Raw genomic sequence first — 69,411 nt, forward strand, 5'->3', positions numbered from 1 at the left:
TGATCGTTGTTAATTTTACTGTATATATGTCATACAATGTCATGGGAGATAAATTAAGTCAAAGTATAAACCTGATATTAAAGGTCATTTTTGTGTAAAAGATAAAAATGTAGCATACGTACTCATTACTATTTAAAAAATAGCTTGTTATAATTCACTGCATTTTATTACAAAAATGAAAACTAGTTTTCTCTACTAACTATAAAATATAGACAGACATAGCGAAGTAAGTAATGTAGGTCCTATCCCAATAAGTCAAAACCTAACCTATTTTTAAAGGTCAAGGGTCAAATGTGTGTAATAATTCGCAAAAACAGCACTTTTGCAATGATTTTTCTTTTATGTTTTGGGGTATTTTGTCAAAACTAGTAACTAATCATTATTCATCCTATAACAGATGATATCATTCTTCCTTAATACTGAAAAAATAGTCAAGCACAAAGCTGACATTAAAGGTCAAGGGCGAGGGTCTTCGAGAAATTCGCCATTATGAAAAAACTGGCTGGAACAAGTTGGGGAACCAATGAAAAGATTCTACGGCAAGTCTACAAGGCACCGTTCGGCCCATAGCAAAAGACATATCCACCTCATGGGTAACTGCTTCAACTGGACAAGGCTCTCGGAGCAAGGAAAACAACTCCAATAAAAGAAATGAAAAAGACAGCCAATCTTTAGTCATTAGAGCCAAGATGAGTGTACAAAGCCCTCGCGCAGGAAGAGGTGGAAAAGAGACAACCATCACATCCACTCTACTCAAAACGTGAGAGCAGAACAAAGAACAAGCTGAAACGACTAAGGTTCAACCATATCGTCAAAGAACTACAAAAAGGGAAAACAGCAGCACTGGACGCAGAGGCAGAGCCGCTCGTGACTGATCAATGGTTTCCGTGACAATGTGAGACTGGAGGTGCCGGCAGTAGAAGAAAAGGGAAAACAACATAGGCTCACCAACTACATTTGTATCCTTTATGCTAGAAATGATCAATGTCCGCTATCCAACACACTCTTGGATCAAAGCATATACCGATGTATCAGTGGAAAAAGAATGGGAGTGGTGCCTACATCAAATTTTAGACAGCTCCACTTTCACACTCTAATCCAGTTAACAAAAGATGCTCAAACTTCAGAGCCGAGATGCAAGCCCTCACATCGGCCACACTCCAACTGTATGAACGAGGATAAAAGGGACAAAATATTGTTTTCCTAACATACTCAAAGTCAACTCTTCAGGCTCTTTCAGCAGGTCCATCAATATCTTAACGAGATAGCTACTGAAAAACATCAATCTCCTGTCTGAGAACAACAATATAGCATTTCAGTGGATTCCTGCACATGTGGGTATAGCCGGAAATGTAGCTGCAGATAAACTTGCAAAGGAAGAAACCAAGCAAGTACATCCCCAACTTCATACAGAGAAGCTCAGACACTGCCGAAGAACAGCAAACACTATTCCACATCCTGCAAAGTTGTTCCTGTCTAGAAGAATCGCTCCAGAAAGGTTGGCCCACAGACATCCCATTTGAGACCAAGCTGTGGGGAGATGTAAGCGACCTGCCGAATACGGTGCAGTTCATTGTGGCATCTAATCTAAAGATATAAAACGGCCGTAAGAAGATGGAACGCAGTAAGTAAGTAAAGGATTTTACATCAAGTAACGATAAGATATTTTTGAACAAAGAAATAAAATAACAGGATATATTTTAAATTTTTAAAAGAAAATGAATTTTAACCTTTAATATCAGGGCTGATCTAGACTCATGTCTGATGATATCTTCATTGTTGACACTGACCCATTTATATGTATGAAACTTCAAGGAATAAGTATAAGATACTTATAATGACAAATTACATTTAAACAATGAAAAATATTGCGATAATGTTATTTTTGCAATCTTCTACACAAATTTGACCTTATGCCTTTGATATAAGCTTCACCAAGTACTGTTTTTGAAATTAGATCTGCATTGCTGACATTGCCTTACAAATACACATAAGGAAGAGTTAATTTCAATGAAAAAAAGGACAAGATAATCATCTTCTTTTTCTTCTTCGTACGCATTCTTACACTGTTAGACCAGCAGCCTCGATGAAACTTGTGGTTTGCCGCAGATCCTCAATGTCTCCATACAGTTTCTGGTGGACTGAGTTACCTATCAGCCAAGTCGCAAATCGCTCCTGTTGATGCCATGGACAGGTTGGTGATGGTACCAGTCTGTATTTACTAAACATGTGAGCATTATGTTTGTTGTGCCTTGAGCGAAGCCTGACCAGCATCACTTGTTGAGACAGATCGAGGAGATGAAAAGTATCTTCCTCTATTCTTAGTCTCGTTAATGTTTTGATGATGGTGACATTCTCCTTGTAGTTCACGGGTGTTGTTGGTTATTCTGAGCTTCTAGCCTAGCCAGTTGGTCTGCCTCTTCATTGCCTACAAGTGCTACTTTGCAGGTTATACTCAGGCTCTGTATTCTCCTGGCTAGCTGCGGAGCTTTATTGTTGATCAGGGCTTCAATGACACACAGTGCATCTGTGAAAAATGCTTTCTTCAGCCGAGTCTTCAATTATTGTGACGGCCTTTATGAGTGCTTCAGTCTCCGCCTTGTAATTACTGCAGTGTTTTTCTGTGGCTGCATGTAGTATTTCTCTCTTGCCAGATGGGTACTGAATGAAAATTCCTCTCCTCCATCTTTGATGTCGCATGTGGCTGATCCATCTTTGTTGGCATGAGTTAATGTTTCCGGAGGATAGTCTCCATTGAACATAGCCTGTGTGAGGCTCTTCCGAATACCTTCATCCTCTTGCTTCCCGCGGTCAAGATGAGGAACAACAAATCTCAAAGTCACTGAGGACAGATAATTTGCTAGAGGGTTTATAATATCTTCTGTACCTAGGGGAGTAGTTGGTATGTTCAATTCAGTTTTGAACTCTCGATTAAGTTTCTTTGCCTCGTAAACGATGCCTCTACGTTTGAACGATTTTTGGTTTAGCCATCCAACTTGACCTGTATGGGATGGTCTTGAAAAGAAAAAAAAAAGACCTGAACTTCTCTGCTTGAAGCAGGATCTTTGCATGACTCTCGTCTTGTAACGGCTGTGTACCTGTTAGCTTCTCAATGAAGGAGATTGATCTAGACTTTGTAGAACCTGTCATGATACGCAAAGCTTGGTTCTGAACCTTGTCTAGAGCCTGTTGATTAGTTTTGGCAGTAGTGGACCAGGCAGTTGAGCTATAATTTAAATTGGGTCTCACTGTTCCATGATTTATTGTCTCGAGTATGTGCTCATTTGCTCACCACGTTGTTCCAACAAGTTTATGCATCATGGAAAGCTTCCTACGGGCTAACCCTTCAGCCTAACTAATGTGGGGTCTCAAGATTAGCCGTTTGTTAAAGGTCACTCCAAGGTATTTTGCATCGCGATGTATTTCCACTCTTGATTTTACCCGTCTTCTGCTTTGACGACAGGGATAGTAGTCTGGTGGACGATTTCTTTGTATTGATCGAGACACAGCAATCTTCAGCCCAAGCTAATTTCTTCAGAAGAAAAAATAAATATGCTGTATTTTGAATTTTTACATCAGGTTTCGCATTAACCAAGTTTTTATTATTATTTCAACAGTAATTGTCTGTTATAGATACTTTTAAATAAATAATGATCAGTTTTTCTAGTACATGCAGTGACAAAAAACCCTAAAGCAATAAAGAATAGTCAATGGAAAAATGTTGTTTTCTTTTCGAATTTTTTTACACAAGTTTGACCTTTGACCTTTGATAAAAGGTTTGCCTTTGACTTATTGGGATAAGACCTACTTTGCTAACCTTGCTTGACATGCATACATAACAGTAAATTGGTAACAATGGATAATAACAACAAGCTATTCTGAACAAAGTAATGAGTAAGTATGCTACATTTTGTGATTTTTTTATACAAAAATGACCCCTGACCTTCAATACTAGGTTTGACATTGACATTGACATATTTTCTCTGTCATAAAATCTTCTGACGTATATACAGTAAAATAAACAACATCAGTTACTAAAATATGACAAAACAAATACTCTTAAACAATAAAATTATTACAAATAGGTGATATTATTGCAATATTTTACCCACTTTTTTACCTTTGACCCTTGATATTACGGTTGGCCTTGAATGTTTTGAAAATGTATGTGCATACAAGACATCGCCTAACATTTATACATTAAAATGACTGATAACATTGACAAGATATTATCATTGAAGAGAAAAGTTAAAGAGTTATTTTTTTTGGATTATTTTACTTGAAAATAACCTTTGACCCTTAATATCACATTTGAACTTGACTCATTCCAGATAATATTTTATGACTGACATTGTGGGACATATATACAGTAAACTAAATCACGACCAATTACTAATAATGATAAAAGGTATCTGTTTTATTTCAAACAGGAAGCTATTCAGGCGATTTTTCATATAAATTTGACGTTTGACTTTTGATATTGACTTTACCCTTGGCAGTTTTGGGGTTACATCTACATTGCCGACTTTGCCCGACATACAAACATTAAAACGAATTAACTTCAACGACTAATAATGTGAAGACATGTTAAATAGATTAGAAAATGTAAAGGCAATATGTTCTACATTTTTGCATGAAAATGAGCTTTGACCTTCAGTTATCAGGGTTGGCCTTGACTTTTAGCAGTAAGATTTGCATTTCTGACTTTGGCTGATATATATACACATTACATAAATAAAGATGGGTTGCTTATGATAACAAACTATCTTTTAAGAATAGAAAAAAAGTCAAATATGTCATTTTTTGTGATTTTTACCTAAATTTGACTTTGACCTTTAATATCAAGTTTGCCCTTCATTCCTTTTTGATGAATTTCTTATTGCTATCATAGTTTGACATATATATAAATACTGACAATCACATAGTTACTGTAATTAAACAGTTAAAAAACTGGTAGACGTAAACTTTACCCTACCCCCTAATATATTTACAAGAGAGATTTACCTCCTCTATCACAAACATACGTGAACAAAATATAGAAAGACACGGCTTTGACACTTACGAAATGGGTTCTCATGGAGGATATGAAATATTTTTCCAAAAATGTTACACTTCTTTTGGCCTCAGTTGTTGCAATAAAAGTCCACAAGCTCTCGGACCGTTCGGTTGTACTGGTTTGCGAGTATGTATATCCCTTGTCACTATTCAGGACATTGTATTGATTGGCAACAGGTGCTTATGAATTACATTATTGAAGGGAGATGATAAAAAGTTTGTAGCCTAAATATTCTATCGACTTAAAAATGTTATCAAAATCTTGAAATTTGGATAGTACTTACTGTCAATTATATCATATAGTTTTGTCAGCTTATACATTAGTTTTCTCACAATCAGGAGCATTCAAAACAATGTAACAGTATTGCAGTATAAATAATAAACGGTTATATCTATTATATATGCAACTTTCCTGAAAATACTGTAAGTTTTATTTCGGAAACAAAAAAAAAGATATATACGGTATTTATATTATTAAATACAGTATTTATCGCCGATTTTGAACATACGATAAATGCCACAATCTGTGATGTTGCGACGTTACACCCGACAAAAAATAATTTGAAACAATAATTTCTCCCTCTAGTCTACTCTTATATACATGTCACTTTAACAAAAATGAAAAACACTTACTAGAATTGTAAGGTAGACAAGTTTTGCTATATGTACACCCAGCCATAGACAATGGATAGAACTGACACTGAGTGTACAATTTTTCCACTTGAATGGTGAGAACAAGCACAGGCGTAAGAAAACCACAACCCATGCTGAAAATGATATTGACAACTAATATAGTAATTTGAATACAGTATAAAAGGCATAGGGGACATTTTAACGGGACAAACAATAATGTCTTAAAATAGCTCTTAATCCGGTACAGAAACAATTATAATCAAAGTTTTAGAAGCATTTTTGGTTGGCTTTAAGCACCATTCATGTTTGCTTCTTATTAAATCAAACAAAAATGTTTTGAAGTTTAAATACGTCTAATTTTTTAAATAAATGTTGAAGTGGTCCTTTTCCATAACTAGCCATATTCTAGTAGAAACTACTTTTGTCACGTTTCGAGAGAAGAAAAGGACGGGGTATAGTGAGTATACGTATGTTAAGAAGAGACAAACATGGTATAATCATAATTGAAATCGTTAATCAACTGTAATCATCAATAATGTCATTACTAAAAATTTGATTACAAGGAATTAGGAATTCAGTTCAAATATACCATGTGACCTATTATAATTTCAATCAATGTCTGATTAAAATGTATGTATGATCTTCGTAAAATCCACTTCACATTTTTATTCTTTTTAAGAACCAGTTTATTAATTATACCAGACTGAATCTGCTTTTTTCAAAGTTCAAGTGTTGCATGCCTTGGTGAATTGGGTATGATTTCATGATAGCCGTAAAGGCATAGCTGAATTGTTGAGGTGATTTGTTGCTAATAGATGTAACACAGAACCTTTACCGTTAGGTCTATATTTTTACATGAAGTTTGAACAGCACCATGTCATAGAAATAGTAATATGTTAAACATTTAAAAACAAGATTATTCAGTCAAACTGCAAAATGTTGTAAAATGCAAAGTCCGGTAAGCAGATACAGCCTTCGAAACAACTAGTGGCTTCCTTTGCATCATGTCCGTATTTGTTTTAGGGATTAAAATAACAGAGTCTTTGGGTGTGTTGGTAAGAATTTGTATCACGGAAAGCCATAAAGGGGCGGGACATCTCTGGTATAATGCGAGCTGCTGGTTTCTGGACATTTTACAGTTTGTCTAATATATTATAAGAGGGATCGAGAGGTAAACGAAGTAGGTGGAATCACTGATTAGATACAATGTAACCTATTCGGAATAGTTACGCATAGCCATACATGCACTAGCTTTTGACCTGTTGTTTCCGTTTTGACAAAATCTTGTTAGATATGCAAGATCTTCAGCCGTCTTTTAGTCAGCGTTAAAGTGATTGACATTAACGTGACTTTTATCTGAATTTTGGCAGCTTTTGTTTTTCGAAATTGAATCATTGGTTCAAACAGACCAACGTAATTTTCTAAAACTACATATTCGACTTATAGGTAAATCAAAATTAAATTTCTCCTGAGGGTTGAGATTAAGGATTATGCGACAGTAAACGTGTCGGTACCCGAACTGTATGCGTGTCCCTTCTGTAATAAATGGATAAATTATACAAGTCCGAATCCAGAAACTATTGCCGCTCAGATTTAGAAAGATTCATGATTTAAAATTCATATTTGATCCTAGTATATATTGCGATACTTATTTTCACCAGACCTTTAAAAGGTATTACCTGGTAGTTTTTCAGTATTATTTGCAGCTGTAGAAGTTTCAGTGTTATCTGCAGCTGTAGAAGTTCCAGTGTTTTCTGCAGCTGTAGAAGTTCCAGTGTTTTCTGCAACTGTAGAAGATGATTGTTGCTGAAACAAATCAAGTATCCCTAAAACGATATTAATATTTTCTACCTATGATTCATCCTTAAAATGTAATTCAAGTGAAATTTGTATAAGATCATTATTTGAATAATTAGAAATAATGAGCAATAAGATACTTAAATAAAGATTATCCCTGATTTACTCCTCCGAACAGATATTACACATTTCATTTTAACATCTATAAGAAACATCAATTTATTTTAAATTTCCGTTTCGTAAATAAAACACATATTTGTTGTATTTACCTCATTCCCTCTTTCCTCGGCCATGTTCGTACAATCTTCTATGAGAGTTACAGATTAAATTGCAACATTATTCATAACATGTCAGTCACAATACCACACTATTTACTTAATACTTGCCATTTGATAAGATGTGGTTTGGGTTTGACGTTTAGGAGTTCATAGACTCGTCTGAAAATTTAGGAAGTTACCATGATTTGATTTGCCTTGTTAAGATACTAACATTAACCACTACTCAGGGTGGTATAGTGGTAGCGTAGTGGCTTGTCATATAGTCGGCTGGCGTTCAATACTCCAATAATCTGTTTTTGTAGTGAAAAACTTTTAGTTTCATTCTTTTAATGTTATTTTGTAATAATAGTTTTCCATAGTTTACTGGTACTGATGATAAACTCGAATAGATGATAAAGTCGACCACCTTCAAATTATTCGATTGCAATTGGTATTTTATATGCTTGAACATGTCATCTAATAGCAATCGCTTATAACACCAACTGGTGTAAACAAAAACAAAATTGGTAAATAATCAGTATAAATAGATGACTTATATTGTCTGTTTGAAAATATTTATCTAAATATTACTGAGGAAGAGGGCGTTTTGTTACGCATGCTCAACACATTAAGGCCTGACATTGGGTCACTTTTCATTATTTGATCTGGAATGACTGCAACATTTTTGGGAAAGTTTCAATATAATACTATGGAGAAATTTTTTAAATGACAAAGTGGTTGAATTCATCATCAGTCAATGTTCATACAGTCCCCATTTTACATACCCCTTTCAGGGCCTCACATCTTGTGAGTTTGCTTATAAAATATAAATTTAAATCATGTCAGTTATTCAGTAAGAGCTAAGCTTTATTTTGATCCCAATCATTGATAACAATTTGCAGAAATAAAAAAGTTACTGATAAAAAACCTCATTTTCTGTCCGAGTTTATCATCAGTACCAGTATTGATCGGTGTAAAATTAGTAGCAGTTAACTGCTGCTAGTGCTAGCAGATACAGCAGTTAACTGCCAGCACTAACAGTAGTTAATTACGTATTTCAGTCAACGACGGAGTTACAGCGACTAACTGCGTGTACTACGATCAGTTAAATGCGTACTACTGCCAGTTTACAACACTTAATAAAGCTGTATTACCAGTTAGATCATGTGACTCACATCAGGGATTGGGTTTAAAGTGTCCTGCATATAGTACTACTAGCCGTTATATTGTGTTACTATAATTAGTTTTACCAGTTTGCACCAATTACACATATTGTCACTCACTACAATTTCAACTGTTTTCTATATGATGCTGACAGCTGAACATTGAATGACGAATTTTTATATTTAGGTTTTATTAGTTTTCTATAAACATTACTTTCAAAAGTTTAAAGATTTCCTCAGACCGTTGTTTATATGACTGAAAAATTGTTGAAAAAGACGTTAAACCCGAACACACACACACACACACACACACGCACGCACACACACACACACACACACACACACACACATTTCCTCAGTGCATTACAGACAGTTTCCTACATATGAAACTGTCATAAGATAAATGACATTATCGTGTATTGATCAGTGTCCGATAGATGTTACTGTCAGCATTTAAAGTATGTTTCTACGATCACCTTTATCAGTTTACTATATATGTTCTGCAGGTAGCTAAATGATGTTTCTTAGCGTACATACAACCTCCAGCAGTAAAAAGATGTTACTAATCGCAGTTTCGTAACTTTTCTTACTACTTTTATAAGATTGTTTATCAGTCTCTTAGTAATACTTCAAGCAGTTTAATAGTTTAAGGTATTGGGCCACTAATAGTAATATTTAAAGAATGGCATTTGCTTGGTATATTCTTAAAGCTGACCGCGTTTCGCACTTTGTTGCAATTTTTAAACAATTTTTACCGTGCCCTTTTTTGTAAATTTTGTATATTGGTCATGATATTTCCTCAAGCTCAAGTAGAGACAAATTTCAAAGCGATGGCCACTATCCAAAACGTTCGTAGAACATTCGTTTTACCATTAATTTTGATAAAAGAAATACCAAACTATTGGTAAACGATTATAAAACACAAAATAAAACTGTCAATATAATTTTTTCTAGGGTGCCTTAAGTAAACGGATTTAATGAGACAGAATTCTAACTCCAACATTGAAAATTAAGGTCGAATCCTGCGGGTCTGTTTTGAATTTTGCTCAATTCATTCAAAAATAACCTTGGGGCAGAAGTAAAACCTACCTACATTTCTTCCACAATATGTAATCTAAAGAGTTAATGCAAAATAAAGAACTTTTACCGCATGTAACTCAGTATTTTTGAAGATGTCTAATTCTACCCCAGGGCCTTCTGTTTCAGAGATAAATTCACTTTGAACAGCAAGAAATTGCTTACAAAATAATTTTTTCCACTCTTGTACAATAAATCAATGATAAGTCTTGAAAGAAGTAAAAACTTACTAGAAAAAATGAAAATAAGGGGAAAAAAAATTTGGTCACAGTGGGGCTTAAACCTACGCACCCCTGAAAATTGCAGTCAAAGTAGGTTTATGGTAGGAATTGAATACTCTTCAAAAAGGAGGTACTCTATTACATGCCTAATACATTAAGAGAGCCGTTCACCAGATTTTATATTAGTTATTGCTAGCAATTAAATGGTTTATGAGAGTAGTTTACCAGGCTGTTAATTGTTACTTCCAGCAGTTAAATATTCTATGAGAGCAGTTTACTTGTTTCCGTTATGTTACTATCAGTTTTCTGTATGTAACTTTCAGCAGTAAAATGTTCTAAGAAAGCGATATACCAGGCTACTTATACTGCCGGCGGTTAATGTTTTATGAGAGCGATAAAGAGGCTTCTTATACTGCCAGTATAAAAGCTGTTTACTAGGCTCATGTTACCGACAGCAACGTCAGTGGATTCCTGGAGTTATTGGAAAGGATTATATACAATTACACCTTTATTATTTGCAAATATATACAGCACATTTATTGTATTCTATAAAACACTTTAAAAGAGATACTGGTATAGCAATACGAAAAAGGACTTCCATGTCATTTCATTTTATCTATATCTCATGAGAAGATACGGATTCTGACAGATATCGAACCCACATCCACAAAATGTAAAGACTGCAAGCACTATCATTCCACACACTGTAATACCGTATTGAATTCCTCTGGTTAATATTTTTTAAAAGTCGACAAAACATTACTTACCTCAAACCAAACTATAAGCTGTACAAATTGTAAACCTGTGCGTGACTGTATGATAGGATAAATTCTCTTTTTTATTACTTGCTTGGAGTGCGGGTATGCGTGTATGAAATTTGTCAAATCATGTATAAACTAAATAAGTCGACGTTCGAGATGATAAGTCGAATAATTTGAATATTTGAATGAGAAATGTCAGTCACTCACTTTCTTAGGATACAACAGCCTGTTGCATACGACTGAAAGAACTGTATCATCAAAAATCAGTAAATTTGTTAACAACACATCGTGTTACAAAGTTCAATTGCTTTCCTTTTTACTACCATGAATAAGCGAGGAGATCGGTAAGAGATTCTGTTTTCTGTATTTACTAATGACGAATTGTATGTTTTGTATGCACTTTGTTATGTATATGTCATTTTTCCCTGAGGCACATTATTCTTTACTAACCTAGTTTTAAGACATCATTTAAATAACTTGTTTTCTACTGTAGTCCAGAATATTCTATTGTGTTCTTTAACAATACTGATTTTTAAAAAGGATTATCCTTGATTTTTCCGGAATGTTCTTTTAATTCTTAGTGTTACATGAAAATTCTTGAACCTTCCATGATATAGTAAATAGGGTACTGCCTTACAATAGGCCAGAAATTAGATCATTATAAAACTTAGATTATAGAACTTGAGAGAAAACTTTCCTGTATTTCTTAATAATAAAAGAAATATTATATGAAGGATTTATTTTAAATTGTGGATATAAAGAAGAGAGGAATTATGCTTTTTGGATGTAATAGAGTTACTTTTGAACTGTTGTGAAATATTGTGGAATTTATTCTGATTGGATTTAAATTTGACCTGGAGGATTTGAACTATATTTTACATATTTTTGAATTTTACGGCTCTTTGACACTTTTGAAGGTATTTGTATTGTTACTTAAATTCATGAATAATTTTTTTGCTGGTTTTTCTTTCTGTTACTTTTATTTACTGTAACAAGAAGTTGTTACACACTGACGTAACAACTTTAACAGTATGTGACAACTTGTTACGGATGAGGAATTACGTGATAAAATGTACTTACTAGTAGACATTTGCGAATTAAAGATTTTCAGCTTACTTCGACGCGTACTGCGGACCACGGGCTGCGAACTTACTATAGGGGTTTTTCTTCAACTGTTTATAAGTTTTTTTTATGCATAACTGAACAGCGGCATATTTAGCATCTGTTTCTAATGCCGTAATGGGTGGACGGATAGCTCAGTGGTTTGCACACTGGCCTTCTAATCCTGAGGTCGGGGGTTCGATCCCCGCCAGCTACTCGGGAATTTTCAGAAACGCTTTTTAGTGTTTCCCACCCAACTAGAGGTGTACTGGTCAGGAACCCAGGCAATCCTCGCGTGTATCAGTGCTATACACTGGGCACGTTAAAGAACCAGGCTGTCAATTCGCAACAAGCTAGGCTAAGTTAGCCGGAAAAGCCTGTATCTGATTTCTGATCTCTCTGTCTTGGGGACTTTGTCTCACTCTGTCCCTCTGGTCAGATCGCTCTGTGTCTGTACTAGTAGAGGATGAATTATGCGCCCTGTGTGGCTGCATTTGAACTATGTATAGCGCCTTTGAACGTGAAATTGATCATGAAAAGGGCGCTATATAAATCTGGTATAATAATAATAATAATAATAATGATAATACTGTTTCCATTTAAAATATCCGAGAAAAGACAGTTATAAGATTTATTAATATCCGTTGTATTGTATATATGAATTACCGACATACATGTATTTTGTCTTACAAGCATTCTTAACAGCGTGGGCGCATTTTTTAAAAAAATATCCTTTTACCTTTTATACCCGTTTTTATTAATGTATCTATTCAAATCTTTCGACTACCGAATTTATAAACAAGACATCGCAAACTTATTCTTTTTTATCTGAAGTGTAGCAACTTATTTATATGCTTGTAGTCAATTTCGTGAGGCTCTAGCCAGTATTCGCTTGCAGTGAAAACGGCTGTTAATTCAACGATCAACATACCTTTTAATCAAGGATTTGAACTAATGATGACCACCTGGTAAGGAGACAGACACTCTTCCCCTGTGCCGCAAGAGGTTCGCCTATTTTAGATCAGGGAATCAAAACAACACATGTTACAAATTAGTTGAATATTTGGTATCAAAGAGTGTATATAGTGATTTTGGAAAGATAGTTTCGTACTATTGCACTCGGGTCGCTGAAATGCTATTGTACGACGCACAATTTTGAATATGCACGATACGATGCGTGACAGTTTAATGCACCACGGTAAAAATGTCTTACTTGGTATTATACATGTATATTCTGAACTATTTCAAACCCTACAAATTCATTTTTATACAGTACTGAATTTATTCAGTTTTCCCGGTCACGTTATCAGGATATTAAAGATGGCTACATCATCAATTTTTAAACCAATATGAGTTTTCACGAGTCACGACTTTAAATCTTTGTCCAAGTTCGCCAAAGCCGAGTATCTACACATACCATATGTATGCATGTGTTCGAAAAGGTACCCGACTAAAAAGGCTTTGTCAATAATGATAAAGGCTAGTCTCGACTACTAAGCTGGTTGTATCAAATGACCACAGAGAATTGCTCAAATGGTGTCAAAAATATAATTTCGTTGACAATTCTATGCATGCACTGGCCATAAAACATTTTTTGGAATATTTTCGGAATTTGACCTTGGACGCGTCCCATACCTAATGTTCACAAAACAATTTTCGGTCTCCGCTGGGTTTTAGATTGACATTTTGACAGCCAGTTTTAATGGTACTTAAAGATTAAATTCCAATTGAGACTGATAATCCATACTGAGTAGTCACTTTAAGATAGTAAATTTAAAACTTAACTTTTAAAATGCAATTCTGATATCAGATTATGAAAATACGAAGTGGCTATTTCCTTTTTTATATCCAAACATGCTGACACATAACTAATTCAGGATGATTTAACTAAAATATAGTAATGTGTCGGATCTCGTTTCGGCGGGGTTGAAAGATACATGTATGAGAACTTCCTGTATGTTTAGACAAAGTGTTGAACTAAATCGTTCATGATATTTCAGTAAAACTTCTATCTTATCGAACATTAGGTACAATTATCAAAATTAATGAAAAACAATGACCTTTTTCGTACAGAAGTCTATGAGAACACGGTATTTATACTATCCAACAAAAATTAAACGGACTTTCATTTCATTCAGAATGTTTTATTATTTTTTTCACAATAATATTTTGTACTGCGTTTTTTTCTTATTTTGTTGCTAGGAAAAACTAGTCTAGGAATTGTATGGACGGACACATATTAAAACCATTAATATGACGCCGTTATCCTCAAATCCATGTTTCAAATTGTACTTTTAATGCATGAACATATTAAGGTAAAGTATTATCGTAGTACAGTGGGTTCGAAACTTCACATGTCATGTCGTTCGATTCGCGCGGAGGTTCAGTAACGGCAGAAATGTCTCAAAATATAAAAACAAAATGTTAAAGCATACAGCTATTAATTGAAGAACCTGCTTAACGCAAGTAAAATGCGACAGAGTATTTAGATGACATCTGAAAATTGCGATTACGTGTTTTAAATGTAGCCTGTTCACTATCCATATATTTTCAAACGTATGTATTGTATTATAGCACATAATTATATCACAATACACTAATTTGTACAATGAAGGCAAAAGTTACTACACATATAGGTAAAAGAAACATATATACCTTAAGTATGTTTTCTTTTTTGAGAACCTTGAAATATTTTGAGAAAACCACTACTGTAAGTACGCAGTCCGCTGTTCGCAGTCCGCGTCGAAGTAAACTGAAAATATCTATTAGACATTTACGAATTAAGTCTACGTGGACTGTGAACACCTAAGACGCTCGATTTTTCAAGGGGACCGTCTCAACATGATAATTTCAATTTATGTGTGGTAGGAAAACATTCCAATAATGATGGTAAGGTCTGGCTTATTATGTTACCGCACAAGAAAAGATTTGGATTTGTCTGTCCGTCTGTCTGTTCGCCAGAGAGGTGTTTTGTTATGTATATCGCAAAAAGTATTTGATCTAGCGTCATAACACTTTCCCGAAAGGTTCTTCAATATTATAAGTTGCGCATCTGCGACAAAGTTGAAAAGATGAGCTTATCTGTTCGCAATGTATCCGTATTCCATCGTCGTCGTCGTCCGAAATGAAAATAAATCTTAACTGGGTTAGCTGGTATCAAAATGTAGGTCAACAGGTAAAACATTGTGAAAACTGTAGGAAACGTAATATCTTGCGTCTCCATTCCTTTGTTGTTATTATACGCACGAAGGAAAGTATTTTGGTGTTCGTCTGACCGTTTCGGTCCGTGTGTCCGTCTTAGGGGTCAAAGGTCATATAACTTTGTTTCGAGTGCGATGTGTAACTCCTAAACTGCTTGAGGGATTTTAAAAAAAAACTTGGCGCAAATGTTTACCATATTGAGACGACGTGCAGAACACATAGCTTGCTTAAAGATAAAGGTCACATTTAGAGGTTAAAAGTCACATGACTTTGTTTTGTGTTTATGTTGCATTGCATTGCGGTGCTCTTGTTTTTATTTGGCAGATTCTTTTTTTGTTCACTTACAATAGTTTTTATTGAATTACTTCCCTTTTATGTTACTAGAAATAGATTATTTTACATTTTTTTTTTATTATTAGCCGTAGGTAAAAACCGAGACCACTTTTCTTTGGTATAACATGGATGGTACCTGCAAAGTTAAGGTGTATTTTGACACATCTGTACCTGTTAATACTTTTAGTGGACTAAGAGTTTTTCGAGGAATTTCTTCCCGTTGTTGTCATTTTCCTTAGGACTTCAACAGTAAAGTTCTTTAAATTTTGCTCCCATCCTCTGATATTTGACTTTATCAAAACCTTTGGGGGCCTCTGTGGCCGAGTGGTTAAGGTTGCTGACTTAAAATCACTTGCCCCTCATCGATGTGGGTTCGAGCCTCACTCGGGGCGTTGAATTCTTCATGTGAGAAAGCCATTCAGCTGGCTTAACGAAGGTCGGTGGTTCTACCCAGGTGCCCGCCCGTGATGAAATAATGCACGGAGGGGCACCTGGGGTCTTCCTCCATCATTAAATCTGGAAAGGCGCCATATGACCTATCATGTGTCGGTGCGACGTTAAACAAAATGAAATGAAATATATATATATATATCAAAAACGTTTACCAAAATTCTAAGTTAAAAAGGGACATAACTCTGTCAAAATTCTAATCACAGTTATCAGGATTGTTTTTCCTGGTGTAGACTTCGATAGTAAATAACTATTTTAAGTTTAAAGTCAATAGCTTTGATAGTAACAGAGACATTTGACTTTATCAAAAACTTTAACCAAAAATTCTGATTTAAAAGGGGGCATTATTCTGTCAAAATTTAAATCAGAGTTTTAGGGATTGTTTCTCCCGGTGTAGACTTTGATAGTAAATAAGTATTATAAGTTTCAGGTCAATAGCTTTGGTAGTAACAGATATATTTGACTTTATCGAGAACTTTAACCGAAAATTCTAAGTTAAAAAGGGGCATAATTTTGTCAAAATTCAAACAGAGTTATAGTGATTATTTCTCCTGGTGTAGACGTTTACGGTAAATAAGTATTTTAAGTTTCAAGTCAATAGCTTTGATAGTAACAAAAATATTTGACTTTATCAAAAATGTTAACAAAAAAATCTATGTTAAAAAGGGGCATAATTCTATCAAAATTCAAATCAGAGTAACGCAGATTGTTTTTCGTGGTGTGGACTTCGATAGTAAATAATTATTTTAAGTTTCAAGTCAATAGCTTTGATAGTAACAGAGATATTTGACTTTATCAAAAACTTTAACCATAAATTCTAAGTTAAAAGGGGCATAATTCTATCAAAATTCAATCAGAGATACGGGGATTTTTTTTCCTGGTGTAGACTTCTATAGTAAATAATTGTTACAAGTTTCAAGTCAATAGCTTTGATAGTAACAGAGATATTTGACTTTATGAAAAACTATAACCAAAAATACTAAATTAGGAAGGGGCATAATTCTGTAAAAATTCAATCAGAGTTATGGGGATTGTCCTTCCTTGTGTAGACTTTGATAGTAAATAAGTACTTTAAGTTTCAAGTCAATAGCTTTGACAGTAATAGAGATATTTGACTTTATCAAAAGTTTTAACCAACGGAGACGCCGACGCCGACGCTGACGCCGGGGCGAATGCAATAAAAACAAGTACATCCAAATTTTATATCACCTACCGCATAGTGATGATATAATAACTCAAACCCTATTGCCGTTATAAACTCTTTTTCATATCGGGCATAATATAATTAAACAATGTTGAGACGGTCCCCTTGAAAAATCTATCGCCTTAGGTGTCCACAGTCCACGTAGACTTAATCCGTAAATGTCTATTAAGACGAAGTGGAGTTTCAACACCTGTGACGATAGATTTTTCACGGGGACCATCTCAACATTACTTTATTATATTAAGTGCTGAGCGGTGATATGTCTGGCTTATTATGCCACCACTATGCGATGTGGATATAGATTTGGCTTCGTCCGTTCTTCCTACCGTCTGTCCGTCAATAAAAATTTGTAACACATGTATCGCTAAAAGTAATGAACGACCGTCAAGAAATTGTGTGGGAGTGTTATCTGAGCACAAAGTGAGCTATTGTTTTAGTGCTGTGTTTGTTGTCCATCTTCGTTCATCGTTGTACGTCGTTCACAATTTCACTGTAAGCACACTAGAGGTTGCAATTCTAGTCCAATCGTAATGAAACTTAGTCAGATGCTGTGTAGAGTTTGACACTAGGTTAGTATCTGACGAGGTCAGATCATAGAAAAACCTTGTTAACATTCTATATTCCATATTTTTTCTGTTGGATCTGTATATGACCTGGTCAGAATATGTCTTAATAAAGTCTACATTACGTTGAAACTAGATTATCTAGGTCAATAGATGAAGTTAGGTGAAGTTATAAAACATCGTTAATCCATGATTTATTTTCGATCTTTGTATAACCTGGTTAGAATATTTGATAGCAAAAAAGCCTTGTAAACACCATACAGACTAAATTGTTGACCTGAATTATTGCCACAATCAATTCAAGGTCGAGTTTTAAACTTGGTTATCTAACGTTAAAAGGTAGGACAGTAAAATGAAAATAGAAAAAACATTCTTAACACTCCAGATGCCATATCTTATACATGAATATTTGTCAGAACATTTATCTTTATAAATGTAGAAATAGTGTTATCTGGGAGAAATCTATGGTGTTCAAAATTTTGTTAAGACACTGATTCTGACCAAGTTGCAAACGATCGGGACATAATTGTTATCTCTAGAGTGTTCAACGCGAAAACTGTTTACGTCGGACGACGACCACGGAGATACACTGGGCGATCACGCTAGCACACCCTGATACCTCGTATCAGATGCACGACTTGTAATGCTGACGAACATTTCTAATAAAGTGTAATGATGTTAGACCATAATGTTTTGGTGATATGTATAAAACAAATGTTCTTTGCTGACACAAAACAAAGCAAAATCTATATCCCAAACAAGTTGTTTTGTGAAGGGGGAGGGGTATTGTGAACGATATTTCTTTTGCAGATCTACACAAGTTATACACAAACTATTATTTTTAAGTATCAAGGAAAATCTCTGCTCTGTAGTGATCTATAAGTTTCATGAACATCCATCAATGGATGTGATGGTTGAGTAGCAATTAATGAATTTTAAAACAATTAAAGGGCAATAACTCTGCAGTTACTGAAGATATTCTGATGAAAAATACGCGTGCATCACCGTCGTTTTGTAATCTATATAAATTTTGTGTTAAATTCCATCAAGATCCAATAAGGTACTTTGTTATGTTGGAATTTACAGATTGTAAAATAATTAAAGGGCCATAACTCTGGTTAATAAAGAGATCCTGACAAAATGGTGTGTGCGCCACTACCCTATAGTGATCTGCATTTCTAAAATTTTTCATGAAGATCCATCAAAATGTTACTTAGATACCGTCAAAAATCACTACTTTCCCAAATCAGTGGGAAATAATCTACATTTACAGGGTAAAGGGAGTAATACTACAATGAATAAAAATCATACGCTAATTAATTATTATGTGAGGTTTGGTAATTCTAGCAGAACTACTTGTTGAAATATAAGCATATTCATTTTTTACTGGCTTGTGCCAGTAAAAAGTTATAATTCTATGAGCAAAGGACATATGCTGGTAAATAATTTTGCGACGTTTGGTGATTCTAGCTGAAATGCTTTTTGAATCATGGATCATTTTCAGTTTGTTTTTTCCAAACACATCAGTGGGGATATATCTGCTTTTACTGGGTCAAGGCGTGAGCAAAGGTCATGTGCTAATTTATAATTTTGTGATGTTTGGTTATACTAGCTGAAATAAGCGTTTTCTTTTTTTTTTTCAAACAAAGAATGAGGAAAAATATGTTTGTACAATGTCAAGAGGGAGAAATTCTAAGAATGAGCAAAGGGTCATGTGCTTATATATAACCATTTTAGGTTTTGTAATTCTAGCTTAAACACTTTTTGAATTATAAGCATTTTCAATTTCGGCCATACGGACCGACGCACGAGCAAACGGACGGACGGACATCCGGACGGACAACACCAAAACTATATCCATTCGCTTTCGGCAGGGGATAATAAGACGGACCATATCATTATTATGGGCATGTATTTTCGTTTGCAAATAACATTATTTAAATTTTGAGTTTAAATATCGATCGTCCTAGGTGTCCACAGTTCACTTAGACTTAATTCGCAAATGTCTAAAAGTAAGTTTATGCACTACAATCAAGTTGCCTACTTAGTGCATTTTAGCCAGATAACATAAACATTCTGGTAAACATATTTTAACGGACAAACATTTCTAGAATAGTTTCGAACTAGCTAGCTTTACCATGAACCCAGTTTGGCTTACATTATTAACCATTGGGCTGTTAAGTGGAGGGTCACTAGCAAACCGCAAACTTATAATTAATTTGTTTTATCAACGACGCATTTTAGCCTAGATCGACATAAAACCACAGAAATATAGAAGTTACCACGTGACCACCTTTCATCCAATGAAAATGCTAGAATCTCGAGGGAGCTAAAACAATTCAGAATGTGTCATACTAACAAGAGAGTGGTAGTGAAGATTCTTTCGGCCGATGCCCGTCCATAACTGTAAGTGAGACTTGGTATATTGATAAGGACCATGCATGAATGTGTATGTTCCTTTTTTTTATTGCTTCATTAAAACACAGCTGTTGCTGTAGCAACATATAGTTTAAATTAGAAAAATACCCTTTGGTAACTTAAAGAGTTTCTATTTAGAACACCTGGTACATAGACAGATAGCATTATCAAAATCATGTAAATAATTCTACTTTTCCTATTCCTCTCTATGTTTGTCCGTGTCACTCACAAATAATGTATTCTGCCATATTTGAAGAAAAAGAAAATGAAACATCTCCATGACATCTTATTTATTTATAAATCACTTAATATTTCGTTTTCAAAAACTAAATTACTTCATTGAAATAATGTTGCAATCAATTCTATGTATCACCTTATATTACTTTTTAAGAAAGGCGTCCAAGATTATTTTGCTGTTTATATTATATTTGGCGCATAGTGACTGGAACATTATTGTTCTAAAATGTAATGTCATTACTTCTACTTTTTTCTAACATTAATGTTTATATGATATTATCTCTCTTTTTTTCAAATAAAAACCTAATGTAACTAATAATCTTATTACCAAATGATTAAACAAGTCAGTCGAGACAATGACAATAAACATTAGTTGGGATTTTCTCAGTATTCCATGCAAAAGAATAGATATGTTCAAAGTTTGTAGCACATGTATACACAAAATATACATCAACAATGTAAAACAAAGATATACCGAGAACAAAACGAAGATGTAAAAGAACACAGTCAGGCACCGCCTTTGAAGTGGTGAAAACTCCCCTTGGTATTAAAACCGGTTAAAATGTGCAATAAGATAAAATAAAACATAAAAAGTATAAAATGAAGTTTCCTTTTAAAAGGAACGGCTTACCTGGTTTTGCAATTTAGGAACTATATCAAGGACTGCAAGGATAGCAGCTTATGATCAAAACGAAAACAGTTTACATAAAACGAAAGCATCCGTATCATCCACTTGTTCTATTTATAGTCCAAATGAGGGCTTTCCTTTTTTATCTAAATGTAGTCGACCTCCCAGTCGTTTTCGCAAACATGACTAAGCGATGAAAGCATGCACATAAGCGGTCTAAAACTAGTTACCCCATTCCAATACTAATGGATTCGGCCACAACGTAAGCGCAGAAACTGGCGGCAAATTTTAATCTGAGATACCCATTTGGCAGATTACATTATTTTAGGGGTGTGCTTACTATGACAGGTATAAATGTCCATAAATTCTTTACAATACTAAAATAACTGAAACATGTTAAGTCAGAAATGAAGTGATCTTCATTATCAATAAAATATTAATATAATTATGTAATTGATTTACATTTTGTTATCATATTATTGTTCGTGAAACACCCTAAAAATACTAATAGACTGTCAAAAAACGCAAACACCCGTTGGACCGAAACATGTAGGTGTGACCACTTACATACTGTCGTTTGGATATATTCTGCTTCTCAGCTTCTTGTAGCAGACACGACTATATTTTGGGAGACAAAATTACCGAAAACAGTAATAGCTCCAAGCCAAAAATAAAATCAGGACAGACCCAGTGGGCTTTGAGAACTGCCTACCATGGAGTATTTCGCATGTCCTGCAAGTTAAAGTAAAACATACTGGCAATCGGATGACAAACTAGACAAAGAAAGGAACTCATTGGAACGCCAATGGCACACACCACTGGCGAATTTAAAACTGTAAAAAGGTGCAACAAACCTTTATATATAATGATATAATATGATTGTAAAGACTGTGAATAATATTAGATGATTATCCAAAGTCATCCTATTGTGTTAAGTTTGTATTTGATTTTGAACCGGATCCGCTATATAAAATATATAGACGAGGATTGCCCCATTAAATCATAGATATTTGGAATAAGATGAAAAATATTTGACATCAAATTACAATTTTTACACGGCATTTGAAAAAAAAAATCAGAAAATAAAAATAAAGTGTGGTTCAGAATTACGATTCTAAAAGAATATAAAATAGAGCACATAACGACGACCGCCGCAATCATTTCTCAAAGTACTCCCCTGTATGCTAAAACACTTTCTATAGCCGAAAGAACATGTGACATGTGTCCGAAGCATAACGCCTGTTTTTAAAAAAGGTGAAACATTTCAAGCTTTAAATTATAGGCCAGTGTCTTTAATCTATATAGCTTTTAACATCTTAAAGCACACAGTAGTTAGTAATATTCTAGATCATTTAGATCAATTCAATATCCTGGTGGACAATCAGCATGATTTTCGAGCCCGGCGATCTTGCAAAACCCAGCAAGTGGGTTTTATTCTTGATTTAGCTCAATCAATACAGAGAAACCAGGTTGATGTTGCCATCATGGGTTTCTCCAAAGCCTTTAATGTAGTTCACCATGGCAGATTGTTCTAAAACATAACCCACTACGGTATCAGGGGCTCTACTCCTTCTTGGATAAAAGCATTTCTGGGAAATAGGTCTCAAAACGTTGTGGTCGATGAGTCAACATCCAGCTCGGCTCCTGTTATATCAGGCGTCCCTCAAGGGTCAGTCTTAGGACCTGTCCTATTTCTGCCTTACAAAAATGATCTACCCGCGTCTGTGTCCTCCAGTGTGCGACTTTTTGCAGATACCTGTGTAATTTATAGGACTATGAATACGCAGACTGATTCAGCTCAATTGCAAGGAGACCTTGACAGTTTATCATTGTGGGAGCAAAAATGAAAGATGTCATTCAATGTAAACAAATGTCACATGTTGCATGTATCTAGGTTCAGAAAACCTTTAAATACAGTCTACACCTTGCACAATCAGTTGTTGTCAGTCAAGCTACCTATTTAGGTGTAGAAGTAACATCAAATTTATCTTAGTTTTAGTGCTAGGGGGCGTGAGAGGTGCTGCACATTTCATTACCTCTCACGAACAGACTCAATCAAATCGAGTCTGCTATTTTTCTGCTTGGTTGCATTCTTTATTCCAAAGGATCTTTTAACAGATTCTATTTTCTCATATATTAAATAAAATTTCTAATAAAACTAGTCAGAGCTTAGTTTTCTTAAAACGGAACATACCTTCTTCCAAAAGTTCCAATAAGGCAGCTGCTTATAACACTATTGTAAGACCAACTTTAGACTACTGTTCTAGTGTGTGGGTTCCTTACCATCAGAAGGATATAGATAAACTAGAAAACATTCAAAGACAAGCTGCAAGATTTGTAACAAACAAATACACCATGTAACTTCAGAAACTCTGCGACGCCATTTATAAACTAATATCAGTCAAATATTCTGATGCCACTTCTTCAAGTGTACATTGTATATTGAAGAGTTATTCTATATTCAACACAGAATCTGACGACTGTCTTGTGCGCCTCCTGTGTTGACAATTTTAAATGATGTGTTTGATTACTCGTATGCATGAAACGAAAACAGTTCAATAAATAATGATGTCAATTATTTGAAATTAACAGCGTGACTTTGGAATGATTTACTCTAACGCATATATGAACATTTAATATCCGACAGGCAGGTTTGAAGTGGTCAATTATGCGCAGACCTTCATAATCATTCCACACCATTCTCCTAAGTTTCCAGACAGTGTTGAGAAGAGCCATGTTGGACATAGCCGTTTTCCGCCAAAATTTCGCGTAAAAGGTGGCCAAGAAAAAGAATACTTTTGAAACATATTAGTTAGACAGAAAAGAAATGTTGTCAAGACTACTGTGTTAATATGAATGCAATAGTTATGGTTTATATTCTGTGAAATTACAAAAAAAAAACCTGCAAAAAATTAATAAATTGTAAAAAGTGTGAGCAAAATCTTTTTAATGGTTTTGGAGTAATGTTTTAGACAAAATTTTATGAGTAAAATAAAGGGAGATAATTGAAAACGTGAGTATGAGTATTTTTGTATGCAGTTTCAAAAACATCCCTTCCGTACTTAAATAGTTATGCACCGGACAAAAGTAAATTTAATAAAGGGAGAAAAATAAGAAGTAAGCAAAGTAGAGTTACGGTTCTCGTATATTACACTTACTAACAATGACCTCTGTCAATCGGTGAAGTTTTGACAGAATGTTTTTCATGGGTTAAGAGTTCCGAACTAATGTGTAATGAGCAAATCAAATAAAGAAAGGTGATTCAAAAAGTAAGCAAAGTAGAGTTATAGCCTTTGTAAATTACAATTTACCTCAATATCCTCAATCTCTGTATGTAGGTTGAATTATAAATATATTAATGATTTATTTATTTAATTTTAAAGGGAACAGAAAGAAACCATTTTATCAAAATAAATCTTGTTGTGGTACTCACAATATGACTATATTTGCAGTCGCGAAAACATAGAAAAATCCCCCAATTAAGAACCTGTTTATCAAACAAAACTTACCTTGCCTGTGGAAAAAATCGATTACATCAAAAAAGAAAAGTGGAATATGACATTTTATAACAATTTTAGTTGTTATTCTAACCTGGCATATGTATGTCAGGTTATCAAAAGCATGGGATTTCCACACCCACAACGTCATAGTAAGAAACCATATGTCTATCTAGGAATGTCAATAAAATGTGATGAATGCCATTTTCTACTATGATTTAAAGGATTTAAATTTTTTCATCAACAACCGGTGTATCTCTTTTAGATTTATGCGTTGGACAAATATGATTTTAGTAAAAGAGATAATTCAGGAAGTACTTTTGACTTGTTTCTTATACATGACTCTTTCTCTTAATGACCTCTGTCATTTGGTGAAGTTTTAACAAAATCCTTTTAATGATTTTAGAGTTCTGGTTCGGGCAAAAGTTTTTTGAGTAAATCAAATAATGGGCGATAATTAAAAACTGAAAGCAGGTAGAGTGATAAAAGTTGTCTGTTGTACTTTCTGTCAATTGTCTCTGTCTTTGCACGAAGGTTTATGAATATCCTTTAAATAGGTAATGAGTTATGCTCCAAACAAATTTACTACGAGTAAATCATGAAAAGGGAGATCATTCAAAAAGCAAGCAAGGTAGCATTATGGTTCTTAAAAGCTGCACTTCCTTTAAGTTGCCTCTTGCATTGTTTGCAAATTCCCCTGAATAGTTTTGAAGATATGCTTCAGACAAAGGTGTAATGACTACATCAAAAGGGAAATAATATTTAAAAAATGTAAGCAAGGTAGTAATATGGTTCTTGCACACTGCTTTTTCTCTCAATATTCTCTGTCATTTTGTATAGTTTTGACAATATCCCTTCAGTAAGTTTGGAATTACGCTCGGGACAAAAGGATTATGAATAAACCATAGAAGGGGAGGTAATATAAATTAAGGACGACAGAGTAAGTAAGTAAGTAAGTTAGTAAGTAACGACTTTATTTCCAGAGGCTATATATTGGGTTTCCTCATCTACCATGTGGGCCTCAACATAATATATGCAGTATATACACAACATTGAACAAACATTATCAAGCATAGAATAGCATTAATACAAAATGTACAATACAGAATTTAAACACGCAAGCCGAAGAAAAAAAGATATAAAATGAGGTGATGTAATAATCCCATACAAACAGCAACGTTTGAAGTGTTAAAAAAGTGAAGGTTCACTCTAGACAAATTACTCTATATGTATTCACTACAAATTGTATCTGCTTGTGACTAATGATGGACCAATTAAAAAGTCCAAATGTTAGCAAACTTGAGCACATTTTGGACGTTTTGAAGTGTTAAAAACACTTAAGACTTTTCCTCCGTTCACAGTGTTTCTGCTGACTTGAGTAACTGTTCCATAGAAATACCTTCAGAGGTTTATTGTTTCTATGCTGTATATACGTCTACCTGTTGTTTTGGAAGTGCGGTATTGTTTAAAAAGAGCAACAGTTTGATTCCTGAAAGTGGCGTTAAGCAAAAATTGTAAATACGGGTTGACACAGTTGTTAATCAGATACAGTCTGGTCATGAAAAATAAGAGTTTTGCTCCGTTTGCGGTGTTTCTATAATCTGTCGCTGCTAAAACTATCGCTCCAACTGTTGGAATAATTGTCATCACAATGAACACAACTGAAACTAGAAACATTAATTTCGTTGTTCTCAAAGCGTTGCCATAGCGACCTACTGGTAAGGAAGAAGTTCCTATTTCAATGTTTCTACATGTTGTCCCTTGATTTCTGAACTTTAGGTGTATCAAAACACGTATATATGATACAACAATGGTAACACTTGATGCTACCACAACTGTCGCCATTACTGCATACAAAATAAATTGAAGTAATTTGTTTGAGGAGTCGCGAACGCACTGGCCTAGAATATTGTTGCTTCTAGTAAAAGCTGCTATAATTCCAAAAACCAAGGAAACCCCAAATGCTGCAGTTCCAGTGTTAACCGCTCTGCTTGGAGTTATAAAGTGACGAACTGATTTTGACTTCCACAATCTGTCAACGGAAATAGATGCTATAATAACTGTTGATGCAGTAAATGTTAAATGTATAACTAAGTGATGAAATCTACATCCAAGTGATGATCCAATCTTCGGCCACACATCTGACATTACGATTGTATAGATTGGTACATTTATAAGCAAAGACAGGAAATCTGATACCGCAAGAAATGTCACAAACCAATCCGAGGACGTTTTCTGTTTGTTTTTAACCTGAACAAATATAACCAAGGCGTTTCCTGGTATACCAGAACAAAGGGCAATGGACATAATGATAATAAGAACAGTTCGACACCATTGGGGAACTTACACAGCAAGGGCGATTTTGACGTTAGTATTTGTCGCGTTGTAATTTTGTGTTATTGTAAAATTGTCCTCCATTTTTTACTCAAGCTTGTGTGTAGTATAAACTGGGTTTTGAGGTTCTCTTTAATTTCCAATTAATGGTTGCTAGACATACTGCTTAATAATGTACTCGTAATGTTACGGAAACATGTAAATAATCCACAGTCTGCAACGTTGTGTTGTCCTGATTACGTCAAATTCCTATCTGTCCTCCTATAATATCGTGCTTTTTATTTTCAACTCGGAGCGTATTTTTAAAAAAGTAGAAATAACATACAAAATTCTGCGTGTCCAGTGTCAGTTCAAATTGCTCCCTTTGTTCTTTTCGTTTTGTGTTACTTCTGTTCCCGTTTACCTCGTCATATTGTTCTTTATTTTATGCGTAGAAATGACTGTGTGATCCCTGTTTGATTTTCTACTTGGAAGTATCTTGTGTCTGCAACTGACTGGCTGTTGTTGTTTTGTTATCTATATAGAACTCTTTTCTGTAAATGTAACTGTAAAAGAAACACTTTTTAAAAGTTCTAATTTATCATCTAATATTTTAGGAATTATTTCTGTAATTATTTGCCAAAACATTCAGCAATAACACAGATATATCGAACTATTGGTTTGTAACTTTAACTTCATTTTTCTATAAATAATATGGCTTATACTTGCTTGTGAGTTTTTGTCACACCGTCACTATTCAGGTCATATATCGACTGTGGAAGACGACCCCAGTTTGCCCTTTAGGCATTATTTCGGAAACAATCAGGTTACTTGGTGGAACCAGTGATAGATCCTCCACTAACCAGCAGGATATTTTCCTTACATGACAAGCAGAGCGGGGCTCGAACCCAAGGAGATAATGGGTAAGACTAGTGATTTGAATCCAGCAGCATGAAATACTGGGCCTTGAAGGCCCCTTGCTTACAACTGTTTGGACAAGGTCACACTAAAGCGCAGTAAAATTGTCTAAATATAGTTTCTGTTTGCAATACTATTGCTTTTTTTAAAAATACAGATTGGAGGTTTTATCATGAAGTATTTTATGTTTAATCGCTCTAATTTAGCAACCATTTTTCTATTAAATAATAAAGTTTGATTCCTGTGATATGATAAGGGTGTTAAGAAAGTTCGTTCCGGTTAAGCAAATAGCTGTATTATTTTACTGAGATATTAAAGACAACAGGCGCAGGCTGGTCTGGATCCGTGCTGGTCGCAAACCCACTATGTTGGTTTTCTCATGGCACGGCTCAATTGTATTTATTAACAAACTATAGTTGTCGGTGCTGAACCTTTCTAAAACGTAAGAAATTTAAATTCAGATTTAACAAAAATATACTTGTCTGTGAATAAAACTAAGGACAAAAATGTCTGAAACTGAGCGACGCCGAGGAATTAGAGTTTATATCGGACATAATTTCATGTTATTCTTTTTTTAAAATTTTAAAACGCCATTATACTGTCATTTATATACATTAAAAGATAGTAGAGATCAAAGTTGGTACAATTTAGCTCCTGGTATTAAGGCAACATATTTCAAAGCTTTTCTAATTGTTGTCTGTTGAGTAGGAAATAGATATTTTAAGTGTATCGTCTTTGAAATGAAATAATGCTAATTATTCCAAAAGATTAAATTATATGCCATATCGAAAGCTTTGCGTAGATATTAATACATTATACCTTAAATCTTCCCTTTTCGACCAGTGATTGATCGAACGGAGATTATGTTTAATGCATAAAAACTTGTTTGCTGAGGAAAAACTTAATACGTAATTTAAATGTGTTTTAATTTATATAATGGGCAAGATAGATATGGGTCTTTATTAGTTAGAATCTTGAGTTAGGTCACTTTCAAGCTAAGCTATTGTATTCGCGCATTTTTCAGGCCACCAGGAAGTGAGTGTACTACAGCAGACCTTGTCTTCAATAATAAAAGCAACTGGTTAAGCGAAAATGCCACTGCAGGCGATGTGTTTCAAACCTTCATTGTAAGTCAAACTTATATTTACGTATTGCAATATTTATGAAAATGCTCATTAAAAAGATTTAAGATATATCATCTGTCTGTTCGCCATTATACAGTATTGGATTTGGCAATGTGTTTTATCTGTGTTGTAAATATTTAAAAAGATACTATAAAAGTAAAAAACAACATTTTTCTATTGCATATATGATATTTATCACTTAGAAGTGCTATGTCGTCAATCTTATTCATATATATACAAATATTTTTAATAACTGACACCAGACTTACTAGCCGTAGAACTATGCTCTAAATGCTCAGCATCGAGCGAGGAAGCTACTAGTATCATTTTTCACGACTTTGGAATGATGCGACCAGGGAGCGAACCCACGACTCCCGCACTCGAAGCAGGCGCTTTATCACTACGCTACCATGGAAGATTCTTCTGAACAACCAGTAGTTATATGTTATCATAATTTTACAAAAACTGACACTTATACAGGATATTTCATGAGTGTCTTTTCATATTGAATTTATTAAACGAGTTGAATAAAATAATAAAATGCGAGGCTCTGCCGATTATTTTATCAATTTCATTCAACGAGTTTAATTAATTCAGTGTGGAAAGTCACAAATGTAATATTCTTTTTATCAAATGTTAGCCTTTCTTGTCGAAACATCAAAAAATCGACTTTCTTTTACTATATAAACAAGACAATTTGACCGACGTCGCCTAAACTATAAATGACGTCGACGTCAAAGCTTTATTACACTAGTGTATTATCATTTTTATTTAATGGCTTTATTACACTCCCGCGACGTCAAAAATGTGATGAAAAGAGATATAAAATGCATCTGAGAAAATGTTATTTCGCTCGCCCGCTCCCTCTCTTTTTGAAAATTTCTGAAGATCTACATATCTATTTGGTTTAGCTTTACGGATCAGTTTTCAATAAAAATATATAAAAAGATACACTACATTAAAACATTCCTGCTGATATAAAGTTCTAGATTCTAAAATGTGTTCCATACTTTAAAAGATAAGAATGACCATAAAATGTCAATTCAAATATAATTATTATTCAAGCACTAAAAGATTTAATTAAGTTATATTCAGAACACTTTAAAAAGAAAAGAAATACCGTTGGGTTCCGATCGTCATTTGAGGAAATAATCTAACTGGTTTGCCGAAAGTCTGTGGTTATATACAGGTACCCACAGGAGTCAAATAGGGCTGTCATCTACCATTAAATCTGAAACGTCCTCATATGACCTGAACTATGTATAACAAAAACATATGACCTTGTCTGGAAACTTGCAATAAAGTCTTGCAATAAGTCAGTGATTATTTCTCGTCATGCTTCATGTGATAAAACTTTTCTAAGCATGATATCATAAAATTCGTAAAATATGAAAATCAGGGTTCTAAACAATATTTAGAAAAAAAGCAAGTCTTACCATTGTAAAATGTCCCTGATACAAGTGTAAATCTGCTTTATGAATAGCGGTGTACAACATCTTTTTTTTTCACCCTGACTGTGCTTTTAATAACTTTTGTCAAATTATGCATCTAACAAATCATAAATCAGCTATTTAATGCGTGGAGTAGAATATTTTCGAGATATTGCACTTACAGGTCTACGTTATTTCTAAATACTAAATCCGATTATTTCTTGTTTATTCTTATGGATGTTAATTAAATGTTATGATGATTAGAGCAGTTAATTAATTCCGTTGATGAATAAACACTCATAAATGTGATTTTTGTACAGGTTATCATCATGACAGTAAACAAGGTATTTAAGCCAAATCAGTTTATCGCTGAAAAATACTGTGTGGGACATAATTACAGTTTGTCCGTCAATCCCGTCCAAAATCCTCTTACTTATCGTACTTCTAACAGTTTTCAGAATATCTGGCATGGAAGTACCGACAGATATTACCCTGAAGAGAAATATTGGCATCTTGAAAGTTCTGAGGTCACATTATATCTATATGTCTTATAAACTACTTACTCTTTAGACATCATTTTCAGTATTTTAAAAGGCATTAAAAGGACAAGAAAATCTTATAAAAACCAGATTATATGTCGTCATGCCAAAAACTCACAAAAATATTCAGATTTTATATTACATAAAAGAAAAATAAAATCATCGTCTAAAAATTCTTCAATGACATATGATTTTGAGCCTTTGCGCGCATGCACATTGTCGACATTTAAGAAAATAATAAAATTAAAACCTGGAAGTGCACAATGTCAGTAGTCTAGACCTTTTTCTCGAGACAATTAACAATTTAAAAAGGTAACTGTTACATCATTACATGACACATTTTACCATCATACATCAACAGCATGGACCCGCATTTGGACTTCTTCACATGTTATACTGTCTAGTGAAGTAGTCCAAAATGTAGTTCCATGTTGTTGATGAACTATTGTATATGAGTATATACAGGGCAGGTAAAGTTTTGGTTCAGTTTTAATGGTTAATGTATAGAGAAAACTTTTATTGTGAATATCCAGGTTATAGTTTTATTTATTGAAAAAATCTCTACCTACACGAATTTCTCAACTGTAGTTTTCATGGGATCATTTTAAGAGGGTGTTGTTTTTCAAAAGAGATTAATTTTCTTACAAGTAACATAATACCTCAATAATTTTCTTGTTTTTAGTAAAAATACATGTGGTGCTAACTGGCTATATTTGGTTGTCCTATTATTGTAACGCTCTAATGTACTGATAATAGAGTCTCAAGATTTAATATTTTATATGAAACAAAGAGGGAACTGAATTAGTTTAATGTAAATCATAAACAGTCCAAGAGCCCATATTAGTGTCTACTTCAGCTCCACAGAGTTCCTCTTCAGACATGGGTTGATTACTGGACAATTAAAATCAATTAAGTTACAATTACTTGACACTTAGTCTCATTAAATTAAATTATTGATGACAATATTTTGCAAAATTACAGCTGAATTAGTGATTAATTGACTTTTCAGATTACTGATTACATCATTTAATTTTTAACATTGCAAGATAATTTATTTTATAGCCAGGGCACTAAAATCTGACAAATCATTTTCAAATAAGTTGGACAAACAGTGAACCTTTAAGGCTCGTGTAAATTTTCTACATGATGAAATAGGACTCAAAAGCTTTACAAATGTGTTTTTTTGCGTAATCGCACAAACACTGACATACTCTTCCAAGTAAATGTAACGAACGCTCCCATTCTTTTAACTAAACAGTCAATCTAACATTATTCTAGTAACTTAAAGTACGTGAACACTATCAGAGACTTCTTTAATAGAAGTGCTAAATAATATGCTAAAATTAGCACATAATATAAAAAATATCTTCAATATGAAATAAATTATTAATATTTTACAAAAACAAATTATCACCCAGTATTTGCAAAACAGGTAGCTCATAATTACTTTGAGCAGTTGGTACATTTAAGGTAGATATGGTGTAATTATTTGATCTCCAGTCTGATGCTTATTAAATAGGATGAGAATATCAAAGTCTAATTAGCCCCAAGGTATGCTAAGCAGTAATCAGTTCGAAAGAACAGCAATCCTATTATTGTGAGCTGTCACTGAAACATACCTAATACAATACGTCATTGAAGTTATGAAATATGTATATACAAGTAATCAAATTTGTAATCAGATGTAATCAAACTGATTACTGTCAGTTTTATCTTTGATTAGAATAAATTATTATGATTATATTAGGGCAAAGTAGATTTATATTCCAAATATGATTTTGTCTAGACAGTCTTAATGGTCAAGGAGACCAACTAATTAGACGACACCATTTCGACGTAAACATTTTATGAAATTTTATTTGCTAAGATCTTCAAATATTTGTATAACTTTTTAACATTAAGCATATAAAATTTCTCTGGTTGTATGCGCGGATGGGAATATTCCACTGTCGAGCAATTGTTTTGGCTGTAACTCAGTAGTATCAGGTTAAAGCCATGACGAATTACGGTTAAAACCGTTACCCGAGAGCCTGATGTTCCAGCCCGAACCTACCCCCAGTGATAAAATCTGTTTCTTGCATGCATACCGTATTCAACAAATACATGTAATAGAAAAAGTAAATTTAAACGAATGACTTTCTTGCAGCGTATTTTCTTAAAGCAATGTTTTAAACAAACCACTTGTAAACAGGAAAGATGTCATGGCGTTTCAATTGCACACAACGATGTTGAGTTCCGAGTTGGTTTTAGTATATCCAACATAACTTTCCGTAGTTTGTAATTTGTAAAACAGCCATTTCTGAGTCGAGAAATAGTCTATGTATATGCAAGAATTTGTTACATATTGATTCCTTAGATGTGATTTACAACAAGAGAATCATCCTACACCCCGATTTTCTTGCACCAGTGGAAAACACCGGAATCTCCCCTATAAACGTATGCAAGAACTATATATATGAAAGTGCAATTAAATTAGCAATTGACAATTTAGTCAATGTGCCTACCTACCGAACTATCTTAAGTGTACCTTATTGCTTATACGCGTGCTAAAAATATTTTCGTCAGACACGTTTTATTTCTCTTTTGTAATTTTCAAATATTTTGTTATTATATAACCTCCCTTTATTACATTATTTAGGGAGTCTAAATATATCATGTTAATAATCTAACTTGATTTGTTGATTTTCTATGGTTTCACCATTTCAAAGTCTGCTTATTATAGCTGTTACTGTAGTTCGAGGCATACATGATCAAAATTGCATACGGGCTTGAATAAGTCCTGTGTGAACTAGCGAAACAATGGCTTATTTGGTAACGGGTTTCATTTCCTTTCGTTTTGCAACTGTTTACATTAAAAACATGTGGATGCAGACAAATTTTCCTGCTGGTAACCCTTTTGCTTACATGTCTTAGAACACATACCTTTTTAAATATAAAAATAACATTTACTCTTCTTACAAAATTCGTCATGACGTGACGTTCGATCATTTATTTACGTGGGGACGTATACCAGGGGATTATATATGGCCACACACTGTATATTACTACGTATTAAATGCTCGTGCTTATTTCAAAATGTTTATTCAGAAATATTGATTTTATATTAGAGTACATGTATGGAACTTTTATTTGATTTTAATGTTTAAGTAATGTTATATGTTGAAATAATGATTGCAAAATAACCCATCACGATGAGATATTTTAAGATATATAAAGTTATTTTTATATAAATGGAACATAAGCGAATGTCAAAAATGCCACTAATTCATATTCAATTTCTTCGTAAACTGAACAATATGTGACAATATTTGTGAATTTTCCGAGTAGGGTAATCAGGCTTTCATTTTAAATAGAATTTTAGAACAGTCTTAGTGTGATTTTATTGCGTTATACAGTCTCTTACAAATCAAAATTGATTGGTACCATACTATACACTATTTGCTCTTCTTACTGTCCAAGGGATTTCAGCCAAAACGAAAGCAAATGATATCAGACAGAAGCTGCCTAAAGGTTTGCCTAGTTCTGTAGCATCCAATTGAAGTAGGCCGGATGCTTTTAGAGAGGTTGATCTGAAAAGTTATCGGGCTTGAAAACAATGAAATCGAACATAAAGGTAAAGATAAGCTTTATTAAACGTTGCATATAATCAACATATCAGACGAGCTACAAAGCTCTTGTGTAATAAACTAGGTGTCCAGTAACAGATACTTACCTGTGCTTATATTACCTCCTGGTACTGCCCTTTAAAGTGTGCCAAGCAAGGGAGCTACCAGTACTGTTTTTCACGTCTTTGGTATAACGCGACCGGGGATCGAACCCCAGACCTCACGCACACTACAACTGAGCTACTGAGGCGGTTTGTTAACATACAAGATAAGATAAGATAACCTTTTATTATAGTGTCATGTGTATGGTATTGATATATACATATAAAACAATATAAATTGTAAACACCCGGCCCAACGGGTCTATATGTCACCTATAAGAACTATTTAACAATATTTCACGGATACACACACTAAAAGAATAATTCTGACACGATCTGCAGCACTTGCTATATAAACATATAGCGAAATTGCCTATACATGAATCTACGATAAAATATTGTTGGCTGTTATATTTCACCCCCTATGATTGTGGCATAAGAGATTCTACTTCAATTCCATTACATACAAATTATTTCAGGGCCAAACGGTTGAAAACAGCATTTATAAAACATAAATGTGATAAAAAGTTATACTGACTTATGTGTAGGACCGTACAACACGTTTCAATCAATACGAGCGAATTCAATTAGCTTAATTAAGATTCAGCGGTGACGTCATAAATGTATGACATAAAGTATGACGTCATAATGATGTGACGTCATATAAAATTAAGCTCGTAACTTGTAACACAGGGTCAACTCGCCTAATTTGATGATTTTCTTCATAATTAGTTTGCGAGCTGTTAGATTACTAAATTATAAATACTTCTCAAAATTCTGATAAAAAGAAACAAATATCTGTACGTTCCATTGGCTAAGCAAATAGAGAAAAGTGTAAACTTCGCAGGTCGCCCAACACGACAACTCTTTCTAACCATAGGGGGTTAATTGTAACAGCATATGACCCGGATGACGTATTACGCTGAAAATGTAGTAGATCTACTGTAAAATGCGAATTATTTGCGTTGTTAGAATCGAAATAAGAAATATGTTCCAATAATTTTATCAATTATTCTAACACGATCCGCAGCATATAGCGAAATCGCCTATACATGAATCTACGATAAAATATGGTTGGCTGTTACATTTCACCCCCCTATGATTGTAACATAAGAGTTTCTACTTCAGTTCCATTACATACCAATTATTTTAGGGCCAAACGGTTGAAAACAGCATTTCAAAAACATAAATATAATAAAAAGTCATACTGACTTATGTGTCGGTCCGTAAAACACGTTCTGATCTCCACATAAAGTATGACGTCATAATGATGTGACGTCATATAAAAGTTAAGTTCGTCAGTAACACAGGGTCAACTCGCCTTATTTGATGATTCTGTTCATAATTAGTTTGCGAGCTGTTAGATTATTAATTTATGAATACTTCTCAAAATTCTGATAAAAAAGAAACAAATATCTATACGTTCCATTGGCTATGCAACACTTTCTAACCATAGGGGGTAAATTGTAACAGCATATAACCCGAATGACGTATTACGCTGAAAATGTAGTACTGTAAAATGCGAATTATTTGCGTTGTTAGAATCGAAATAATAAATATGTTTCAATAATTTTATCAATTAATAAAACATGGGCAGTCGTTTGGATGCGAATAATTAAATCACTCGTGCTACGCACTCGTGATTTAACTATTACGCATCCAAACTCCTGCCCATATTTTATTAACTGATAAAATATAGGAACAGATTTATTATTTCTTAAATAAAACATGGGCAGTTGTTTGGATGCGAATGATTAAATCACTCGTGCTACGCACTCGTGATTTAATTATTACGCATCCAAACTCCTGCCCATATTTTATTAACTGATAAAATATAGGAACAGATTTATTATTTCTTAATTCTAACACGATCCGCAGCAACTGCTATGTAAACGTATAGCGAAATCGCCTATACATGAATTTACGATAAAATATGGGTGGCTGTTACATTTCACCCCCTATGTTTGTGACCTAAGTAACTCTACTTCTGTTCCATTATATACGAATTATTTCAGGGCCAAACGGTTGAAAACAACATTTCAATAACATAATTATGATAAAAAGTCATACTGACTTGTATGTTGGACCGTAAAACACGTCTTGATCCCCGCGAGCGTATTCAATTAGCTCAATTATGATTCAGCGGTGACGTCATTATGATGTGACGTCATATAAAAGTTATGCTTATAACTCGTAACACAGGGTCAACTTACTGAATTTGATTATTCACAAAACGTAGCTCTTTGTCATTCTAAGGTCCAAACTAATTGATATGAAGATACCATATCATTCTAACTTAAAATTTTTAAATGATTTATGCGTTCAGATTTTCGAAATTAAGACGCAGAAAGAAACATTTTCAATGATGTAATCTAAATTTCGAAAGAAAAAACATTTTCAATATGTTTTCCACATGAAAGGTTAGTATTTTTAAGAACCATCAGACGTCGGTCATAACGGTATGGATACAACTAATCGAAGGACAATTTACGGTTTGGATTTAGTATATAACGGTGTTGTTAGTAACTAAAATCACATTCTTGCATAACAATAGATGTCAAAATTGATCAAACCAGAAACAATCACAGTGTCTGCTCCAATGTTGTCTCTTGGGTATTACACGTGACCTCAGGGTAAAGAGCATAGAGGCGACCTCGGGGTAAAGTCAGGGTAATAGAGCATAGAGCAAAGCAAGATGGTATGAACATAATTATCTATTTTATTATGATATAATAAAAGAATTTAACACTCACTCTCTGGTACAATTACAGTTCGTTTGTGTAGACATCATGTTTGTAAATATTAAAGATTGCGTTTTGTAACCTTAACTCCGGCTTCCATATTTTAGTGTTTCTAGTATAAGAAAAACGTGAGCTCAAGCTAAAACAGAACATAATCAAATATTAAAAAGGTCATTTTTAAGTAGAGAAATTTTGGTTTGAAAACGTGTACACACGTATGACCTAGTAATCAAACTGTACATAACTTTTGAACAGTAGGTAAATATATTCAAATAAATTATAAAACTTAACAAAATAAACACATGAGTCAAGAACTAAACTTACAGTAATGAATGGATAAATGCAAATTACAACAGAGTACAATGACAGTAGAATACAATTATTTACAAAGAACTGTGTTTTGATAGCAGATTATGATAATTCACCTTCAAAAACCTAAAGTGCGAGAAATTTACACCTTTAAAGGCACTGACCTCCAGATCTGGCTAAAAGATCGTCCTTTCAAGTCGAAGTTCGGTCACTTATGAACATTAGCATATGAGTTTTTTCTTCTAACATATTTTAAATATTCCAAATCAAGAAAAAAAAGACGACCGCGTCGGTAATCGAACCCGTACCGCTGCGGCTATAATAGACATTTTGCCGTCTTCGTAACCGAGGTTACTATAGTGGAAGTAGTGAATTATGACTTCAAAATATTGGTATTTACAATCGAGAAATTTTACTTGGAGTAAAGCGTTACAAACAATTTTCACCGTAAAAAGTAGTAAAAACAGTAAATTCCTGTATGTTTCCGTAACATAGTTTGTCAGTATTAAAGTATTAAAGCCTTCATAAAAAGACAGCATTTATTTCCATATATATTAGTTTTTGTCGAACGGTCTGGAGGCCAGTCCCTTTAAAACGTTTCATACGATAACTACGATAAGATAGCCGATGTATTAGAGATTCAATAACATTACAATGCAAATTCTAATAATATCCTTATAATAAATTTGTTCAATATATACAGAAAAGATAGATTGTACAGATTTATACACTATTCCGCATGATTGGATCGAGTGGCTGTTAGAGTGGGTGCATCGTGATTAAACTGGGTTCATCCTTTCAGTTGCTCTATTTTTCACATGGTGTCTTTCACGAAGACATTCTAGTCAGATGACACTGCAACAAGTTTATTTTTCTTTTAATTAAGTCAAAGGATTAGAACACCAAGTATTCATGCTTTCTTGTGCAGTATTCGTGCATAATTTCTTGCCTTGAAAGTAGATCGACGCAAATAAAATCAATTCTTTGGCAAAAACGTTATGGCATGAATTTGACAACTATATCTCTTGGTGGCTAAATCCGGGCTTATTTGCAAAATCTTTGGCTTTAACGATCACGTGTGAATGCTCTTTTTGTGGTAAGGTAAGATGTACCTGCTCTAACAGCATTACGCATTTGCCTCAAACATAATCAGTGGTTTCACCCTTTACCTCTTTTACAAAGAAAACTCTTATGTTATGTATGTTTTTTTTTAATGTTTGTATAACTGTCTAATTTAATCGAATGTTTAGTAAGCTAATTAATGTGCATTAACAATAACATTTATTTATGATTCAGTAAACGTCGTTGAGCACTATAGATTGTACTTTGAACAGAAGTACTGGTATGTTCCGTACTAATTATTGTTACTCCTGTGGACTTCTTCCCGGTGTCCTTTTTCTTTACTGCAAGTATCTGTTAGATAAATATACGCAAGATGTAAAGACAAATTGTTAGTTAAATATAATGTTAGATAAATATACCCGAGACGTAAAGACAAATTGTTAGTTAAAAACAATTGATTGTGGAGGAAAATCGTTCTCACCAATGACATTGTCTGGGTTTCCGACCAGAACTAGCAAAATGTAAACACTGCGGCCAGTCCTTCCAAAGATTTGGGGCACTACAACATTTCATATCAGCGCCTCTCGCATTAACATTAACAAAACTCAAAGAGAACAGCCGTCAAAATGTTTGAACAAATATTACTACGTAGGTGAGGAAGACACGCCTTATTATTCCACACATCAGACACCGGTGAGAGATGTAAACCTATGTAAACGAAGTTTAGGGTAAATGAAATGCTTACAATCTCACAAAATGACTAATCTCAAGGTTACAAGAAAGACCGATGTTATTCCATACAAACCTTTGGAACAAATATGACAGCTTGTGTCACCAAAGTTCCAATTACAAGAAATCCTGATGTTATCCCATACATGAGGATCTCATTGTCCTTCAAAAGCAGCGACAATGTCAAACCAACTGCGCTCAGAATGACCACATTGTATATGCAGAATCCAATCTCGCGTGAATCATTAAGCGCTTTTATTTTGACCTGATGTGTATAAAAAGGTAAATGATATAAATTACAAACGTTCAAATGTATATCCATCAGAAGGTCATACATCTTACCTTTTTATCTCATTTTCTATCAGAAACCGGTATACATTAGACATGAAAATTAACAGTAATATATGACGTTGGACACAAATTGTCAAAGGATGAGAAAAATGTACATTTAGTCAGGAGCTCGAACTCGAGACACCTCGCTTACAGGGCGAGTGCTCTACCGACTGAGCTAACCGTCTTCCTGATAAATATTCTACACTTATGTTATTAAGTCCTTAACATGAAATATATACCATATGAATTCTTTAATCTTGACAACACACATCGTTAATGTCTATCTTTTGAAATAACAGGGATATTATTTTTGAACACCATCCTTTCTAATTCTTGTAGCAAGGAATGTTTCAAATGAAAGCGAATAATCTTTCCTGAAAACCTGTTGAAACAGGAATAAATCTATATATTTTATACTGACATTTTTTGTTTCCCAAGCAAGGAATGCTCCAAATATAAGGAGGCCACCCTCTACAACATATAATGGCCATTGAAAATTATTCGAAAATTCCGACTGACAAACACGTACAAATGGCCTCACTTCGGTATCATCTCCAATCATGTATACCTGAAATAATGATGACTACATTTTATCATCTGTCTCAAAGAAACAAAACATATGAGCCTACAAGTTAACAAACGTATGAAATAGATAAGCTTCAATGTTAAATCCTCAAAGAAACGCCAGTCATTGCCTAAATCATCTCGTAATTTGTTTTAAGGGGTACGACCAAGATCTATGTGAATTGAATTATGCGTTCTATGATTCATAAGGATCTTTTAACATATTTTAACAACAATTACAACGGTCTTAAAGTGACGTATGGAGGCTGTAAAGTCTCCCAGTATCTGGACTCAGTGTCGGCATCTTTTCCGGTCCTTTGGGATCATGAAAAACATTCATATTTACTGTAGAATTATGCTAAAACCTGGGCTGTGGGTGTTGCACATTCCTTTTTATCTCATAAACAGAAAAAAATCAAACCGAGTCTGCAATTATGTATTTTAGTTGCGTTCTATTCTTCCAAAAGATCTTTTCACCGATTTTATTATTTGATACTCTAAAGATATCATTATAAGTAGTGAAAACGTACGCATACATGTATAGATTTGAAGTCGCTCTATTAAGTTGGCTAATAAAATAAAATATTCATTCGTTCCAGATGAGTCTATTAATTAGACATGGCATATACATGTATATGTCTTTTTTTAAATCAAAGGTAGTTTTAAAACATGCTGACATTTTATCTGTAAATCCATTTCACACGAGGAAATAAAACAAAGTCATCTATATGAGTAAATCATAGTTAGAATGATGTACTTTGTGGAAAAGGTGATGCATGTTCATAATATCAAACGCAAAATAATAGTTTGACTAACCTCCTTTTGCAAATATTTAGTTACTATTTTGTGAGGTCCGACCGATTCCCACACAATCAAAACCACCAAAACAACTCCCACGAAAACTCCAATTATCGAAAGAAGCTGATAGTCTTTGATAATCTGAAATGTTCATGTCTATCAAGATTTACCTGTGCATTTTTAATACTTCCAAAGCTTATCCATTTACGCAATTTGATAGGTCTTATAATGATCAATAACTTTCATCCGTTACACTTACATGACTTGGCATTATCAAACGCTTTGGGAAATCATATTATATAATATAGATATAGCGTTAGTGATCAATCAATAGCACACTAATAATCCTACCAGACATTTACTTATGTACCTGTATGATGCCAGATAAAAACTGTTTGGCTAATATAATTTATGAGTCATTTCATTTAATTGTGAATTTTCAAAGTAAATGTTGAAGATTTTTTCTAGTATTTTTATGTATGATGTATGATATGGTACAAATATCATCATACGTAAATTTAAGCTTAAACAGTAGATCTAAATTTATTTTGTTAGACTTAAAACGTTTTCTGGTATCTCAAAATATGCATGTATGTGATTACTTTCTCGCAGTCAAATAAGTTCTTCCCGTAATAATCAATGATAATTGTGGATTGAATACCTATCAATGACTTTATAAGTAGGAATGAAGGACTACATGAAACTTAAATAAGAAGTTTCAGAAAAGTTTAAACAACTTGCTTAAAAAGAGCAGTTAAAGACTACGTTTTTGGATATTTCAATACCTAAATAGCTGTAGTAAATAAAGGTAATATAGATATATAAAACGGTAACATATATTGTGGGAACCCCGTTTTCACATAAAACATAAGCGTACACGTTTCATAAGTTGCTTGTTCTTGAATATCCGGTATACTCTCCATGTTTTAAAAAACAACGAGCCATATGTCACAGTAAATCCAAGGCTAAAGCACATTAAACTCATCTGAAAAAAAAAACAACAAAAAAACATACATTTTTGTTTTCAAAATATTTCGACGCAATTGCATAAATAATAAGTAATTTTCGAGAATTTTAATGCATCAGTGCAGATAATTCTTTTTTACCATTTGTACATTTGTTACTTACTTGTATAATATTTTAGCAGTATACCCAGGTTATTGTTGTAATCTCATACTTTTCTCAACGCTTTTGTACATATATCTTAAATGTTCTGCGCTACTTATGCCTTAAGTCTGAAATCATAATATTTGTTTACTTTCGTTTGAAAGAATTGTTTTGGTATTGCTAAAAAAGCAAGGATCTAAGTAAACTGTACTTTACAGATGCCGTCGCTTTCAGCACCAGTGGTTTTAAAGAATACTGTGCTGTAACAAACGACACACCCTACTAACAGCACATTGTTAATATTCGGAGAGGACAGCTTCACATATCTAAAAAGTAAAATGAGATAAGAAAACTTTGATGTTATAACGTTTGAAAGACCGGTTAATTTAATAAAATCCAGATTTTAAGGGCAAGGCAAGAAGGCTTTATTCATATGTAAAGTGAAGAACTGCCGTCACAACTATAATGTAAAAGAAGGCCATATTTCATGGATTTTCAACGTTTTCAAGAGAGGACGTTATTTATATTCAACAAAGAGAGCTTTACATAACTTAAGTGTAAAAAGGGGTCATTTAACGTTTAAAAGAGAGACATTCGTTAATTCAACAGTCAGAATATTGTTCTTTCAATAACATATAAAAATAATATGAACATAAATGAATACCTATGATTGCGGTACAAGACGTTGAAAACGAGGAAAGAAATGGCAAGACAAATTCCAAGGCTAGCCAGTAACGTCATTATAACGTAAAGACTTATTGGTATTTCTTTTTCCTCGTACGTAATTAACGTGGAATCTCTAGGAATAACATTATCTAAAAATGATAAATGTAAGTTATATAAATTCCAAAGACGGATACGGGGGGGGGGGGGGGGGGGGGGGGTCAGACCCCTTTTACATTCTGTGAGGCATGTATCGACGTGATTCTGCATTGAAAATAAGAAGTCATTTTGTGAGAAGTTTCGGCTAGCTTTGTTTGCAGACTGAATTATACATGGAGTTGTAACACTAATTAATTGTAATCCTAATTAATTATAACTGTTGGGATTCGGGAGTCATCGTAGCACCCCAAGAAAAGTCAAAATAATTCTTGATCATCCCTTGTAGATAAAATATTTGACCATATACTACACTTCAACACCCGACTGTTTAACGAGTATGAGGTAAAATCCATTCTATAACTTCATTCTATACCTAGACGTTTTCTAATACTCAAACATGTATGTTAGGACAACACTCCTAACAGCCAATTTCTAAGTTGTCTAAAATATATTCAATTTAGCGATATAAGAATCAGTAAACAAAACAGTTGACCTTTAGATCTAGATGGCGGGCTTTCATACATGCTTGTCATTCAGATTACAAACGACAACAAATGTAATCTTACAGGAAAACGATAGTCTACCTTTCCATTTGATGGCACCCTTTATCCACTCGAAGTATTTTGGATTTTTGTCTTGTCTGTAGAAGCCCACTGTTTGTCTTGCGTTCCCTTAAACAAATCAAATGCACTGAAGCAAACATAATAAATACAATTAAATAAGCATGTTTAATACTTTGTCTAGTAGGTCCCCCTGATTAACAGTCCTCGTAAAAGATATACATAATTTGCATGACTAGTACCAGCGTGACTGCCATTTCTCATATATAATGTAACAGTACAATGTACAATATATTAACAAAACAAATACTTTTTCGGTTGCAGAAAAATAATCGTTTACCTATGGCTGATAATACGAATTCTAAAAGAAATGTTTTAACCAGGTAAAGTCGTGGTGACATAACATCAGGTATGCTTCCATTAGAGTAAATCGTTGAACTAAGAAATGCAAAACATTTGACTTGCAAAATATTTATGATACCTTGAATTCTTTCAATTTGGACAATGCGGTCTGGATCGGCTCCAGACGTGAAGGATACTCTACCAGAAACACCGGTTAAACTTATGTTTCCCATACACTGGAATATGATCTCGTTGATATCCGAATCAATGTAATCAAACATGTCAAGAGTTTTGGAGTGACCTGTGAATAAAATGTACGACGGGCCAATGACTATCAAATATATCTTTGGACAATAACACGTACAGATCAACAAATATACTCTTCGACGAAGCGAGTGTACATATACAAATTTTATTCAGACTGTGAAAAGGATCTACTATTATGCTAAGGAATAATTTAAACCTGGTCCAGTACTTGGTTCTTACCAAAACTGAATAAACTTCAAGAATATTTAATGTTACGGAAATAGAGAATTAAACTGTAAGAAACCAAATAGTCACTTATTTCTCTGAGTCTATGATTTGCGCAATCAGGAGCCATGGAAGCTATTCAAATATGGTCGTAACATTGGTATGCATAGAAATTATTCTTTTGCGTCCACACTGTATGCTGGATGGCTGTAATAGCGCTCTGCAAATTCCCTGGCTTAAAATTTGGAGCAAATACAGGTATTATATTTATATCGTGTATGCAGGGAGCTTATTATATAAGAGCACAATGCACAATTCACGAAACAAGGTCCAAGAATTCTTTGGTTTCTTTATGGCGAATTATATAAAGATGTAAAAGATAACACTATGGATGAAATGAACAAATAAATTTACCACCCATGCAGTTGAAAATCTATCTTTATATATGACGAAAATGTAATGATTTCAAAATTAATGTTCTAAACTACAATGCTTTATTCAACACTGCAAACCAGTTAGCAGTTCTCTATCATTGTAGTTACATTGTGCTACAAGCTTTTAGGTTGGCAAATCGTATAAAACAGAAAACATTAAAAACTAGAAAATGTTTTTGTAAAAAAGCGCATGTCTCCCCCAATGCAAAGTCCTATAGGCAAGAAGTCAATAGGGGTCAGGAGCGACAGTCAAAGAGACACTGATGGTTGGCTGCAATAGGGATCATCTACTTGGCATGTACAGTCATCCCGCTAAATTTCAACACTCTTGGCCAAGATGTTCTCAAGTCTCTGTTCAGGCTCCTGTGACCTTGACCTTTGATCAAGTGACATCAAAATAAATAGGGGTCATCTACTCTGCATATCCAATCATCCTATTAAGTTTCAACATTGTAGGTCAAGTGGTTCTCAAGTTATTTCCAAAAAATGATTTTACATGAACAGGCCACTGTGACCTTGACCTTTAATTGACTGACCCCAAAATCAATAGGGGTCATCTACTCTGCATGTTCAATCATCCTATGAAGTTTCAACATTCTGGGTCAAGTGGTTCTCAAGTTATTGATCGGAACTGGTTATCAATGTTCAGGCCCCTGTGACCTTGACCTTTAACGGAGTGACCCCAAAAACAATAGGGGTCATTTACTCTGCATGAACAATCATTCTATGAAGTTTCAACATTCTGGGTCGAGAGATTCTCGAGTTATTGATTGGAAATGGTTTTCCATGTTCAGGCCCCTGTGGCCTTGACCTTTAACAGAGTGACCCCAAACTCGTTAGGGGTCATCTACTCTGCATGACCAATCATCCTATGAAGTTTCATCATTCTGGGTCAAGTGGTTCTCAAGTTACTGACCGGAAATGGTTTTCAATGTTCAGGTCCCTGTGACCTTGATCTTTCACAGAGTGACCCCAAAATCGTTAGGGGTCATCTACTCTGCATGACCAATCATCCTATGAAGTTTCATCATTCTGGGTCAAGTGGTTCTCAAGTTACTGACCGGAAATGGTTTTCAATGTTCAGGCCCCTGTGACCTTGACCTTTGACAGAGTGACCCCAAAATCGTTAGGGGTCATCTACTCTGCATGACCAATCATCCTATTAAGTTTCAACATTCTGGGTCAAGTGGTTCTCAAGTTACTGACCGGAAATGGTTTCCAATGTTCAGGCCCCTGTGACCTTGACCTTTAATGGAGTGACCCCAAAATCGATAGGAGTCATCTACTTTGCATGAGCAATCATCCTATGAAGTTTCAACATTCTGGGTCAAGTGGTTCTCAAGTTGTTGATCGGAAATGGTTTTCCATGTTCAGGCCCCTGTGACCTTGACCTTTGATGGAGTGACCCCAAAATCAATAAGGGTCATCTACTCTTTATGACCAATCATCCTATGAAGTTTCAACATTCTGGATCAAGTGGTTCTCTAGTTATTGATCAGAAATAGTTTTCAATGTTCAGGCCCCTGTGACCTTGACCTTTGACGGAGTGACCCCAAAATCAATAGGAGTCATCTACTCTTTATGACCAATCATCCTATGAAGTTTCAACATTCTGGGTCAAGTGGTTCTCTAGTTATTGATCGGAAATGGTTTTCAATTTTCAGGCCCCTGTGACCTTAACCTTTGACGGAGTGACCCCAAAATCAATAGGAGTCATCTACTCCTCATGATCAATCATCGTATGAAGTTTCAACATTCTGGGTCAAGTGGTTCTGTAGTTATTGATCGGAAATTGTTTTCAATGTTCAGGCCCCTGTGACCTTGACCTTTGACAGAGTGACCCCAAAAACAATAGGAGTCGTCTACTCCAGCAGCCCTACAACCCTATAAAGTTTGAAGGTTCTAGGTCAAATGGTTCTCCAGTTATTGCTCGGAAATGAAGTGTGATGGACGGACGGACGGACGGACGGACAGGGCAAAAACATTATGTCTCCTGGGGGAGACATAAATATATGAAAACTATCGTATCACCATCAGAGCTTTACCAGGTGAATGATACTTTAGTAAAATTTAGGAGCTCTGTTAGGTTCATTGTTGTTTCACCACTTCAACCTGTATATTAGGTGACAGTGCGATGAAACGACGCGAAGACACAAATACTTGATGTAATCGCGCGATAATTCAATACGAAACAATAATAAGAAGACACAATATCAATATCGCGTTTTCGCATCGTGTTTTTGTGTCGATAATCTTACTATCGCACGTCGATCTACCGATCTACCGATGACGATATTACGGGGTGAAAATGCAGTGCTCACATCACATAAAGGATAATACTCATAACTGGATAAAATTTCATTCATGGAAACATTTATTTCCCAGGAAACATGGCCGTTTGGTTTACTAGTTTAAAGTTTCAGTAATTCAAAACTAACTTCCTACAAAATGTCATTATACAGGAAATTTTCCCATACATTTTCCCATCTATAAAATATCGATACACATATATGACTCTGTAGCCAATTTCAGACGCAGAAATTTCCCACTTCCGGTTTGATGGTGAAAATGCAACTGTGGATTATCAAGGCAATTAGATTTGTACAATAAAACCGGCCCTCAGATATTTATTCACTCTTGTCAATGGAGATGTAGGCAATGCACGATCTACTTCAATTTAATATGCCATTAAGTTATTCGATCCACAAATAAGCAAGTTCTTTATAACAATGCTATTAAAATAGATTAAATATTGATGCCTGGTAAACGCATATAATTCTGGTATCATTCGAAAGTGTATTTTCTACTGGAAAAAATGAATTAGAAGCTACATGATAAAAATAGGTTACAGATGTTTTTCCACTTAGTAGTTTTCAAAGATAATTCCACAGAAATCCAGTTATTACAATGAACGATTTATCATTTCGCAGTCAAAACATAACTATAGTGATTCGTGCATATCATTATGGTCATTTTATTTACTTATTCTTGTTCAGCTGAGACACAACTCTTTCATGTGATACCAACAACATGGAGTCACCAGGCATCAAAATGTTATCTATTTATGGATCGGATACCTTAGTATAAAATTCTATAGCATTACACATTACACGGATCCTAGATTGCTTACACAGGGTTCACAGGTCAAAGTGATTTTTTGCTTAAGTCTCTGTCAGATTTCTTTAAAAGTGGATCTGCAGATTCAGAGAAATATATAGCCATGTTGTAAAATCAGCACAAGTGTCCCAGTGTCTGTCTTTGTGTTGACCTGTCATAATGGCTTGAATAATTAAGTTAGAGGGACATCCAACCAACATTTCCATATATGGCCCATTTTCTGTCCAGTTTGCCAGAAACCTACGTGTTGTAAGAATTACTTACAATCTCTTTCAGTATGTGCACGAGTTGTAAGATCTTTTTAAGTATGCATTAACATCCACCATTTTTACATTTCATCACTCAGTCTAACAAAATTATATTCTTACAAAACGTCCTTACTGCGAAGAGTGGGGACTAATGCCCTTCAAGCTCCAACTTTCCTTATATTCCCTTTCTGCTATTGACAATGATTACACATTTCTTAGATGTCACCACTGACAATTCTTATTGTTAAAAGGCGGGGGACTAACCCCCTTTCACCTCCTAACTTCTCACTATCCTCCCCGTATATACCCCTTGCTTTATGATCTAGATAAAATTTCATATTTTTTAATTTCGCCACTTACAAAATTACATTCTTACAAAATAAGTTGAAACTGGGCTAGTCGGTATTTTACACTTTCACTATATGCATATACAGAAAAATAACCAAGCCCTTTGAAGGTCACATTTCTTTACTAATCTTATAGTAGTAACTTGATCAATCTTAGTAGATAGTCACACAAGGAACATATATGTGAAATTATTTCGAAATTGGGACAGCAGTTCCTTAAGTTACCACTAGAAAAATATTGCAAAAATGTCACTAGTATCAAAGTAGTAAGTGATTCTATAAAACTTATTACCTGTTAAATTTGCTATTCCCCTTTCTTCAACTGGATTGGAATATACCGGCCCTGTGATAAATGACCCTTCAGCAGCCATTGACATTTCTTCTTCTGTACATTCCAAATCATCAAGACCGACTTTCCAGAAGGTTGAAGAATACCAGCCAACAAATACCCAAACAATTTTTGGACCAAACAATCCCACTTTGTATGCCTGTTGATAACAATATTGGTGTACCTTTAACTGTGTCTACATTTTGTCTTTATCTATAATGTGGAACACTAATCAATTCTCTTCTGTAATAAAAAAAATTAAAAAAGTGAAAATGCATAACAATGACCTAAAATATCAAATTAAAAGGGAGCATAAATCATGAAATATTAGTGTCAGACTTGTGGTACGTATGTCATATGATGTTAGTAATGATGTGGAATAACCATTTTAAGTTTGAATCAAATCCATCTAGAGGTAGAATGAAAGTGCATCTAAGCTTTAATCTGAATATCTAAGTTAAAAGGGGATAATTCATGAAATATTGTGTTATTGCCCTTGTATCGTATGATGTAGGTGATGATGTTTAATATCTGTTTTAAGTTTGAAGCAAATTCATCTAGTAGCTAAAGTGCAACAAAACAAAGGTATAGTTGCGGCCGGACGACGATTCTGACGCCGGCTCGGACGCTGATGCCGGCGCCGAGTCGAACAGGATACATGTAGCTCAGACTCCATATACTTCGTGTAGTCCAGCTAAAAGTTAAACATATCCCACCTACACAATATTATTAGTTTGAAATTTTGCATTTTACAATAGCTCCAAACAATGAAAAGTACAAAGTAAATTTGAAAAGTTTACTTTTAAGTATTCATTATATCTTTAATCTGCATTTATTTTTAATGTTACTGAAGTGTTTACATGAAAGCAAACAGTTTGTTTTAATTTTAACAATACGATTTTATTTATTAAATTAGGTACGTGCAGAAAGAACATTTTGATTATAATAAACTTCAGTTCATACCGCACAGAGAACCTCCCGGGCTTTGTCTTCATACACAGCAGTCATTATTATTCTAGCATCGTGAGTCTAGAATATAATGAAAAAGACGTATGGTATAAGTTTGTTTCATTGTAAAAAAACATTCTTCCACCCTCTGAAATGCTCCAAAAATGGCTTTCGAGCAATTACGCGTGTTCACATTTTCTCAATGAACTAAACTAAAACATGGACATTAAAGTGAAAGTGGTCTAGATCTTTTCCCAATACAGTCAGCAATAAAACTAAGGCTAACAGTATTACTACCGTATCCTTATATGATTTCTTATACCATATCTCTTAAACAACACGGAATTGCAACACTTGAGTAGCCACTTCCTATTCTTTATGAGGGCCTCTCAAGCCGCTGACTTCAAATCACTTGCCCCTCACCTATGTGGGTTCGAGCTCCACTGGGGTGTTGTATTCTTCATGTTAGGAAGTCTTCCAGCTGGCTTACGAATGGTCTGTGGATCTACCCAGTGCCCGCCTGTGATAAAAATAATGCACGAAGGGGCAACCAGGGTCTTCCTCCACCATCACAAGCTAGATAATCGCCATATGACCAATGATTGTGTTGGTGTGACTTAAACTCAATAAAAACAAACTTCCTGTTTGTTATGAACAGTCCTAGTGTATAATGCTATATTTTGCTGGAGGTGAAGAAGCAGTAATATAAATATGAATGCGGTTGTAGAAATTTCTCTTACACTTTTGACAATTTAACTGGTCTCATAAACCATTTAGGCACATCCTCTACTGTTCTTGGTGTTCCAATTATCTTTACGAATATATAGCTTTCACCGTCAATTATAAAACTAGAGGAACTATGCCTCACCAGCGCGCTGAGCCATAGGCAAGCTAATTACGTCATATCCGTTAACTAGAGTCAGTCCGATGTGACAGTAATACTATCATTACAAAAGTAGGTGATAAAACTACGCCATATATAACAAACTTAGATGTAACAATACCATTGTATCTAATTTATTCGATTTGGCTATATTTAGAAGTTTGTTCATTTAAAATAAAAACTCTGTCTGTAGTTTAGGAAGTCTTTAGACAAAAGACACATGCATACTCTGATAAACATAGGTGGCAATATATTTTTATTATTCTTTTTTTATTCTTTTTCTAAATTTTTAAATTATCAAACTTACACTTACAGAATTAACTTTTAGCGGATATAACATGTTAAAACATCAACTTTTAAAATCATTCGTTTGAAAACTGTTACCTTTAAATTTTGTACCCGAGTCATTGGATTGTTCATAAAGATTTCCTGAGATAAAATCGTGATATTCGTTCCCTGGACCCTTTTAACAAAGTCATCCGTGACCTGTTTATAACACATAATAAAAATTATCATTACAATATATATATACAGGAATATGTACGTTAATTTGGTACAGTTAACAATCATCAAAATAGAACTCTAAGTCTTACATTTGCAGGTCAAAGCTCACTCGGATCGAAATCTTCGCCATGTTGGTGAATAAATAGGAATGAAATACAAATACAGGAATACAAGCATTTAACAATCTAAATTTCAGTGTAAAATTTAGCTAATATATGGAATCAATTAAATTAATTGTTCACTGTGATGAACTGCCATATATTGTACAGGTTTTATAACTGTACTTTTTTTTTTAACATTTATATTCATTCAATTAACAAGGCCGTTGAATAGTCGAGCGTTGCTGTCCATCGACAGCTCTTGTAAATTATGGTAATCATTTGACTTGTAAATTACATCTATATATTGGCCAATTCGTTTTACTCAACCCGGGACATGCCGGTCATGTGAGCGGCAAGAAAATAATTTTCGCCGGTTTAATAATAAACGAACGCTTCGGCGTACGTCGGCCACGTGAGCTGCAAATAAAAAAAGATAAATTTCCAATTTATTATGATTTTCTAGTGAGGCCTTTTCAAAGTAAGTTAGCAAAATATTTCTTGTAGTATGTTTCTACCTTTACTTTTATTAACCCAAATTTTCAGATGTTTAACCGATTTTATATCGCGAATTTATGATTATGATTTGCCGTTTTGCCTATCTCGCTAGACCGGCGCACATCGGCGTACGCCAGATAGACCCGGGTAGAGATGGGAAACCAAACGAACGCCTAGCCGGTTGCCCGAGGCGAAACGGCGTACGCCGCAAAAGTGAAACGAATTGGCCCTATGCAAGTTGAAAATAGGCAAATATTACAACTCACCGAGGAAAAGAATTCTAGCGCTTGGTTTATTGTTGCCACTTTCTGCCACTTGAACTCGTTCATCAAATCTATCCTTGCCGGATTAAGTTTTTGGTCCGGAAGCGCAAGGCGGAAAAACTTCGGAAATCGTTTTCGGTCCGAGAGGATTGGCGAAGACGAACTGTACGAAAACTGAATCAGACATGTCAGCAGTATTAACAGAGCAGTGCGTTATATATATCGTCTGCTCTAGTCATACACATTTTAGAACATCAACATAAACCGATGTTAAGAGCATAATAATTGACAAAACAATGACAAAAAAGTTATGAAAATAAAAATAACCGTAAAGTTTTGAAAAAAAGTGTCTTCCAAGATATTTAAGCATATTGAAAAATATATCAATTTCTTATCACGGGACAGACACATTGTAAACGTTGGCCTTGGTAGACATTGCTGTTTTCCCGCTGACAATACTACTGTTCTCATCAGAAATTTGATAAAATCTATTTTAGTTTCTCACCTGAGTTAGATTCCACAGGTAAGACACTTGTGAAGTACCTTCAGATGCCACGGAGCACCCAGCACCAAGTATCATGTGGTACGTTGGATCCTCGTATAGAGATTTGACCATTTTGTAAACAGCCTGACCTTCATTGCACTGTACAGTGGTAAAAATGTTTGGAAAAAAAGATTTTAAGAACGCAATAAATAAAGGCAAATGGGTAAATGGTTTTTGACAAGAACATTAAACACACACGCATTAATGTGAGTGATGCATTAATATGAGTGATATTTAAATATCAGAGAACTATTTAACGTTTTTCAACGTTGCGACTTTCCTGTGGTTACTGTTTTCTTTTGTGTTAGGGGTTCACCTGACAGGGAGCAATTTCATTTACACTGTCTTGTAAGGAGTATGTTTGGGTAGATTTAAGAGTTATCTCTGTTATTACTTCTTGCATCCATTTTGATATGATATACATGTGTTCAGTTAGTGTGTACGTTGAAACAGTAACGCCTACCCTTATTTCCTTATTTCCATATGGAGTGCTATTTGTGTGGCAATTTACTTCGAATGTTTCTCTGCTGGGCTTATATTCTTGCTTTTGTTTTCATTATGTTACGCGTGGCCTTGCGCGTGCAAAGTTAGTACAATTTGGTAAACCTATTTGCAAAGATATGCCTTTGTTCCCTTTACATATATAATGAAAATATCTTTTAATTCTGATTTGTAGATGTGTCTGGTATCCACGTTGTAAAAGATGTTAATATATTACACTGAAAAATCAAGCGACCTCTAAAAAATGTTATGTTTCACACTGTAGCTTGTGCCCATACTTGAAGGGAGAAATAATTAACTATCAAAACAAATACTACATCAAAACAACATGTTCACTAATCTTGTTTGAAAATATATCAGTCAAATGTTCTTTTACACGCAAGATAGGCAATGAAACTGTACCTACATATGTATGGTCTGTTTATCAAGTATGTCATAAACATAGATCTAGGTCTCTTAAAATATATGAAGTATTATACAGGTAAAAACTTTTCATCTTAAATATACCCTAGCGCGCATGCGTGTGCGCGCGTGTGCATGTGTGCGTACGCTTATGTGTGTTTTGTTTTAAATTCTTACTTCAACCGTTTCTTTGTCATATAAACGACAAATATCTAGCAGTACGCATAATGCCCAACTTTATAGTGCTGCCTCATTAGAATATCACGCTGAAGACACGTAGCATGATTCTCCATCCAGTCACATTATATTAACTACGTGTTGACCGTTCCTTGAACTGTCCTGTTATTGCTGAGAACCAAACGAGGAAGCTACAAGTACTATTTTCCAAGTCTTTGTTATGACGCGGTCAGAGAGCAAACCCATGGCCTTCCGCACTCGAAGCAGGCGCTCTACCAGTAAACCACCGAGGCGGTGTAACATCCATAGTATTACTGGTATATCAAGCAAAAAATCGTTTATATTTTTTTAACAAATCAGATTGTTTTACAAATATAACTAGAGCTGCCAATGTTAGTTACATGTGCCTCCGATGCGTGCCCAAGAATGCTACAGTTGTCTGTGCAAAATATGCCAGAATGTTCAGGTATGAATCATTTTTTATCTTGAACTTGACCTGAGAAACCAGAGTCAAAAGCACGACACATCTTCTCAATATGGTTAACATTTGTGTCGTATTTTTTTCAAGATCGTTGATAAACGGCAAATTTATGGACCAGACAAGAAACAGACCATGTGAACCTTTGATTTCAAAGTGTGACTTTGACGTTAGAGCTAGGGGTCTTGGTCTTGCACATGGCACGTTATCTCATTATAGGGAACAGTTATGCCAAGTAATTTTAAAATCCCTTTATGTATGGCAGAGTTATGGACTGGACAAGAAACATATCACATTCACATTTGACTTCTAAGTGTGACCTTGACCCTAGAACTAGGAATCTGACTCTTGCGCACGACACGTCGACGACTCATTATGGGGAACATTTATGCCAAATAATTTTAAAATCCCTTGATAAATCCCAGAGTTATGAACCGGACAGGAAACAGACCCTATTGACATTAGACTTCAAAGTGTGACGGTGACTTTGAAGCTAGGGGTCTAGATTTTGCGCATGGCATGTCGTCTTATAATGGTGAACATTTATGCCAAGTCATTTTTAAATCGGTTTATGGATGGTAGAGTTACAGCCCGGACAAGAATTCGCACGGGGAACGTACGGACAGTGCAATTTTAATATGCCAACCTTCGGGGGCATAAGATATATTTAAAGTTAAAGAAACGAATATGTAATGCAAAATTGTACAAATTTCATGTAAATATAAATTAAACAGAAAATATGTGTAACTGAACTAAAACAATGTCAATAGAGTTTGACATATTAATAACTTGCAAGCTATAGTTTTACGAAACGAATCACCGTAAGACATGCGACAAAATACCTTGCTGTCAATCCATTTGTACTTCAGATTATACTCAGATAGAATGAAATCATTGTTGTTTACGTCCTCGAGCGCCATTTGGGTAGCCGGCAAGCAGGACACGCCTCCATTCCAGCCATCACCAGTCATGGGTAGGAGCCCCAACAATCGGAGTTCCTTGGTGTTGGAGATGGGTAAACAGACAACCAATACCATCAGCACGTACCGTTGTTTAAACATATTATCTGCAAGTAATATGATTACATAAGCTGCTTCCAAAAGTTTTAAGTTTTAAATTGTGTATCAACAGTAAATATATTATATATTAATAGCTAATTAAAGGTTATCTGCAAGTAAACACAGGCTGCACAAAATTAGGTAATTCTGTACAAGTAAGTATGTACATGTACTAATATAGATTTAATAGATTTATAAAATATACGATAAAAAATTATGCTATGGAGAAATGAGCCACTGAATAAGATCTCTGAAAGTATTATTATCTTTATATAAATCGTCGGTCAGTAGTTTAGTTCAACAAAATAGTCGAAACTAACTATTATCTTTATATACATTGTCGGTCAGTAGTTTAGTTCAACAAAATAGTCGAAACTATTAGCAATCGGTCCGAAACTAGTACTTTTTTTAAACAGTATTTCAGTTATTTAATGGCGGGCAGTTAACTGAACCAGTGTCAGTCCTGGATTCTGTACCAGTAAAAGCCTATTATCCGCAAGTAACTGCCAACTTCCCCACATGAATCATCGGTAGAGAACGATGATAGACACAATGCTTTCTATCAAATCGTCACGGCTAAAATACTTTTAAAATAAAATAATACATGTAGACCGGTAAAAGTATCATTTGTAAACCAGGCAATATCATAAGTATTGTAAATAAAAGTTTCTAAAGAAGATCTGTTTTATGTCCAGATTTCGTGTCCAAATAATAGTAATTAGTGCCTGGCAAAGTATACAATAACTAAATATTGATCTCCTGTACTTGACATTAATTGGTATTGTTCCAAAAATGTGGTAGACACATTAATCAGTCTTTTAAGGAGAAGACCTATTAAAGTAATATTTTTCTCCGTCGAAGGTTTAGACGAATGTACTTTTATTCCCCCTCTCCCTATTGCTACATTTATTAACAAATGTTAAAACCGACTGTACTCACCGATATTCTCTTGAATGATTTGTTTGAATTGTTAGTGCGTGATGGTTGTGATTGCAGATTAAGTTTTGGTTTGAAATTTTTTTTGAGGAATTGACACTAGAGGATGCATGCTTTGACAGTCTCTAGATCAGTTTAAGTGAATGTGTTGTTTTGTTTTATTTGAAATTGGAATTTAAGACAAAATTTGACAACTGAGGTGTTAATAGTAAAAACTGTGTATATAACCCAAATCAGCATGCAAAATCAGTGAAGCAATGATAAGGAAAATAATATCAACATATCTGAGACGATAAATGTTAAAGTCAAATGTCTAAAAGTTTAACATACCTTAATGGGGCCTCTGTGGCCAAGTGGTTAAGTCGCGGACTTCAAATCATTCCCTCCTCACCTATATGGATGTGCCTCACTCGTGCCGTTCATCATGAGAGGAAGTCGTCCAGCTGGTTTACGGAAGATCGGTGGTTCTACCCAGGTGCCCGCCGGTGATGAAATTAGGCACGGAGGGGCATCTATGGTCTTCCTCCACCATCAAAGCATGACCTGTAAGTGTGTCGGTGCGACGTTAAATCCAACAAAATAAATGGATAAAATAACATACCTTAATTAGACTTTGTAAAATGTACTCAATCCAATTCAAGGTAAAGAATGATATGAAACAGGATGTATATTTTGTTTCAGATCTTGTTTCATTGCTATTCATTGTAAGGGTCTTTTCAAACTTTTGGTGTCAGTTTACAGATATTTCTTCCTTTTAATGTAAATCAACACGTATATCCATGGTAACATGCATTCGTTTTGTGGCTATACATCGTATTTGTGTGCAATTTATTGTGCTCGTCCCATGCATAATTGATATATTTCACTTTGTTTGTCCTTTATCCGTATGTCAAAACCTAAGCGTATATAATCAGTCGAAACATTTATTTATTAAATGTATGGAGGTATATAAAGATGGAAATATATGCTCTTTTTATATATTTAATCATAATGAATGCGTACATAAAGCAATTTCGTTGGCAGTACTGCAGTAGCAGCAGTAGGAGCAGTTAACTGCTGCTACTGCCAGCAGTTACAGCAGTTAACTGCTCCTACTGCTAGCAATTACAGCAGTAAACTGCTCCTACTGCCAGCAGTTACAGCAGTTCATTGCGTGTCGCAGTTATCTACCAGCAGTTACAGCAACTGATCGTGTGTACTAACACCAGTTAACTGCTACCACTGCCAGCAGTAATAACAATTAATAAAGCTGTATTACCAGTTATGATGAGCCCTCATCGATGTGGGTTCGAGCCTCACTCGGGGCGTTGAATTCTTCATGTGAGGAAGCCATCCAGCTGGCTTATGGAAGGTCGGTGGTTCTACCCAGGTTCCTGCTCGTGATGAAATAATGCACGGAGCGGGACCTGGGGTCTTCCTCCACCATTAAAGCTGGAAAGTCGCCATATGACCTATCATGTGTCGGTGCGACGTTAAATCCAAAAAAAAAAAGAAAAAAAATATGATGAGAATGGCATAAGGTATTTATTTTGTCATTGTCCTACATATAATACTGCCAGCAGTTAAATTGTGTATCTAAAATTAGTTTTACCAGTTTCCTTCAGATGTATAATAGGCCGTCAGACCTACTCTTCACGCTTATAATTATGTACATTTGTCGGTATCGTTTATAGATCATTGAAGCGCTCTTAATCTATTTATATCTTCAAACTTGTAAACCAAGTCTCGTGCGCATTCAGATATTCACTTTTTATTATAAAATTACGCAATGGTCATTTCTTTTACGGACATTGCCAAAGACTTGTTATGTTCTGTTGCTAAGTGTTACGTTCAATGATTTTACATCTGTGCTTCTTTCACGATAATGAGATATGATATTGAAAGATGCTGAAATACGAATTTTTGAGGTTTTTGTTATTATATTTCCTATAGCTGTTAAATGACGATAGCTGGTATCAGTGTCAGTTCGATGTTACTGTCAACAGTAACATGTTGCTACAGGTAGTCACCCTCTACAACGGCCACCCGGTCTCAACCCAAATTCAAGATCCCATAGGGACCTCATATTAACTGCAGGAAAGATTTTAGGCCACTCCGGACCCTCACGGCCTCACAGCTCGACCCGTGTTTCTCACAAACAAGAGTTTTCCCGGAATGGCGACCACCCGTGCCTGGTAGGGAACAACAATGTCTACAATGGCCACCCAATCCGATCCAGAACTCAAGGTCTGGGGCGGAGCTGGGGGCGCCCAAACTGAAAAATGAAAAATTCCGGAAATGACCTAAAACCAAATTTGAGACCCGCTCACGAGTTAACAAGAATTTTCCCGGAATAGCCACAATGCTGGCCTACCATAGACCGTCACCCTCTACAACGGCCACTCGGTCTCAATCCAAACTCAAGATCCAATAGGGACCTCCTATTAACAGCTGGAACCATTTTAGGCCACCCCGGGCCCAACCCGGCCTCACACCTCGACCCGGGTTTCTCCCAAACATGGCGGCTACCCGTGCCTGGTGGGAGACAACCCTGTCTACAATGGTCACCCGGTCCGATCCAGAGCTCAAGGTTTGGGGCGGAGCTGGGGACCCCAAAACTTCTTACTTTTACCAAATCTACATGATGCGATAGATGGACTCCTAAAACCTTATTTAGTACTAATTGTCTTTTCGGAGCCAGGAAATTCAATTCAACCGCAGGCAACTTTTTGTTAATATGTGTTCCTATCTTCACTTCAATAACTATGAAAAATATCTCATTGAATACGTCTACTCATTTTATTTAGAAAACGTGCCCGGGCCACATACGAAACCATAATTGACCACACACGAAACCATATTTGATTATACATGTAACTATCTATAAAACGCGGGTTTTTCTACTTTCATTTTCATAACGAGCAAATCAGTGGAATTGATTACATCAAACTTGTTGAAATAACTTAAACATAGACGTAGGAGCAGGAGGGGGGTGGGGGGTGGGGATGAAGGCAGGTAGCGCACCCTTCTCTCCAGTTTTGAGCTTGAAATAACGGTACATATAGGAAACTTTTAGGTGTACTGAATGTACTTATATAGGGACATACTTGATGTGATGTATATTGTGAAGAAGGTGAAGGTTTTTATTTTACACAAAATACAAAAAATATCTGATGTCAGCAACATTATCAAACTAGTGTAACAGCTTATTAACTGCTGTAACTGCTGGCAGTATCTGCAGTTAACTGCTGTAACTGCTGGCAGTAGGAGCAGAACTACTGCTGCTACTGCTGTACTGCCGACTGTTTTAGAAATTTAAAGGGTTCAGGAGAGGTCATAAAATTTTCATTTCGACATTATTGTAACAGATGGAGTATAATGTTTTAAAATACGTAATGATTCATAAGGCAATACCAAATCTTCCCCAAATTGCACAACAGCAGTAGTAGAGGTTGAAATGAGGTAAAATGTATGCATTATTAAAACGTTTACGAATTTCTCAACGGAGAAAAGCGTTTCTTATTAGGCCAGAGGTACAAAATGGAACGGCAGTTTTTCTTCAAACAAGACTGTTAAAAGTAAACATGCTATAAAAATTATATTATTTATAAATGATGACATGGAAACCCTCAAATTTAAAGTTCGTTTATCATGTGTTTAGATGTAAGTGACACCGTTGTTTACTAATAATAGCATATAAGATTCACACATCCTTCCAAGACCTTGGAAAGAATTGGAAAAGGGAGAGAAAAATTGGAAACTGAGTTCAATCCCTGGAAATGTACCGTTTTAAATATATCTAGAAAAGAGGGGACAAATAATTTGTAACTATATATACTTCATGGACATATTTTAGAAACAGTTCAAGAGGCAAAATACCTAGGTCTGGATATCTCTGATGGTCCCTCTATACTATTGGTGAAATTTAGGGAGTCGAACAAAGGGCCGTCCGCTGGGTTAAATTTATTATGGATAGTGGTACCTCAATGATAATGAGACAAGACGTTTTACATTTTGCAAAGTTGTTTATTGCTCATCTGAAATCCCATTGTCGTTATACCTTGAGCGCCCCTTGGCAATGATTCGACAGTGATCTATGCCTCCCCTATCGTACAGACAGCTCCATACTTGTGCAAATTGTTTGAAATTGTCTCTGATACAGTAGTGATTTGGAACAGCCTTCCTTCTTCTTCTTATGTCGTTTTGCAAAATGATCCTGATAGCTTCAAGCAGGCCTCCACGGCTACCACAGTCCAAAGATAGCTAATGCAGTGTTTTAGCATTTGAACTCACCTGATTTAATGCTGTCATCTTTTAACCTTCACGTTTGACAACTCTTATCAATTATCTTTTAACCGTTTTTCTCGCACTGACGCGCAGTTGCTAGAAATACCCGAAAGGGAAATTTGCAAGATCGATAGATAGCTAGATAGATAGATTGAGATTGAGAGAGAGAGAGAGAGAGAGAGAGAGAGAGAGAGAGAGATGTATGGATGGATGAATGGATTGATGGATGGATGGACGGTGGGACGGACGGACGGACTTATTCCTTTCTTCAGCACAATTCGAATTCAATTCTTTTTCTACATTTTCATGATGATCAATAAATTTACACTCAGATTCAGAATAACAGGGAGAGAGATAGGGTGAGCGGACGTTTCACTTTTTCACACAAATAAACTAAAATATTTACTGATATTTTTCCGATTTATTTTGTCATACTCTACAAATACATGGTAAAATATTGAGCAAGAAAATTGTTTTGAACTCGATATATGAGACATAATAAATAATATATCTCATTTAGTGATTTGTCGCTGAATAAATCATTGTTTGGAATTCAGATGCGAAGGAATTATATCACGAGGGCGCAGCCCGAGTGATATAATGATACGCATCTGAACGACAAACAATGATTTTATTCAAGAGCAAATCACTAAATGAGATATATTATTTCGATTCTAACACGTTACCAGCGACTTTAAAGTACATCATGGACGGCATTCATTAAATATTTGCCCGTTTTCAATCGGTTTCTTTTCCAGCGCGCCGCTATGCCGTTTGACGCCATGGCGTAATAATTGTGACGTCAGAACAGTTAATTGTTGTATAATAATTCACTGTTTTCATCCTTCTTTGTTTAATAGGAAAATGAATCGGATCGTGTTAGAATATAGCATTTTTTAAAAGAAGCGGTTTTACACGATTTAGTTTGTATTAACGCATCTATGAAAGGTAACGACTTAAATGGTCATCAATGCAATGTCTTACATCAAAGGTAATGAAAGTATCTATATGATAATAGATGTTGTATTTTATCAGAATTTTTCAAACTTTTGGGGATAGAGATTGATAATTACTAACTTTACTGTCTTTAAGTAAAAGCAAATAGTGAAAGCTATGCGTTCAAAGTTCATGTATGTATAATTTCAATGTAAAAGTACACCTTTCATTCATATATGGTCATGGTAGAACTGACAGGGCATTGATCAAATCGACAATTTATACAGGTGCAAACAGATTTGTTAACTGTATTTAGAGTAATCCCACAGATTTTGGATTGCCACAAGAATTTATCAAAATTTAAAAATGTGTCGATGAAGCACAGGATTTACAAACACTATAAATATAGACAAATATCCACCGCTCCACACTGTCACTACACTCGTACATGGAAAGTGTTTAGTATTCAATATAGAAATATGACACTAGTGAATAAAACAGTGGTTTGTAGGATTTACAAAAAAAAAAAAAAAAAAAAAAACAGTTAGAGTTACCGATGTCTCATCATCAGTACAATTTACACAATTAACATAATGATCTTATTATCTTTATTTGAAACCGTCAAACTTTGAATTTGTCTACATTTACTATACAATGATAAAAATGTATTGAGTGGATGACATGGCAAAAAATTGTAAAGTGATAACAATGACGTCTTCTCTTATCGATCGATGTTGTGCAAGGTACCTTTATAAGCATTTGATGGATTACAGAGTTATGGATCAGGAACATAGGAGCCACGGCTGCATGTATTAATAAGACAACGTTGATGCATACCTTCTTCCAATATTCACATGCTGTAAACTTGAAGTTCTCTGGGTATTTCCGAGTCCTTGTTTCCCATGGAATGACATTGGCATTCTAAGGTACTCTGTATCTTATTATCATTCTTATATTAAGCGACTTTTAAGTTAGTAGTCACAATTTACTTCAAATACGTTAATGTGTTTTAAAAGCTTCTGATAATTATCATTCCTACTTTCAGATTTCAGACCATAGTGGTACTCGGTATTACTAAACATTATTTTTATTTTTGTTTATCTAAACGAGAACTGACCAATGACTTAATATAACTTGATCAAGAAAGTCCAGCAGCTTCCAATGGGAATTTAATCAAACGTCTAACGAAAATAAATTAAATATGTAATTCGCATAAAGCAATAACATTCCTTAGAACCAGTTTAAAATGTGTTTTAACATTATCATTCCTACAGGTCAAATTTGTATTTCAAAATGAAGTGAAAACAAGGTCAGTTTATAAAATGATAGCCTGTCGGATGCCATTTGTAGCTTACATTTCGATATTTTGTTACCTAGCCCTTTGGCCTTATGACAGAACAAATAACAGTTTTAATCTACTGAACATAAAAAATAACGCAATCAACTTTGATGGCCATCGGCTAATATGTTCTCCAGTTAAACATCCTAAAACTTTAAAGTCTCAAGGTCAAAGTGAACACAGTGATTGCTATAAAATATGACAGCCGTAAATGCACTCCCATCTTTAACCAAAAAGAAGGATTAGTAAAACAAATCCAGCCATCTTATGACCACAGGCAATTATCTTATGGAGAACATTAATATTCTTTATCTCTTGATCAAAAATATTTTCAGTTTCTATGTCAGTCTAGCGTTGACCTTGGACTTACTGCTTCCTCAAACAATATATACTGAAAAATATATCTGAATTGACTCCGCATAATATTAGCTGTAAAAGTTATTTTGATAAACACAAACATAAAGATTTTACAGAGAACAATATTGCCATTTTACGTTTTTATTGTTATGTTTTGATAAATGTCGTTGACAATCTACGTCACAGTGACAACTTTTATAGATCAAACACTTGATAGCAATTTATTCGTATGTCAATTAAGATATGTCGTTTGCTCTTATTCCTTTCTAAGACAAAATAGTTGAACATATAATAATATTCAACATACGACCATCCTATGACCTTCGAATGGTGTATGCCGAACTAATATCTTGATAAATTGACCGGAAAGGGTTTTAGGGATCCAAAAGTCTGGCCTGCCGACAGACACAGTTAGTAAAACAATATACCTTTCTTCTTCGAAAGGTAGGGTGCATAATAAAGACAAATTGATGTATAGAAGGACTGTGCTTAATTTACTTAATTTATCATACATATACGAATAAAGATTTTCTGATATGCCACGCTGAGTTTGTTTCGACAAGTCGCCAGACTGGAAAGTGAACGTGATATTCAAGTAACTTTACTGGATAGTATTCGCTTTTTTTGTTTGCTGGTCCGTTTCTTTCCTTTGATCTATAAGACACAAAATAAACGGGTTTTTTAACTCTTCGTAACAACACTTGCAAATCAGGCCAAAGAATAAACGTATTCATTGATTCAAACGCAGATACTATTGGCAAGTAGTTTCGTCCTTATTAATCTTATTTGTGTTTATGCATTATTGTTGCTTCTTTCTTCTGCTTTTAATAGTTCGTGTTTAAATTTATATTTACAAATGGACATTGATATTTGCAACAAGTAAATATGATATCTTGAGGGTTGATTGCTGGTTGTATGATTGATATAAAACTATCCTGTAGTCAACTGGAAAAGCGAAGGCAGCGCCCTCAAAATATTATTCTATCATTGCTTCATTTTTATTGTTTTAGCAAAGAAAATTGAAACTGAATAATTTGATTAAACGCCTATTTGCATACAATGATATATTCAATGGCGTTGTACATAATAATAATAATTATTATTATTATAACAATATTGATAATGACAATAATAATAATAACAGCCTTATTGTAACAAACAGTCATGACCGCACCCCTCCCCTTGAAGTTATTTACCCCTATTGCAAATACTAGTGCATCACATGGTACGCCCAGACGAGCTGCATATAGAGGTTCAAAGCCCCCCGGTTAATGATGCACTCATATACTATTTAAGAAAGAAATACTACACACTACCCTACACATAGAGCCTTACAAACAAGTGCGTTTAATTGAACAAACCTTGGAAATATAAATGTTGAAATGTAAAACCTTTTACAAAAATTTAAGAACTATCACCTGCTGTTTTCGCATAATAAACAGTTATCAAAAAAAAAAATTTTAAACAATGCCGCGAAATCCCTGAAATACAATGGCTTGAGATTTTTTTGAAGTGATTTACTTTTGCATAGTTCTAACGACAGTTCATTCCAAAGTTTTGGCCCAATAGTATATAAACTTCTATCATTAGATGTTTTGCACTTGTTGTATGGAACAACATAACGACATTCAGAATTTTCAGACGATCTCAAATCTTGTCCACTAGGAATATACACTGTAAGCAATTCTGTTAAATACAGAGGTGCTCTGCCAGTGTGACAGCTATACATGACAGAAAGTATCTTGAACTCAATTCTTGCTTTCACCGGCAACCGATGTAAGTGACACAATGCTTGTTTAGGACTGTCAAACTTCCTCCTGTTAAGGACAAGTTTTGCACACATGTTTTGAACACGTTGCATCTAATGCACCTCACAGTTAGCTACACCATACAGTATGACATTGCAATAATCCAGATGTGAAATAACTAGAGACACAGTGGCTGCTTTTGTAAAGTATTTTCGGATGTTCTTAATTCATGGGTAATTCAAATAATTGTACGACATTTGCGGTTTACAAAATCTTTAAAGTTCAAGGTTTCGTCAAGAAATGCACCGAGTTATCTAATTGTGCTTAAAATCGTTTGACACCATCACCAGCAATGTTAATGGAATTTGTAAAACATTTGTTTAATTAAGGTCTACTACCAAACATAACAAATTCAGTTTATTGAAGTGTTCATTTTCAGTTTATTTCTATTCACCCAGTCATTGATTAAAACTGCGCACCTTTTAAGGTCTCCGATCGCTTGTGATTCTACGGAAACATGTAGGACGAAAGCTTTTTTTTGCTATATGATCATCAGCAAAACAGTAGACTTGTATGGATTTTGGAATGACATAATAGGTGAGATACAGCCAAGGAGCAAGGCAACTGCCCTGGGGCACACTGCATTCAAGATGGCGGTCTGATGAATATACATTGTTGATATTAATCTTATAAGTACGAGGCCTTAAATAGGAGTCTACCCATTGAAAAGCTGTATCACAGACGCCATATTGTGCCTTTAGAACATCTGGAAGAATGTCGTGTTGGCAAAATATCTAACTCTGAAGACGTAGTATTCAATTCATTGGTGTGGTTTTTCACTTCATCTTTAGTTAATTCAGTAAATTTTAAATTTTGTATATCCTTTACTTGAGATTCAAAGTTTTGGTATTCACATTAGGGACTGGCGTATGTTTGAGATTTTTGCCAAGGAAAGGTCAGCAAATTGGCCAATGAATTATTAGCCTCTCCTTGAGGCAGTGGATATTCAGATTTGGTACCAGTTAGTTCAGATGCAAATCCAAAAATAATCCTTATACCATTACAATAGACACTTATTATACTGATAGCACGTGACAAGCGGAAGTAGAAAACAACAACCCCTTTCCATGTCTAAAGGATCCGTAGTTTTTTTGGCATAAGTCCGGGTTTAAATTGCTTTAAAATAACAATGGTTAAATTATATTGAATGCAGTCGTCATGCTTACTGGAAAATGCTCAGCAGCAAGTTTTCTCTAACCTAGATACTTTGTTTTTCAATAGGACCGTTAGTCTTTTTTTCTGGAACGTTCGAAATGTAGATATAAATGCCTGGCATTACATCCTTTACCTGCCAACGTTAATGCATGTTTTTTTGCTTAAAGTCTTACTTTCAATTAATGTTTAAAAAGTGTTGATATTATTTTTGTTCATTTTTAATCTGTCAATATTTAAGATAATATGACTTACATTTGTTGCATAGCCCGGAAAAATTAAGCTTTTCAAACAGATTTTGATATATTTTTGCTAACAGTTAGCCTTATGAATGGACCTTACATTCCCGAAATAGTTAGCCAATCGGAGGTTATGTTTTGAGAGAATTATGTCTTAGGTGTTGGTGGGGTAATTCCATACATGTCCTGCCTTACAGAACAAATAGGCGGATTTCAATGTTTTTATATCAGCTGAATTAAAAGTAAAGGGGTACAATGTGTACAATATAAACACATACTGACATGATGTAAGACATTCGATTCTGCAGCATACCTTTACAAAAATATGCCACTTCATATACACTTTGTAGAATCTTATACATTTTGCATCTAGCATCTTTGCGGAAAACCACAACATTTCTTGATACAAGAAGAGAGACAAATCCCATTTATTGAGAATACTTGATTATGACTAGACATTGCAGAATTATGGGGATTTTTCTGTGCTTTGCCCGTGAGGTGACTTATTTGCCCTTGACTGCAGAAAAAGACATGAGAAAAATGCAGAAAATGCCAAATTTTCTTATTTCAGAATTTGCATTTATTTATATGTAAAAGTAACCCATGCTCAAATAATTGTACTGTACTTAACTCGAAAAATCATACTTTATTGCTCTCTAAGCGTTGCTGTACTGGTGAAAGCAATGGGCAAAAGATACAGACTTTTCAACCAAATATAAGAACCTGTCGTATATTTACTCCTTATGTTATGTTTTTTGTTTGACCTTTCTGATATTTCATTGTCTATATGTTATTCTGCATTACCATCACGTGAGGAGTCATGCCCTTTCGGTGTCCCATACCTAAGTTGCAGCATCTGTCATAGCGTTCATGAATTTGTCATGTGATTTCGGGTGGCTTTATTTTTACAGGTGACCTTCAAAACTTAAATAATAAGTAATAATAATGCCTGTTTTTATAAATATATCAGTTCTCTGTTTTGGCGAAAGCTTTGTCATATTGGCAGATTTATGTTTACGTCTGTCTTTTTGACACACAAGGCACTTCACATAAGAAAGGGGTGAGGGTGGATCTAGTTCTAAGGTGCTGGCATTATTATTGGATTGCCTTTCGCTTAACATGGAGTTAGGCAAGGAGGAAGCTTGAATCCCATAACATTTATCACAAAGCAGATTACCCACACTTAACTTTGCTTTTAATATTGAAGGTAAAACACAAATATCGTGTTCATTCAATCTTCTTAGTCGGGACCAACGCTCATATTTGACTTGGCAGCCTTTGCAGAGTTTGCCTCTTGACTTTGCCATGTTATATTGAAAACAAAATGTATACAAATATAAACTTGATATTATATTATGAAAAACAATAACCACCTATGTTTAAAATCCAATTCCTTTGAATTAATGTATCAAAAGTGTATAACTACCACCATACAGGTTATAAAATATAGCATAAATGAAGCATAAACAGATTTCTTGTTGAAACAATATAAGAATTCAACAATGGTATCAAATGAAGCAAGGTCAACTTGTCCAATAAACAGAATAAATTCAAAACATATTTCAAACAGTTCCTGATAATCTACCAGAACATATAAGGTAATGGTTAACATAAAATGTGTTATGCAAAATATAAAAAAAACTTGCCAAACAATTTTTCAATTTAAGCTAGAGATAAACAAAACTTTGGAGCAAATGTCAGGAGAGAAAGTTTTTCTTCCAGCAAAAGATCCTAGTATGTGATATATCTCAATAGATAAGAAAATACAGATATATGTACCAAAATCACTGCGGATTTTTTTCACTGAGCAGTACTAAAGAGGTTGCAGCTTTGTTGAACATTGTTGAAGGTAAAGATTTTATTTTCAATACTGCGAAAAAAGGTAAATTAATTGGAACATTAAGCCTAAAGTGATACTTGCAAAATCGTTAGAATCACTATGCATTTATTTCTTTTATTGTGACACATCCTTATTCAAACAAAGCAAATCTTCGATACACCACATTACTGAAGACGTACCACAAGCATTTGCTTAATTTAACGAAATGAAAGCTTAGTCACTATTTGACAATACAACATATAGGTTTGAATGTATAAAAGAGTTAGATGTATTACTTAAGGCTGTGTTCAAGGCAGAAGATATTAAAATGAATCTTTATCATACACTGAAGCAGAGATATGGGACACCACATATAAGTGCTGAAATGAAAATGACACATATAATGCAACAAATAAAATTGTATCAGGAAGGCCAGAAAGCATAGACAGCATAAAAGGTTGGCCTACCTCAGGTTTGTATGTTTTGCTGACGTTTCTGTATGCATTTACTAGTAGAGAAATATGTAGTGAATTTGCAACATGAAACGAATAGAACATTGTCTCTATTCATTAAAGTGATGAATAATTTTTTTTAAGTTAATGCAGTATGATTCATTGGGCCAGGATTACTTTTACACATAAATGAATTGAAATTCTGAAATATGTAAATTTGGTAATTTCTGCATTTTTCTCATCCTTTTTCTGCAGTCACGAGCAAATAAGTCACTTCACAGGCAAAGCATATAAAAATTAACAAGTATTCTCAATAAATGGGACTTGTCTCTCTTCTTGTATCAAGAAATGTTGTGGTTTTCCGCAAAGATGCTAGATGCAAAATTTATAAGATTCTACAAAGTGCATATGAAGTGGCATATTTTTGTAAAGGTATGCTGCAGAATCAAATGTCTTACATCATGTCAGTATATGTTTATAGTGTACACATTATACCCCTTTACTTTTAATTCAGCTGATATAAAAACATTGAAATTCTCCTATTTGTTTTGCAAGGCAGGACAGGTAAGGAATTACCCCACCCACACTTAGGACATAATTCTCTCAAAACTAAAGCTCCGATTGGCTAACTATTTCTGGGATGTAATGCCCATTCATAAGGCTAACTGTTAGCCAAAATATATCAAAATCTGTTTGTACCAGAAAAAACAGCCTTATGGAGACAGCCCCTTTGTTCTTGACTATTTAACTACTAGCAATATGAAATCACTGTGCGCGAGGGGGTGGGAGGTTGGAGGAGAAAATAAATTCAGACC

At 34.6% G+C, this 69,411-nt stretch overlaps 3 protein-coding genes across 5 annotated transcripts in view; all 3 read right to left on the reverse strand.

Annotated features, from left to right (window-relative positions):
- LOC128557965 (uncharacterized) overlaps nt 1–8,577 on the reverse strand; it is a 17,326-nt gene extending 8,749 nt beyond the window's left edge. Inside the window, exons 1-3 of the mRNA XM_053546655.1 lie at nt 7,755–8,577; nt 7,368–7,494; nt 5,689–5,822 (exon numbers count right to left, since the gene is read on the reverse strand). Of these exons, the coding sequence (XP_053402630.1) occupies nt 5,689–5,822; nt 7,368–7,494; nt 7,755–7,778 (285 nt within the window). The 5' untranslated portion in view covers nt 7,779–8,577. The remainder of the gene's footprint in view (nt 1–5,688; nt 5,823–7,367; nt 7,495–7,754) is intronic.
- A 28,750-nt stretch (nt 8,578–37,327) lies between these two features.
- On the reverse strand, nt 37,328–44,541 carry LOC128557610 (gamma-aminobutyric acid type B receptor subunit 2-like). Its single transcript, XM_053545160.1, has 9 exons — nt 44,133–44,541; nt 43,676–43,762; nt 42,934–43,084; nt 42,481–42,595; nt 42,040–42,147; nt 41,181–41,303; nt 40,222–40,368; nt 39,544–39,732; nt 37,328–39,089 (listed from the first exon to the last, which is right to left on the reverse strand). The coding sequence occupies exons 1-9, from the start codon at nt 44,272–44,274 to the stop codon at nt 38,958–38,960; spliced, it is 1,194 nt and encodes a 397-aa protein (XP_053401135.1). The 5' UTR covers nt 44,275–44,541; the 3' UTR covers nt 37,328–38,957.
- A 56-nt stretch (nt 44,542–44,597) lies between these two features.
- Nucleotides 44,598–56,926, reverse strand: LOC128557611 (gamma-aminobutyric acid type B receptor subunit 1-like). Of its 3 annotated transcripts, none has more exons than XM_053545162.1 (8): nt 56,830–56,926; nt 55,077–55,300; nt 52,638–52,775; nt 52,136–52,306; nt 51,154–51,255; nt 49,902–49,967; nt 48,903–49,098; nt 44,598–44,699 (listed from the first exon to the last, which is right to left on the reverse strand). In XM_053545162.1, the coding sequence occupies exons 2-8, from the start codon at nt 55,293–55,295 to the stop codon at nt 44,638–44,640; spliced, it is 954 nt and encodes a 317-aa protein (XP_053401137.1). In that variant the 5' UTR covers nt 55,296–55,300; nt 56,830–56,926; the 3' UTR covers nt 44,598–44,637. The 3 variants fall into 3 exon arrangements, with proteins under 3 accessions (XP_053401137.1, XP_053401136.1, XP_053401138.1); XM_053545161.1 differs by lacking the exon at nt 56,830–56,926 and adding an exon at nt 56,559–56,817; XM_053545163.1 differs by lacking the exons at nt 44,598–44,699; nt 56,830–56,926 and adding an exon at nt 56,559–56,817 and having other exon boundaries at nt 49,048–49,181.
- Between the last annotated feature and the right edge of the window lie 12,485 nt (nt 56,927–69,411).

The sequence above is a fragment of the Mercenaria mercenaria genome, chromosome 6 (assembly GCF_021730395.1).
Source record: "Mercenaria mercenaria strain notata chromosome 6, MADL_Memer_1, whole genome shotgun sequence".
Classification (NCBI taxonomy): Eukaryota; Metazoa; Mollusca; class Bivalvia; order Venerida; family Veneridae; genus Mercenaria; species Mercenaria mercenaria.

Bases quoted from the DNA above. Each gene is read 5' to 3' on its own strand.
- LOC128557610 (XM_053545160.1), bottom strand. From the start codon at position 44,274: ATGTTTGATTACATTGATTCGGATATCAACGAGATCATATTCCAGTGT. The intron at 42,596-42,933 runs GTATTCATTTAT...TTTACTTTTTAG, and splicing joins GTCTTGTACCGCAATCATAG to ATATGTGAAGCTGTCCTCTC. The intron at 39,733-40,221 runs GTCAGTATAAAA...TATACACATCAG, and splicing joins TTGCTTGGGAAACAAAAAAT to GTCAAAATAAAAGCGCTTAA.
- LOC128557611 (XM_053545162.1), bottom strand. From the start codon at position 55,295: ATGTTTAAACAACGGTACGTGCTGATGGTATTGGTTGTCTGTTTACCC. The intron at 51,256-52,135 runs GTGAGTTGTAAT...TGTTATAAACAG, and splicing joins CGCTAGAATTCTTTTCCTCG to GTCACGGATGACTTTGTTAA. The intron at 44,700-48,902 runs GTAATAAGTTTT...CCAAATTTTAAG, and splicing joins GGGAATAGCAAATTTAACAG to CCAGGGAATTTGCAGAGCGC.